This window comes from Panthera pardus, unplaced genomic scaffold (assembly GCF_024362965.1).
Source record: "Panthera pardus isolate Hobbes unplaced genomic scaffold, ASM2436296v1 HiC_scaffold_17, whole genome shotgun sequence".
Classification (NCBI taxonomy): Eukaryota; Metazoa; Chordata; class Mammalia; order Carnivora; family Felidae; genus Panthera; species Panthera pardus.
This window is the reverse complement of record NW_026526732.1, coordinates 49349616-49421704: the sequence shown is the minus strand read 5'-3', so window position 1 is coordinate 49421704 and position 72089 is coordinate 49349616. Positions and strand designations below refer to the sequence as shown.

Below are 72089 nucleotides of genomic sequence, written 5' to 3'. Positions count from 1 at the left end.
AAAAGAAGACTCTCAATCAAACGAGAGAATACAAGCCCAAGCTCCTCCCTCACGGTGTGAGTGCGCAGTGAGCATTTCTCTGAAGAAGGAGACTGCTGTTCTGGGCATCCAGAACCATAGATGTCTACCCCTACATTCAGTAACTTCCCACAAGGAATCTTGATGCATAGCAGTATCGGTGCTTTGGATCAGGCCCACTGCCTGCTCTGGTAAATAAAGTTTTATTGCATACAGCCAGGTGCATTCATTTACGCATGATCTATGGCTGTTTTTGCCCTGCAATGGCAGACTTAAATAGTTTGCTATAAAGATCGTGGTGTCGACAAAGCCTGGGTCTACTGGCTGACTCTTCCCAGAAAAAATGTGCTTACTCCTGCTCTAACTAATTCTCTCAGAGATTATCTCCACTTAAAATCTGGCTTGAGTAAATCCAAAATGGTTACAGGTTTGACAAACCTTTCCAGTCCCTAAATGTTTTCTTTGAAAGAAAATTGGTTGTGTGTGTATTTATTCCTGTACTTTCCCTGAGACATTTACTTGTTTATACCCCCTATTTTGAAAGGCTAAAACCATGAGGCTACATGTTTACATTTTTAAACTTGTTTTGTATTTGGTAGGTTTGATCATGTATGAACCCCAAATAAATAGGCTTCCCATCACCCTAAGTAGGTAAGAGTCATGTGTATTATTGTTAGAATTCCCCGCTTCAACTCTTTTTTTCCCTTTAAATAATCAACTAATCTCAAATGATAAACAGATTAAAAAAAGGTCCTTTCATACATTTAAATCTCTTGCAAAATCCATAAAGTCTGGACAAGATTTGACTGAAACAAATATTTTTATTCTTGCTGATTTAATTATTACTGATTAAAATAGATCTTATTTTTCCCTGGGACTTGTCTACAACTCAAGATTTCAAAAAGGACTGGTCCTAAAGATGCTGCAAGGGACTTCCTTTTAGTCTACGTTTTCTCTCTGTAATTGCTAAAATTGCTTGGCAATCAAACTGGACTATTAGTTCATGAGAATTCCTGTGGGTTTTGTAACGAGCTCGATAGTCCATGCCCCATTTCTTCTTACTTGTCCTCATATTCTATGACTTAACAAGAAAACAGAAGGAGGTAAAAAAAAATAATAATAATACAAAATAAAATAATAAATTAAATTATATAGGAAGAACATTCTATCCTTTTTTGCCTGTAAAAATTTTCTTGATGCTATAGTTTAGGTGATTAATGAGTTTTATACAATGGTAAAACTTAACTTGAAAAAGCTACTTCAAAAACAACCAAGTAACGAACAAACACATTTGTTGAGGGCCTGCTATATTCAAGCAAAGCACTGTTTGGGATAGTGGTGGTTATAAGAATGTCTAACACAACATCATCCCTCAACGAGCTCCCAATCTACAAGGAAGATAAACAGACAGATACACCCCAAATCACACTTTGATGGAGGAAAGGAAAAGTGCTATGGGAACGCAGTGACAAGAACAATTAATTCAAAGTAGGAAGGAGGAAGGTGCTTAGAAAATGTTCCCCGGGGAACACGCATTGGAATTCAATCTTACAACCTCTGATATGTGTGTGAAAGGGTGTGATGAGAGCTCTGGTTTACTGTACTTCGAGGAGAGATAATACCATGAACAAAGGCAGAGATGTGTGTTCCCCTTTTAATCACCTGCTGTATAGCATTGAAATTACTTGTTCATGGGTCTGCCTCTGCCACCAAATTTTCAGTCCCTAAGAAGGGGCCACATCTTCTCTATCACCTGTGAGGCTAGACCTTCCCATCTAGGTGCTCAGCAATCCTGAATCGACCCTGTGATTCAATCTGTTTCTTATTTGACTCATTTCAGTTGTAATTCACGTTTTCCAAAATTCAAACTTAAAAAAAACACTGTAAATTCTAATCCCTGCTTAAATCTCATCAGTTTACAGGGACCCTATATTTATCCTCTCGGTTCCTCAGTTTCCTAATCTACCAATTGGGAAGGGGGGCAGGGTACACTGCGGAGGAAGAGTAATAACACATTACAAAGATCACGATAAATGAGACAGTACCTATCATGATAACATACCTAACTCCATGTTAGACGCAGTAGCTAATTAATTTGCCTTCATTTCTTTTCTCTTAAAATGAAGGGCAGTAAATCGGTTTTCCACATGCTCAATAGTAACGTAGAATTTTCTAAAACTGTCCCAGGGACCTCTTTCCCCTGTGAGTCCTTTTAAAAGCATTCCATAGTTGAATGCATTTGGGGACGTTGGTACCATAGCCCCCTCCTGACCGGTTACAGGGCACATGAGCATATTAAAGTCTCAAGTAAATCCTACAGTAAACAAGTCTGTTTAGCTTTATTTATTCCAATGTCCTTCAAACTTATTTGATCACAGACTTCTTCCCCATGATACTTGATACATGACAGCATTCATCAAGACGTACTTTATGAACTCAGGTCTAAAGAGGACATTCTTGGCTCACCACCATCATTCTACCGCCCACGTCCCAAATATTCTTGCCCTTATTCACATGTTATTGCATAAGGAGACATCTCAGGAAGGTAATTTTTTTGATTGTTCGTTTGTTTTGTTTGTTTTTTGGCTCCAAATAGCTAGCTGTTTTCCTAAGTTATGTGTCCTGTTTTCTTAAGCATGACTTAAATAGTCCTCCTTCCACTAATATTGAGCTTTTTTTTAAACCAAAGCAAAGTAATTAAGGACCATGTAATTTTAAGGTTTGTAGTTTCTCTCTCTCTCTCTCTCTTAAATCTGCACTATTTGGGTTTATGTATTTATTTTTAATGCAAAGATTTAAAAAAGCTCCAGGAAAATCTCCTTAATGACCCACACCACCCATGGCTATCTGGGCTTCTCATTTCGACCCCCTGCCACTGTCACTGAAAGCGACCCAACACTGTTATCATTTGTCATTCAGCACTCGCTAATGTGTCTATGTGAGGTTCAGCCCTCTTTCACCAGTGTTTCCCTTTTTACTTATTTTACTTTCACTATTATCCACTAGTCCCAGCCTGAGGATATTTTCATCTTGCAAAAAAAAAAAAAAAATATATGCATAATAATGATGCTTCTCCTCTTGCATTGTGAAATCAGAAAATTAGAAATATCTCTTTCATAAGCTCAAAACTCTAGGTAAAAAAAAAAAAATGCCAGAAAGCTTTTATGAAAAGTAGCAAAAAAACAATAGTAAATTAGCCCAAAATGTACAAATGTATGTTTGAAAGTTTGGAAAATACTTTCGCCTTCTCGTTTCCCTGCTCATGTTCCACACAGGATTCTAAGTCCCCCAGCACTGAAGTAACATCCAACTTATCTTTTTACCCCCAGGACTTAGGGTAGTGTCTTGTGCACGGGGTATTTGTTCCCAAATATTATTTACTGAACTGAACTTAATTTTTTATTATTTTTCGTTAATGTTTATTTATTTTTGAAAGAGAGAGAGAGAGAGTAGGGGAGGGGAAGAGAGAGAGGGAGACACAGAATCTGAAGCAGGTTCCAGGCTCGGAACTGTCAGCACAGAACCCGACGCGAGGCCCGAACTCAGGGACCACGAGATCATGGCCTGAGCCGAAGTCGGATGCCCCAACCGACTGAGCCACCCAGGCACCCCTGAAGAGCAATGAATTCTAATTTTATATCAACTCTCTGAGTCTTTACATGAGCAGAATCTGAGTAAATCAGTAGAAAAAAAAAAAAAAAAAAAACAAAAAAAAAACCAAAGTGGCCCATATGCCCTGAAACTCAAATCATTTTTAATACTTAAACACCCAAAGAAAAAGAAAAAGAACGTTTACCTTTGTGTTAGAAATTCTCTCCGTTTGAAGAATAACATCTTGATTATCCAGAACTTACAACTGGGTGTTAGCTTGCTCTTCTCGGCTTCAGGACAAAAGGGTGGGAAAGCGAGAAAGAAAAGACAGGAGGAGAGAGGAAGATGGAGAGAGAGGGAAGAAGGGAGGGAAGTAGGGAGGGGGAATGAGGAAGCCAAGAACAAAGGAACGAAGGAAGGAAAGGAAGGGGCTGGGATCCAGGTTGCTTATTTACTTCAAACAACTTTGACAGTTTGTTCCCGAGCAAGTCTAAATTAGGTTGAACTCCCATCGGTCTTCCTCAAGCTTCAGTATTGCATAGTCACCTTCAAAAGGGAAAATTTTGATGATGAACTTACCTTTACCCTTAATCCATTATCAACAAAATTCAACAGGGAATGCCAAAATAAAATAAGTAGAGGAAATAATATCAATGAAGTTTTCAATCTTGCACTTACATTTGCTTCTGCATTTATTGCTACTGAACTTTTACAAGTTTCCTTGTCAAACACAAGCAAGAAAGATCCGCAGGGGACATTTCCTCACAGTCTGAACCTCATGAATACGGTGCTGCCTGCCTCTGCTGCTCTTTTCACTTGAACATCTGTCCTATTTGCCAAGGGAAGGCCTGAAACTCCCATTCCTTCCCTCTAATCAGTTATGGTAAAACCATCTTTTGCCTGGCATTCCATGATATCTTTTTGCCTCCACATAGCCAAAAGAGTTTATTTATGTAATAAGTCACCTCCTATTATTTTCTTCATTACTCTGTAACAATGAGTGCTCAATTTTACTTTTATGGTGTCCAATCAAAATCTCAATTTCTTGACTAATTTAAGAACATTTCTGTCATTATGGCAGGATGCCATAGCTGGCAAAAGAGGGATGCCTTGGGGCACCTGGGTGGCTCAGTCGGTTGAGTGTCAGACTTCAGCTTAGGTCACGATCTCACAGCTTGTGAGTTCGAGCCCCCCATCAGGCTCTGTGCTGACAGCTCGGAGCCTGGAGCTTCTTCAGATTCTGTGTCTCCCTCTCTCTCTGCCCCTCCCCCACTCGCATTCTGTCTCTGTCTCTCTCAAAAATAAATAAACATTTAAAAAAAATAATAATAATAAAGAGGGATGTCTTGGTGGGTCAGTCGGTTTAAGTACCCAACTCTTGCTTTTGGCTCAGGTCATGATCTCAGGGTTTGTGGGTTCGAGCCCCACGTCAGGCTCTGTGCTAACGATGCAGAGCCTGCTTGGGATTCTCTCTCTCTCCCTCTCTCTCTGCCCCTCCTCTGCTCATACTCTCTCTCTCTCTCTCTCTCTCTCTCTCTCAAAATAAATAAAAAATAATTTTAAAAGATTACTTAAAAAAACTAGCAAATGAAATTCATCTTAATGACTACTTTGACACAAATGCTGTTTGGACATTAGACTGGACAAAGAACATTAAGAATTAAATATTGGGGCACCTGGGTGGCTCAGTCGGTTGGGCATCCAACTTCAGCTCAGGTCATGATCTCACAGCTCGTGAGTTCAAGCCCCACATCAGGCTCTGTGCTGACAGCTCAGAGCCTGGAGCCTGCTTTGGATTCTGTGTCTCCCTCTCTCTCTCTACCCTCCTCCGCTCATGCTCTGTCTCTGTCTCAAAAATAAATAAACATTAACAAAAATTTTTTTAAAAAGAATTAAATATTAAGTCCTTAGATGATCCTTCAGCATTGATACTAGGAACCCAAATGGAGGCCCTGAAGCTATACAGCAGTGTTTAGGTTATCTGGCCCACAATACATGTACGTTGTTTAATTCAGTGAAGTGAAAATACAAAAAAAAAAAAAAAAAAAGTTCTCATAGAATTTGTACACACTGAATAAAACAGAATATTCCAATTTGGAAAAAAAATACTTTTATAGATCTACTGTCTTGAACATTAAATTTATCTTTAAAATAATGATCCTTATATTTTTGGACATTTCAGTTATCAGAGCAACTCTTGATTAAACTGGCTTTATTTTCCAAGATAGAGTTTGGGGGTAGGAGGTTGGTTGATTTTTAAGTTTTTATCAAATAATTTAATTAAAGATGTTTTCCCCCTTAAAATGTTGCTTAATTTTTTTTTGATTCTTTAAGTTTATTTATTTATTTTGAGAGAGAGAGAGAGAGCGGGAGGAGCAGAGAAAGGAAGAGAGAGAGAGTCCTAAGCAGACCCTGCAGTGTCAGTATAGATCCTGATGCAACGCTGGAACCATTGAACCATGAGATCATGACCTGAGCCAAAACCAAGAATTGGAGGCTTAACCCACTGAGCCACCCAGACTCTTCAAAATATTGTTTCATTTGAAATTTTAGTTTATCAACACTCTCCACTTGTCAAGAGTTTTGTTTTCTTTTTTCCCCTAGTGGTTTCCAGTTGCCAAGACTTGTAATTCAGTTTCTAAGTAGTAAAAGCATCCATCCAAGACCTGATAACAAGAGAGCTCATTGTAACATGTGTAACATTTTCTGTAATTATTTTGTTCTTCTTGTAATAGTTTTTTTTAATCAGTTTGTAACTAATAGAATTTCTTTCTCTCCCTCTTTTTTTTTTTTTTTTTTTTTTTTTTTTTTTTTTTTTGGTAACTAAAAATTTTCCTTTAAAAGTCATATTCCTTAAGGGTTTTATATTGCTGAACATTTCCTTTTTGTTTCCAACTTGGATGTTTCAGTTGGTGGTGTAATCATTCTTTAAGGAAACTATCACTTTATCTAAACATGTCATCATTCAAAATGTCCCTGTCGTTTCAATCCACAAAGGACTGAAAGTCGAACAAAATATCAATATGCAGTGAAAGAACTATGTGAGTATTTGGAATCTGGTTTTCCTTTGCAGAAAAAGCAAGTCTGCTATCCAGAACACCACCCAGATAGTATCAAATCACATTAACTAACCATGTGGACCCATTCCAAAAAACCAATTTCAGAGTTACTGGGTTTTCTGACTTTGAACAAGATAATGCCATTTCTATTGAAACGATTCACTGAAATTCAAATTTAATGCAGCCTGGACTATGGTCATTACCCATAGCTACCTAGAGTTATCTTGCCTTATGAGATCTAGCATAATTTCTGTTTTTCTCTGATATGACCAACTTTCCTTTCTGGGATGTTAATTTATAGGAAATGGTATATTTAGAAATAAATATGAAAGTATCCTTGAGGCATGAAAAACTTGCTCCTCTTGAGGGCTTTCTGGCTTGGTGGTACTGGGTTGGTTTGTTTTCTTCTTATTCCCAGAGTGAACACAAATCAGCAGTTTGTAACGCCCTAATTGCAACCAAGACCGAAAACTTAATGCCAATAATACCAATAAAGCAACTTGAAGAAAATCATTACATACTAGGCTAGCTATTAATGATGATGATAATCATAATAATGATATTTTATGTCTCTGTAGTGCCTTTACTCTGAGCATCTCGGAGGACTTTATGGATAAATGCTTTGATCTTACCCAAATAAATCTGATTTTTCATTTATATGCACTTCTGTAAAGTTGCTTCAAATCTCAACATTAATCAAAAACACGGAATCTCTCAATTTTAACATTTCAACACTTAGCTTATTTAAAGAATACCTGTGCACTTTTTTGATGTTCTAGAAACAGCTTGTTTCCTGGGAATTGATTATAGGTGTTATCGGAGTTGAACATCTATTATTGTAAGAGGTACCAGAATAAATATAGATATTTGCATCTCTTCTAGGTCATGAATAGAAATTCTAATGACTTAGAAAAGCAAATCTTGGAAAAATTTGTCTGATCTCAGTAAAATGTAGGCATTTCATTGTTGCTGTTTTTCCAACTTGAATATCTGAGTAGGAGAATTCTTTGTATTTTTAAAAAAATACACACACACACACACACACACACACACACACACACACAAACTCCTTGGGTTTAATGGTGGTCTGCCATATTGTAAGATACTCCAGAAATGAGAGTACTCTATGAATAATATTTCTTCCTTTGCTCTATGTGGATCTTTCCTGATAGAAAAGGGCAGCTTTGACCAAAGGGTACATTTTGCTCTGTGGTAAAAGCATCAAGTAGCTAATGGTCTCCTGATAGAATCTATACTCAACTTCCCCAGGTTCACTCATGAGCAATCCCAAACATTTGGCTTGGTCATTTAGCCAATGTTACATAAACAACAACAAACCCCAGTACCCAGTAGGATTACTGAAAGCACTAAAAGAATTAAAGACTGAGGAAGTTCCTAACATGATGCCAGGCATCTATGATGGCTTATGAAGCAGGGGCATGATCCCACTGAAAACTAAGTTAAAACAAAACAAAACAGAACAGAAAACAGGTTGAAATAATAACAGAAAATTCAATTGCTATCTTACGACCAGGTCTCTTAACCTGGGGTCCATGAATAGCCACCTCTCTAGACAGCTTATAAGCAAAATTGGAGAAAAATCTGTACATGGGAACTCTTCCAGAGTCTATCCCTCTCATCAGAGATTCCGAAGAGTCCCTGACCCAACAGAGTTCAGATACCACTGCCTTACAGTGATAATAGTGTTGTCAATAGCAGTGACAGCATGACAGGAAAACCTTCTCCCTCCTTCCCTACTCACCACACCCTCACACATTCACTACAGGGGAGAAAAAAAGTTTTATAAATTGGAATACTTGATAATTTCGTGACTGAGGCTGATACTTTCCTGGTGTTTTTATTTGTAAATGAAAGTGTGAAGTCCATGAACCCTGCACTACTGGTCTCCCATTATCTGGACACACTAGCTTGATTGATGTGTTCTCTTTCTCCTTTTCTTCCTCTTCTACTCTTCTTATCTGTATATCCCCTTCCACTAATTTCTGGATACACAGAAGTCAAAATGTTGACATACAGCTAGATGGGGATGCACAATGTTTGTGAATCCCAGTGCCTGGGGTTTGTGAAGTAGCTTTTAGTTTTAAAGCATTCACTGTGAGGTAGGGTATGATTCGTTTGCCTTTTGCAGATCAGAAAACGGAGCTCTGAGTGGCTAAATGAGTTGTCCAATTGTAGTCAGCTAGTACAAGACAGAGTCAGGGCCCAACCCTACGAAGTCCCAATTCAAAATCTTATTCCTCCAACTGAGACCACTTTTCCCAAAGGGACACAGCCTGGCTGCCTTCCCCCATAATACTCCATAAAAAAGCGTTTCAAAATCAAATGCATCCTAATTAACATGGCTCTGAATTGGAAGATATAGAAGGTCTGAAAGACAACAACAACAACAACAAAACAACCGTTCAACTTTCTTACCCCACACGTGACCGGAAGACCCCACGTAAAACAAGAGTACCAAATGATGCCGAACTACATCAGTCTGTGTCTTTGAAAGTAACCCCTCACAATGGAGAGTTGGGGCAGGCAATAACTTTTTACCCCATTTTCCCTAACCACCAACCCAAAACGTGTATTCTGAGTGAATTGGCCGCCACATGGAGGAGTTTTCTCTCATCTACCTGCTTTAGCTTATCAAAGTGTTTAGACCACATCACTCTGGACCTAAACCCCCTCCTTAGCATCAGTCCTCGCCTTGATGCTGATCTCCCCAAGGCTATTTTTCTACTACAGCCAAACCTACTATATTTTTTGCCAAATCCGTCTGTCTAAAATACAGGCCAGGTGACATTAGCCCCCTGCTCAAAAACGCTTTATTGATGGTGACCCTACTACAGAATACTATCGAGGGCTTCTATAATCTGGACTCAAGCCACCTTTTCAATTTTGTCTTTCTACCCTGCCACACTGAAGATGGCAATTCATCATCATGTACCCCCCCAGGCACATGTGTTCCTTCAATGACTAGTTGTTGAATACCTACCGTGTACATGGACTCTGTTAAGCTCCAGGAATATCACAGGCATGTGGTTCCTGACCTCATAGAGCTCATGGCTAAGTGGAGAAGACAGGCAATAAACAAGAAAATAACTGAACTGTGGGAAGGAGTTCTAAGGAAAAAACATCATTCCTGAATACAGAAATGGGGATGGGACTTGTGGAAGAGAGAAAAGGATCTAGTCAAATAAGATAGTTGGGGAATACAATAGCTGAAGGTACAACATTCATATAAGAGGAAGTCATCCCTGCAAATGAGCCTTCCAGATTGAGGGACCAGCATGTATGAAGAGCCTAAGATGGGAAAGAGCTTGCAGAATGGGCAAGAGGCCTGTCTGAATGGAGAGCAAGGGACCGGGACTATAGCCTCCAATGAGGCAAAGTCTACATCATGGAGGTCCTTAGACCCATGGAGAGAATTTGTTTTTTCACCCAGTGTAATAGTTTTAAGCAGAGAAGTGCCACAATCGGATTAAAATTTTTTAAAAATCAAAGAGACATTGATAACCAAGATAAGCCTCTGTCTTCAAAGGGAACTGAAAATAGAATAGTAATCATGCTGAAAAGCAGAAGTACTGAAGTATAGGGAAAAAAATGATACAGGCTGTTGTACGAGTATGTGTTTACTTCAGGTTTTCTGCTAACAAAACATGAGACTAGAAAATTTTCGAAGATCCATTTTAGGCTTGAAACAATCTAAAGCCTATCCAGCCTGGAAGTATGATCTTGCATATTCTGTATGGAGACAAGGTGAAAGTCAGAGCTTTTCGGCACAACTTCAACTCTTTGGGCCCAAATCTATTGTAGGGGTCTGGGGGTAGGGGCAGGAATAGATTGTAAATACATTATACAGAATACAGTACAAACTAAGCTCAGCCTGAATTTCAGAGCATGCAAACTCATGGTATTCCTAAGTAAATTCCATATATAAAGTTAGCTAACACCTAAGGACATCTACCATCTAAGAAAAGTCAGCAGAACCCCCTTAAATATCAAAAAGAGGAAGCCCACAGCATTCCCACCAATTTTGAGTAAAATCTGCCCGAGCTAGGATCAAATCCTTTATATGTTTACAGCCTGTCTCACATTAGAGATGCTTTTTTCTCTTTTTCAAGTCTGATGTAATCTTTCTTTCTTTCTTTCTTTCTTTCTTTCCTTTCTTTTTTTTTTTTTTTTTTTTTTGACAAAACTGTGGAGCAAACCCTAGGAAAACCGTGTGGAAATAGATTTTAAACAAATGTGTTATAGAAGCACGTTAACACCTAAGCAGGCGGTAGCATTGTCCCCTGAAGAATCTGGCCTTGTTTGCAGACCATTGAGGCCCTTTGAGGTTGCACATCGGCTTGCTCGCAGTTGGGCCTGAATTGTCACACCGCTGAAGACACAGCACGAGGTGTCTAACCCTTCTCTGGGACTGCTGTGGGGGCCGATGTCAACACCGCTGGCCTTGCTGCCTGGATTCTACATGATTTTCACTATTGACCCTCCCGTTCCTGTGGCTCTGAATCAATAACTTTTTGTTACTAAAGCTTCCCTTAAAAACACATGAGCAAGGTTAGAACGAGAGAGTGTGCTTTTTCTGTGTCTCAGAATGTCCTTGTTCCCCCGGTAGACCATGGATCCGGGACGTGGCTGTGAATGTTGGCGTGTGTGGAAACGGAAAAAGCAAACCTTTCCCACAACAGCTTAACGTGAATTACAAAATGCATGAATCCAGAGCCCCGGCTTATCATTTGTGGTCTCTCTCGTGGCCAGTTCCAAATCTGCCTGAGGGGGGGTCCCAGCAGCAGGCCCCCCAGCACCGTCCCCAAGGGAGTCACATGCGATATAGTGATTAAGCGGTGTTTCTGGAGCTTTCTTCATGATGCTGACAGAGGATGTGACCCCCACTTAACTTCCTAACCTTTTCTTTTGATCAGATTCCCAGGTAGCTATAGCAATTCTGAACGGCAGCCCGTTGAGTTTGAAGATATTACGAATAAGCCTCCGCAGCTGTGGCAGTATTGAAAGAAATTGTTTCTTACCAGGCACGATGGGCTGCTTGGAACAGCCTCATAAGGCTTGACTAACAGTCTGGAGGCTGTGTTGGTGCAATACAGCTCTCGGTATAAAATAACACCCACCCAACACAATTTGCTTAGAATCTTGCTCAATGACTACTTGAGGCAGAAGTCATTAAAGTGACTCTGAGGAAGGGGCGCCTGGGTGGCTCAGTCGATTCAGCGTCCAACCTCAGCTCAGGTCATGATCTCGCAGTCCGTGAGTTCGAGCCCCACGTCGGGCTCTGTGCTGACAGCTCAGAGCCTGGAGCCTGTTTCCGATTCTGTGTCTCCCTCTCTCTCTCTGATCCTCCCCCGTTCATGCTCTGTCTCTCTCTGTCTCAAAAGTGAATAAACGGTAAAAAAAAAAAATTAAAAAAGTGACTCTGAGGAAATCCATTTAAAAACTGATGCCACCTTTTTAGGACATGGTAAAGAATTTTCTCTAGCTTTGAAAGAGTTGGACTCCTTTCAGTGCTATCGTCTCTGCCTGATATACCAAGCGGCTCGCGGTGGGTCAGGGAGCTCGAGGCGGCACCTGCTATATGCTCTGCTTAGGAGCAATCCATCCGAGGAGACCATACTTCCCAGAGTAGTGATGTTGCTGCTCCTACGTATAAAAACCACAAAGCAACATCAGAGGCTTATCTTCCTTAGGAAACCACATAAAGATGGGCTGCACTGTTTTCTAAGTGGAAAAAACAAACAGAACCATGGAAACGCAACGTTATCGAGAGTTAATGGGATTAGGAAAACAGATACCTTAAGTAATCAAAATGAATTCATTAATTTCAAAAATGTCCTTTGTTGAACATTGGTGAGCCTGTGTTTTAAGAATGTAATACTTCGGTTCTTTCGTACGGATACTTGGCAGAATATAAGGCTTTATATTTCCAACATTCTTTCTCTGGAGCCTGGCTGCTTAGGCGGAATCCTGGCTCTGTCACTTTTTAGTTGTTAAATTTAAGTCCCAAAGTTCACTATATCTGAGTTTCTTCTATGAGCTTGGGGGCAATTTTAAGAATCTCATAGAACTGATGGGAAGGTTAAATAAGTTAATGTATATAGAAAACTAGAATGCTATGTGGCCCACCATAGGAAGAGCCGAATAATTTTAAAGTTCATTGCCATCATCATCATCTTCTTCTTCTGCTTCTTCTTTTTCTTCTTCTTCATCTTCATCATCATCATCATCATCATCATCATCATCTCTGTCTTCTTGGTGAATTCCCACAACAAAACAGTAAGGAGCTATGGGCAACGTGTTCTAATATAAAAATAAAAGAAACTAAGGCCCTTGAGGGAATGAATGAATAACTGTATGAATAAATATTTAAATATTTAATTTTTTTATTTTTAAAAAGTGCTTTTTTATTGATTTATTTTTTAAATATAATTTATTGTCAAGTTAGCTGGCATGCAGTGTATACAGTGTGCTCTTGGTTTCTGGAGTAGATTCGCAGGATTTGTCGCTTACATACAATATCCAGTGCTCATCCCAACAACTGCCCTCCTCCATGCCCGTCATCCATTTCCCTCTCTCCCCTGCCCCTCCCATCAACCCTCAGTTTGCTCTCTGTATTTAAGAGAGGTTTGCCTCCCTCTCTGTTTGAAACTACTTTTTCCCCTTCCCTTCCCACATGGTCTTCCGTTAAGTTTCTCAAATTCCACATGAGTGAAAACATATGATATCTGTCTTTCTCTGACTGACTTATTTCACTCAGCCTAATACCTTCCAGTTCCATCCATGTTGTTGCAAATGGCAAGATTTCATTCTTTTTCATTGCCAAGTAGTATTCCATTCTGTGTATAAACCACATCTTCTTTATCCATTCTTCAGTTGGTGGACATTCGGGCTCTTTCCAAAATCTGGCTATTGTTGAAACACTGGGGTACCTGTGCTCTATGAATCAGCACTCCTGTGTCCTTTGGATAAATTTCTAGTAGTGCTATTGCTGGGTCATAGGGTAGTTCTATTTTTAATTTTTTTTGAGGAACCTCCATACTGTTTTCCAGAGCAGCTACACTAGTTTGCATTCCTACCAACAGTGCAAGAGTGTTCCCATTTCTCCACATCCTCGCCAACATTGATTGCTTCCTGCGTTGTTACTTTTAGCCATTCTGACCAGTGTGAGGTGGTATCTCAATGAGGTTTTGATGATGATGCGATGTTGAGCATGTGTCTGTTAACCATCTGTATGTCTTCTTTGGAAAAGTGTCTGTTCATGTCTTCTGCTCATTTCTCCACTGGATTACTTGTTTTGGGGGTGTCGAGTTTGATTAAGTTCTTTATAGATTTTGTATATACTAATCCTTTATCTGATATGTCACTTACAAATATCTTCTCCCATTCCATCAGTTGCCTTTTAGTTTTGTTGATTGTTTCCTTTGCAGTGCAGAAGTTTTTTATCTTGATGGGGTCCCAATAGTTCATTTTTCCTTCTATTTCCCTTGCCTTCGGAGATGTGTCGAGTCAGAAGCTGCTGCGGCTGAGATCAAAGAGGTTGTTGCCTGTTTTCTCCTCTAGAGTTTTGATGGTTTCCTGTCTCACATTTAGACCTTTCATCCATTTTGAGTTTATGTTTGTGTATGGTGTAAGAAAGTGGTCCAGGTTCATTCTTCTGCATGTTGCTGTCCAGTTCTCCCAGCACTATTTGCTAAAGAGACTGTCTTTTTTTTCCATTGGATACTCTTTCCTGCTTTGTCAAAGATTAGTTGGCCATACATTTGTGGGTCTATTTCTGGGTTCTCTATTCTATTCCATTGGTCTGTGTGTCTTTTTGTGTCAATACCATACTGTCTTGATGATTACAGCTTTGTAGTAGAGGCTAAAGTCCGGGATCATGATGCCTCCTGCCTTGGTTTTCTTTTTCAACATTTCTTTGTCTATTTGGGGTCTTTTGTGGTTCCATACAAATTTTAGGATTGTTTGTTCTAGCTCTGAGAAGATAAATATTTTTTTTTTAAATAAGACTTTCCAGGGGTGCCTGGGTGGCTCAGTCGGTTGAGCATCCAACTTCGGCTCAGGTCATGATCTCGCGGTCCGTGAGTTCGAGCCCTGCGTTGGACTCCGTGCTGACAGCTCAGAGCCTGGAACCTGCTTCAGATTCTGTATCTCCCTCTCTCTCTGCCCCTCCCCCCACTCATGCTCTGTCTCTGTCTCTGTCTCTCTCTCTCTCAAAAATAAACATTAAAAAAAATCAGACTTTCCAGGGGTGCCTGAGTGGTTGAGTCGGTTAAGTGTCTGACTCTTGATTTTGGCTCAGGTCCTGATCTCATGGTTCATGAGTTGGAGCCCTGCATCGGGCTCCAAGCTGGCAGTGGGAGCCTGCTTGAGATTCACTCTCTCTTGCTCTCTGTCTCTGCCCCTCTGGTTCTCTCTCTCTCTCTCTCTTTCTCACTCTCTCAAAATAAATAAACTTTAAAAAGTAAAAAATAAAAATAAAAATAAAATAAAATAAAATTAAATTAAATTAAATACTTTCCAACTAATAACAGCAGAGCCATGACTAGAATTCTCAGCCCTTTCCAATGACAGCACCACTCAGAACCTGCTCCAGAAAGTGGACACCAACCACCTCAGTGTGCGTTTACTATAGCCCTATACCATTTTCTTGAATCATTGGTTGCAAATTCCACACCACCTGCAAGGTGTCTATTTTCTTCTCACCATCTCTTGAAGGCATTAGGTGTTGTAGGATAAAGTCACAGCCAGGAATTTCTCCCGATCCCTGAATATGTATCCCTAGGTCTTATACTCATATTCACCTCTTTTAAATTACAAAGCAGTTGATACACAAATTGCTTCCATTCCCTCTCTCAAAAAGTAAATTTCTTCCTATTCGCTGGGGATGACTCCTCTTCCTCTTCTTCTGTCTCTCTTCCTCCTTCCCTCCCTCCCTCTAAATTTCTATAGATTTCTGTTTCATCAGTTATTCTCCTTTTCTAAAGTATCCTCAGATTATTTTTGCTCCCTCCTCCATCTTTTTTTACTTTAAAGAAGAAAAGATCTTCCCTGTCATGTCAAATATTTACTTTCCATTGTGACTTTTCATTAAGGGTCCATAGTCTCTCTCTGCTCACTCCCATATCCTATAATCTAGCACATATGTTTGTCAAACTTATTGGGATTTCTTGCTCGAAAGTCACCGGGAAGCCACTTACTATTGTATCTAGCGACCTTTTCTCAGCCCTCACTCCCTTCCTCACTCAAGAAGTGACACCCAGGTAGGGTGGGGGTATCTCTCTCTGCACACTCTCCCTTGGAGCTCATTGCCTCAATGCCATTCTCATTGTCCTCACAACCTTCCCTCAGGCTTCTCTGTTGTCTTTGTTTTCTTACCTGACTTTTAATTTTTTTTCAGTTAAAAAATGTCTGTCTTCAAGCCCTACTCACCGTCCCTCCTTTATTTACTTACCTGTATTATGGATCTATTAAATTCCACCTTCTCACTAAAAGCTCTTCACCTTCTAATGATTTCCCTATTTCATGTACTGGTCATGGGTGACTCTCAAGGGATTGGAAGTAAAAATGGCCTGGGATTCAATCTGAGCTTTGCCATTTACTGTATCATTCGGGGAGAGGCTTCCTAACTTCTCGGAACTTCAGCACATCCTCCATAACGTGGGCTTGAGATGAGGAAATTATAAGTGCATACAGTGCCATCCTGTAAAGGGGATCATGGGAAGTTACCCCCTGCCCACCCCACCACACACATCCCTTCCCCACTTGAGGATTCCAGCACTGAAATCAGTACCAGACTTGAGTCCTTCCCAAGTCCCATCTCCCAGACCCAGTTTGTCAAGTCCACCTGCTTAACCCTCCTTCCTGTGGGTTTTCTTTCCACCTCCAGAACACAGCCTCATGGTTCACTGCTGGCTTGTCAACACAGTCTTCTCTCTAGTTCCACCACCTCCAGTTTCTCCCAACTTTCAATCCACCCTGGACAATGGCACCAGATTAATAAATATTCCAACACACTGCTCAAAACAATTACTTTCCTAGGGTGCCCGGGTGGCTCAGTCAGTTAAGCGACTGACTCTTGATTTTGGCTCAGGTCATGATCTCACGGTTTGTGAGTTTGAGCCCCACATCGGGCTCCACGCTGACAGCAAGGAGCCTGATTGGGAATCTCTCTCTCCCCCTCTCTCTGTGTTCCTCTGCTGCTTGTGCTCACTCTGTCTCTGTCTCTCTCTCAAAAACAAATAAATATTAAAAAAGTATTACTTTCCCAAGGCAACCCACCTCATGAGTAGGACACAGATTTGAGCCCAATCTACTCCTGAGTCTGTATTCAAAACCACAAGCCTGTGCTATCTCCGTATCAATGCTTGGACTTGAAATTCAAAATCCTTCATGATCTGACCCCCCTCTACCTATTCAAGCTTTTCTTCTGCCGGACCTATATATCAGTATTTGATTTACTTGCACTTCCTAACATAAGCTTTCTTTATCCTTCAGGATTCTTTCAGCTATGAGTAACAAAACACTAACTCAAGTGGCTTAAACAGTAAGGGGATTTATTATCTCATGTAACAAGCCCAGAGCTGGAATAGTTCCAGAAGCATTTAATATCACATTTGAACAAAAATCCTAAGACCCAGATTTCCTCCATCTTCCCTCCACTTTGGTCTATTCAACATGATCTCATGTGAACTCTCTCTGTGGTTCCAAGATGGTACCTTAGTTCTAGAAAACACGTACAGATACAACCATATCCAATAAAAGTAAAGACAGCAGCTATACGGTGCACCATGATTTGAGTGAAGAATCTTTTCCCATACCCCACACCTGTACCCCAGCCTTTCCCACCAGACTTCCCTTGACATTTCATTGGCCAGAGCTTTATCACCATCACCGAATAATTTGTAAACAAACCACCATGAAGCCAGATACATTTAGAGGCTTCCAACATTTGTGAGATATGTCCACAGTGAAAATTACATTGTACATCCCAACTCACTACATGCATAAACACATTTCATAATTCATATATAAAATGCAAACGAAAGTTTTACAAAATAAAATACATCCTTACTATATGATGCATTCAGATATTTTCTATTTTATTTTATTCTCTATACTACTCTACTCCTTTAATCAAAAACAAACAAACAAAAAACCCACTAAATTGGTTTTGCAGCTCCCTAGTAGACTGACTGTTACCTGCACTTCAAAAAACACTGGCTTCTACTAATGAGAATTTACTCAAGTATTGTCAGAGAGAGGTGAACTCAAGAATATCATTGAGTCAGTATGGTGAAAGGGGAAATGACTCTTTTAAAGACAGCCAATCCTTTCTCATGTTTGTGTGTCTTAGATTATATATTTATCATTTGCCCACACATACGACACCCCTCACTCAACATTCATTTGCTAACATTGGGATGTTTCAAACTTGGGCTGCTTCAACGCACTGCTGAAAAGGCTGGGGTTTTTATTTAGAATTTTGAAAAACTGACATCCCACGGTAGTTTGTAAGTCACAGAAAATAAATCAAGCATTTTTTTTTTAATTTCAAGATCTAGTTTCTTTTGATGATACAAGTAGGGTAAAAGGTCATGGGAGTTCAATTAATTTACTTTAAAATGCTCCTTTTAAATGATGTCCAAGGAATAAATCACCAAAGATTAATCTGGAAAAACCGAGTCTCTCCCTCTTGTTTGGGATGTCTTAAGATCTGAGAACAGCTGGCCCCATCTCTGTTCTCTCTTCTCCTGATTCATCTTGCCCGTGATCCCAGGGAGAGGTCACCCTGGGGCCCTAAATAATATGAGCCTGCACACAGAGACTGCCACTTTCTCCCTGCAACTACCTTACCCTTAAGAACCCTGCCAAGCTCAGCAAAGGCTTTAAAGGACCTGGGCTTTGTACCCAGATCTGCTTTTCACCCACTGTGCCTGGCTCTTCACACATCTATGATCATTTATATTTTTACAGTAACACCTTGGTGTGTCCAAGGTTCCTGAGCATCTGTTAGGTATAAAGCATGGTGCAAGGCTACAGGGAACCCCACATGGATAAGCCATGATGCCTATTCTTAAGTGACTTGGAATTGAACACAGGGCCTAATCCTGCAAACAGCTATCTAAACAGAAATTTAATAGTGGAGGTTTCCAAGAAGGGATATTCACTAACATTTGGGGAGTGCCAAGAGCCAGATACGGAGTTAGGCCATTTATTTAAACTTCCCTCATCAAAAAGCTATACCTCTTTTGCAGTATTATCATCTCTGTTTTGCAGATGAGGAAACTGAGGCTCAGAGAATCCTAGTAACTTTTCCAGTGGGACATGATTAGTAAACAGTGAAGCCCAAGGGCAGAGATCCTTTAGATTCCAACGTTTAGTGTTTTCTCTGGCATTTTCTCTGAGTCCACAGGCAAAAGAGAATTTTACCCAGAGGAAAGGAAGGCATATTTGAAATGTGCTTTGAAAAAGAAAGATGTGTTTCTCAGTATAGGGGGCAGTGCGGGGTGCTGGATACAGAAGGCAAGGCTTCAATGAGTTTTGCAGGCTGGCAAGGGCAGATTGGGTTCAGGGGATGCTAAACAGTGTAGATTGGTTGCTATGTGAGGTATGAGAGACCTCACAAAAGAAAGCAAATCTAGAAAAGTTGCTAAATTCAATTCCCCCAGTTTTTATAATCCAGTAGACATTTCCAAAGGAGGAAGGGCCTTCTGCAGCTTAACTATTTAGATTGTAAGTCAGGGGGCTGGGGGGCATACTGGAAGGGCCATACAGAACAGGAACCAGATGTTGTATTCCTTCACAATGCTCAGAACAAGAGCTCGGTGCTTTGCAGCTAGGAGGTAAACTGTACTTTACCTCAAATGAATGAATGACAGACAAACAAAGGAGGTTTTCCTGCTCTCTCTTGCCATGTTGCTTAAGAAGTGGGTCAGGGTGGGGTGCGTGGGTGGCCCAATCGGCTAAGCATTGGTCTTCAGCTCAGGTCATGATCTCATGGTTTGTGAGTTCGAGCCCCACGTTGGGCTCTGTGCTGACAGCTCAGAGCCTGGAGCCTGCCTCAGATTCTGTGTCTCCTTCTCTCTCTGCCCCTCCCCCGCTCACACTCTGTCTCTCAAAAATAAAGAAACATTAAAAAAAAAAAAGAGAGAAGAAATGGGTCAGGGTGTGCTGTTGGACAATGGGGACAGGGACAGGGACTGACAGAGAAGAACTCAGGGCAAGCTTGACTCGTCCCTCTATACCAGCCTCCACATGAGTGAGCTAAACAATATAGCCTTTCACTGCTTCTCTGGTTTGGCAGAAGTGATGTGCTGGAGGGCAGAAAGTATTCAAGAGAGAACAGACAGAAGGTGGAAGAGGCAAACGTCCTACAGGATTGGCAGTAGGATCTCCATAACCAATAACCCCCTGGCTCATGCTACCATACCTCCGAGCCACATTTTTTTACACAACAGCCTGGTATTTTCCTTTGGACGAAGGAAGAAAGAAACCTAAAATTCTGGCTGTGGGTTACTTACTGCCTTGTGGGTTAGGTGACAAGGAGGTGACACTGGTGTGGAAATTTAGCAGCATGGTGCACCACAGTCGGGATGCAGCTTTGTGCCAAAGTTCGGTTTCGAAGACTTCGCAAGTTGTTAATATATAAATTCCAAGCAGGAAGAGGCTCCAATGTGTGGCAGAACAGTTTTGCAAGTTTAGTTTGCTCGGCTTTACAGCCAGATAAAAATGGGCCCCCTTGAAGCCACAGTCACAACCTGAGCAAGTGAAGCCCAAACTGTGAGGACAGTGAGGCGAAAAGGGACAAAAAGGGGACACAAGAGATGGAGGGAACGTCAAACTTAGAGGTACACCTGCTTCTGATACGGTGAAGGCCCTGAATGCTTAATAAATGGTCATGATAATGGCAATAGCAGGAGTTACAGTCACATTAAACAGGAAGTTGCTGGTGCCAGTTTCTGTTAATAATGCTCAGTGACACCTTCCATTGGTCTTTATCTGCCAATCACGATGCAGGATGAAGGCATGCTGGCTACATTTAAGGTAGCAGAGGTTAGGGGGAAAATCTCTGAGATTTTCACACTAGTGTTACCCAATAATTAGAAACACAGATATCGGATGCCGTGGCCTTGGATGAGTGTCACAAGGTTTGTGACTATGATCTCATGAATAGGATGACTCCAGGTGCACCACAGTAAGTATTCTGGGTTTAATCTTGCAGCAATGTCCTTTTAAGAAGTATTACAATCTGGGGGCACCTGGGTGGCTCAGTCAGTTAAGCATCTGACTTCAGCCCAAGTCATGATCTTGCGGTTTGTGAGCTGGCGCCCTGCCTCAGGTGAACTGAGCCCAGCTTGGGGTGATCCCGGCTTCTCTTGCTCTCTCTCTCTCTCTCTCTCTCTGCCTCTTGCTCACTTGTGCCCTCTCTCTCTCTCAAAAAAGAAAAGGCACAGTAAATCTGGAAGAGCATGGTAATAGCCAGTATACAATCCTTGTGTTGAGTTACCATGTAGCCGAAACTGTCACATGCTCACCTGCAGAGGAGTAAAATGTCAATTTCAACCTGCAGTGAGGGAAAACGTTCAGTTCGTAAAAGTCGGATAGGGTCTTCCAAGGTTGTTAAGGTGAATGTATATTACTTTATTAAGATACAGTGTATTAATTGACACATTTGTTCATAAAGCAGGAGATATTTTCATTTACATCAAAACAATGAAACTAACATTAAAAACTGTTTTGAAATCAAAAGAATCCAGTGTCAGAGGCTAAGTGCACCAATGTGGTCCATAAACACTTATGCCCTTTCTATCTTCTCCTTTTCTCATGTCATCTTCAAGATGATGTTGATCTTTAAGCTGTAGACCTACACTAAACTCTGTGGAACACAGCACAACAGTCTCCCCCCTCCCCACCCTCCCCGCCCCCGCCCTTTGTCTGTCTCTTTCTCCCTCTACCTGACATCATAACTACACACACAAATGCATTCCTAGGCGTAGTCAAATTAAACATAACAAGAAAGCAGATTTCTCGAAAAGTCTAAATTCTAAGATGAAGAATTTGATACGCTTCCAACTTAGGTCCATAGGAAAAGGTTTGAGTTCTTTCAATTTTGTTTTGCTTCTGGACAGGGAAAGTTCAGGATATTTATTATACGTTGGATGAAACTCACTGTTATTCACTTGCAAATCTAGTAACGCTAGATTGAGGCATTTGCTGAAACTCTTTCTGCCATCAGTAACCTGCCACCAGTAACAAAATCTTCACCGGTCTGTCCTAGGCTATATTTAAGTGAAGAAATGTTACAGCTACAAAGGGATGATCTGGTGACTTCTGTAAAAATAAAATGAGGTGACAGACCCCTGGGTGGCTCAGTGGGTGAAGCATCCGACTCTTGACCTCGGCTCAGGTCGTGAACTTCCAGTTTGTGGGATTGAGCCCTGCCTCAGGCCCTGTGCTGACAGTGCGGAGCCTGCTTGGGATTCTCTCTCTCCCCCTCTCTCTGCCCCTCCCCTGCTCTCGCTCTCTCTCTCACATTAAACAAACATTTAAAAATAAATAAAAAAGTAAATAAAACGAGATGGAATTTTTCTCTCGTAGGCTGAGCTGATGCCAAGCTGCAATGCCTGGCCTCTGGACTGTGGTTTGTAGGACATGTTATCTTAACAGAAGGCCCGTAAATGTAGAAACAGAGGATGCTATATGAAGTCTTTGTAGTGTCTAAACTTTGAAAGGGATATTCTTCTGGATGAATTGGTTGATCTGCCTTACTTCACAGGTAAGGAAACTCCAGCCTCAAATACTTTTTTTTTTTTTTTTTTTTGAGACAGAGAGAAAGAGAGAGCATACACTCGAGTTGGGGAAAAGCAGAGGGAGAGAGAGAGAGAGAGAGAGAGAGAATCTTAAGCAGACTCCACACTCAGTCAGGAGCCTGATGTGGGGCTCGATTCCACAACCCTGGGAACATGACCTTATGTCACCATGATGCAGAAAAACAAAGTAAAATTTGTCATTGTGAAATAATGGAACTCTCATCTTAAAAAGGTAAAGACATTTGCAATAGAGCAGATACAATTTGCTGTGTTAGGCATCAGGCACCATGCTTGTGGGAGCTTCTCCGATTGTGTCAGAGTCCCTTCTGCACCCATTCCCACCTCTGACCTCAGGTGCTCCTCGTCCTCTCCTCTGCAGTGGCGTCTCCTAGTTCTTTATTTACTCATGCGTGGTTTCGTAGGCTATATTTGTAAGCTTATTTTCTCCACCACATGTTAAAGTCATCGAGAACATAATAGTTTAAAAAATAAATGTGTTAAATGAATAGTGAATAAAGAATATATATATATATATATATATATATATATATATATATATAAATTTATTTTTCTATGTCCAAACAACAAGGATAATAGTCCAGTCTAAATACTATGCTATAATATGTGTTAAATGCTTCATATAGGGCACTTAACCTTGTCAAGTTATATAGTAGTAGCTCAATGATATCTATTGAATGCCTACTCAGTCTTCTCCTGGAGCTGTCGAAAAGTGTTATCTTTCCACATGCTAATGATTTCACTTTTAGTATTCATTGATTAAGAAGACATAAATGGATGGACGGATTTTCAGATGCTGACCTTACAACTCCACAATCTCCCAAGGGTCCCTAGCCCATGGGTTGGAGATCTCATGAACTTTAGATTGTTCCAATATCTAGAATGAGACTTATGATCCGTCGTGAGAGTCACTACAATGGAGCAAAGCACTCGCAAACGTGAGCAAAGGCAAAGGTCTGAGAGCTAGAGAGAAAGAGACAGGAGAGGAACAAACAGCAGATCTCCATTGCTTCTTAAAAAAAAAAAAACAAAACCCTTTTTTGTCTTACTGAAAAGCTCAAGGGCAGAGTAGCTTCACGCAAGGCTGGATCCAGGAACTGGTTTCTCTGTCAACCAGGCTCTCTCCTCATGATGTAAAGAAAGTTAGCTGAAGCTCACTATAATAACTACTGCAGAAAGTGAGGGTCTTTTCCCCAGTGGTTCCCACAAAATCTCATAAGTGGCAGCAGGTGTGTATGTTCTAAATCTGATCCACTCACTGCGGCCAAGAGGGTAAAATGTGTGGATGGACAGGCATGGTTTACACGTGGGATGACGAGCCGTTTGGTTTTGCTTGAGATTGTGTTGGCTTTACAGTTGCAAGTCCTGTGTCCCAGAAAACCCTTGGGTAAATCAGGATGGTTGGTCACCCAGCTTTCATACAGGGGACTGAGGATGGGATTATTTCTGAATTACAGGGGTTGAGAACGTGCATAATGGCAGGGAAAACGTTGCCTACACCTACATGTGAACTCTAGCTCTGTGCTAAATACAGCCGTTACAAGTGCACATTGTTGACTTGAAATGCAGTAATCTACATCATAGTCAAAAGCAGGTCTGAAATGGGGCGCCTGGGGGGGCTCATTCGGTTAAGTGTCCGACTTCGGCTCAGGTCATGATCTCACTGCTTGCGGGTTCTACCCCTGTGTGAGGCTCTGTGCTGACAGCTCAGAGCCTGGAGCCTGGTTCAGATTCTGTGTCTCCCTCTTTCCCTGCCCCTCCCCAGCTTGTGCTCTGTCTTTCTCTCTCAAAAATAAATAAACATTAAAAAAAATTAAAAAAAAAAAGTAGGTCTGAACTGAGATGCCCATTAAGTTAAAATGCACACTGGATTTTAGAAACCTACTATGAAAAAAATAACGTAAGTTATCTCATTAGTAATTCTGTTAACGAATAATATTAATTGACTTGCTGAAATGGCAAGGCTTTACATATGTTGAGTTAAATGAACTATACTATTCTTTTTACTTTTTTAATGTGCCTATTAGAAAATTTAAAACTCACATTGTGTTTCTGCTGCACAGCACAGCTATAAGATTTTTAACAAGGTAATAATGTAATTATGTCATGTATAGGTGGGGACATATTTAAAAAGATGCCTTGAATGTATGGGCATCTTAAATAGCAAATGATAAATTAGAGAACATCAGGCCCACAAGCAATGGGAGATAAAAATATCAAATTCAAGACCAAATTTATTCACTCACCTCTTCCTGTCCTCATCTGTGCCAGGATCAGCCTTAAGTCCTGGGACTTCAGGCCCAAATGTCCTTCAGGAGCGCAGAGACCAGAAGGGAAAAGACTGGCAAAAAAAAAAATTGTAATGCAAATAATGTTGTCAGTAATATGATAAACTCTCATGCCCCTGGTCTGTATTGATTTAATTAATTCTATCATCCAAGTAAGTTTTGTTTATTCAATCCATACTGAGCCTTTCCTCTTTTTATTTCATGCCAAGTTCCTTGAGACTAGGAATCGTGTACTACTAAGCTGCATTGCTTACTAACCAATTGCTGTGGTTTCAGAGCTCCCTTTTTACATCATGATCAAATGTTTCTTCATCCGTTAGTCACTCTGACCAGAAGCAGGTGAGCCCCAGGAAAGCTGATGGGCTTAGGTTCTAAATATCACCAATGTTCCTCACCAGCTCCCTTACCTAAGGAAAGTGGTTAACCACTCTGTGCCTCATTTTCCACCAACAGCACTGAGAAACAAGATCCTAAGTGACTCTTCCAACACACACACACACACACGCACACACACACACACACACACGTCTTTGCTCGCAATTTAGCTTATTATTGTCAATCATCTGAAAATACCAAATGCTTACAAACACTCCAACTTACTGTCATTGGATTCCTTCGATATAACTATTTTCAGTCACGGGGAGGGTTCTGCATACTAGCGACTGGGTTCCCTCTAAACATCCTTGAGAATGTTTATTTGAAAAGATTACCTTGTTTTCCTTCAGGATTAAGTCATGGTCACTGCAGAGAGAGATGATTTGGAAAAATGACAAACAGTTTTTGATCGTTCCTCAAAGGCTGCCCTTGTTAAATGAATATGCCCACAGAAAAACAAAATGTATTCTAGCCCACACACGTTAGAGGCATTTTTCAAACACCTAGATTAGAGAAGATAGGTATTACAAATAACATATTTGTTGCATAGAGTGAAGAAATCACAAACTTGCTTGGATAAACACTATTAAATGCATACTTACCCAGTGGATTGCGACAGTTCCCCTCTGGCCCTCACTGACGAGCTTGACTCCAGCTGTAAATTTGCTTGCAAAACTTCCTTGTCAGAGAACTCGCCCTGTTAGGAGGACTCAACCCTGGCTTCGAATCTGCAAGGACAGAAAAATCGATGTGACAGAAAAGCGGTTGCTTGTGTCAGGCCTAAGGAGAGAAAAGGCTTTAAATTAATCATGATTTAGGGATGCTCGTGAGGCGGTACAGAGGCACATTCCTCTGGAGTCTCTGAGAAAAGGGGGGGAAAAAAGAGCCTGGAGCGCTCTGGTTATGCTACCCGCGGATCCTGCCCTTCTGTTATAAACAGAATTCAGTGTTTATGGTGGGAGTTGATCTTGTGTAAGCAGATAAAAATGCATCAAAATCTACCAGCTGTTGGTTTAAGCGGTTATGCACAGTATCTCTCCACGTATAGGGTAAAGGTAAATGAAAGTTTCATCTTCTTTCCTAGAACCTGTGAACTGAGTTCCATAAGCTGGGAGGCTTTTAGATTATATATTAAATTTTGATTCCCCACAAAAGCAAAAGCTGATTTGAGCTTCTTATCTGGAGAGAGGTTGAGAATCACCCTCTGGATGTGCCTTTGTTCATTCCTCACCTACCTTGTACAGAGCATCTAAATATGAAAAAGAGGGGCACCTGGGTGGCTCAGTAGGTTACGCGTCCTGCTTCGGCTCAGGTCACGATCTCACAGTTTGTGGGTAGGAGCAGCACGTTGGGCTCTGTGCTGACAGCTCAGAGCCTGGAGCCTGATTTGGATTCTGTGTCTCCCTGTCTCTCTGCTCCTCCCCCGCTCATGCTCTGTCTCTGTCTCTCTCTCTCGCTCTCTGAAAAATGAAGATTAAAAAATGTTTAAATAAAAAAGTAATTTGTGCGTGGCTTATAGTCAGTGTCTTACAAAGCTGTCACGAAAGACCTACTAAGGTTCTGCTCAACTGCCACCATCAGATGGCACCTGTGAGGCAGCAAACCTTCTAATGCCACCTCGGCTGTCAATCTCTGTTGGCTAAACAAGGCCGCTTCAATTAAGAGATGTCTGCCTCCATTACCAGTTTGGGTAGTTGAGTCTGCATCGGAGAGAAAGACATCCTGGTCAACTGACTTCAGACTGACTTTGTTCCTGCACCAGGCATCACACCCGGTTAGCCCAACAAGCATCAGCCATTCCAGGCTAAATTAGGAAAAATGCACCCCCCCTCTAATGAGCTGCTAACCACGGGGGTGGGCGAACATGAGATTCAGTGATGGAGAAGGACAACGTCCAGGGTTGAGACATGTTCAGAGATAGAAGGGAACTTGGTCTTTCATCCTTAGGCTAAACCTTCATCTGGCATCAGAGGCCAGGTCAGTGAACCAGATTCATTTGTTTCCACGGCCATCTCCAACAGGATCAGGATTTTCCAGGCCTTTAGAAAATCACTGGCCTATGCCATTTGGCCACAGTTGCTTGTCATGATGATACAGCGCTTCTTCCTCAGTTCTTTACTCTGTAAATAGAGAGACACCCCCTAAAGACCCAACAGCATAAGACCCTATTTAAAAAAAAAATAGTCCTTTGAGGGGTGTCTGGGTGGCTCAGTCAGTTAAGCGTCTGACTCCATCATGGTTCATGGGATCGAGCCCTGTGTCGTGCACTGCACAGACAACGTGGAGCCTGCTTGGAATTCTACCTTCCTCTCTCTCTGCCCCTACCCCACTCATTCTCATTCTCTCTCTCTCTCTCTCTCTCTCAAAATAAATAAGCTAAAAAAAATTTTAATGTTCTTTGAAAATAAATAAATAAATAAATAGATATTAAAATAAAAGTAAACAATGTTCCTTTAGCTTCGTTTTATAGTGTCATCTCTGTCATCATAAAACAGCCCTGGGGCACAAGAAGTTCCACCCAACACTATACAAGAGAAAGGTGTAGAAGCTGTTCCCGCCCCACCAAGGGCTCACGGTAGAAACCACAGAGCACTTCATCTATGCAGATGTAACCAGTACCTATAAATAACAGAATACAAATGCCGAATCCACGAAGTGAAAAATAGAAAATGCAAGAGTCTACAGAAAACAGAGTTGTAGGGATGAATAATGTAAGTAAATAGATTTATTATACGTTTTCTTTTTCATTCGTGACATTTTGAAGTGTAATCCAGGGTAAGGAAAAGAATATCTCTGTACAACTCTGCTGCCTCTTACCTTCAGGGGTCCTGAAACCGAAACGGAGACACGGCCAGGTAACTAACACGTGGCCACTTTCACAACAGACTCTTTTGAGCGGCACTGTGTATTAAGCCGTTCTCAAAAACAAAACCGTTCTATTTCTTTCCACAGAGGAGACTTACAGACATCAGTGCAGTCTTCTTTGAAAATCAAGAACAGTCTTCATCTGCACCAAGGGACCTTACTAGGAAAGGTTGTGGGCACTCCCTCGCTAGAGATCTTTACAGACAGGATAACCTTTCACCTGTTTTGTGTGACTTTCCCTGAACGCAGATAATAGGCAAAGAAATCCCTTCAAGACCCTCTTTAGTTCTCTCATTCAGGGGTTATTTTCCAGTCATTCCATCCATTTGCCTTTTCTGTATCTTGCAGTCAACTCTTGAGAAAAGATGATCAGAGAAGATGAAGCCAATAGGGTCGGAGTGCCTGATAGGATAGTGACATTCGAACAGTTAATAAATATTCAACCCTTTCTGTATTCTAAGAGCTACTTAGTACTCTACTTGAGTTAGTCGAAAGGAGGCAAAAAATGTTGCAATCTTCCTGTCTAGACCAAATCAGTAGCCAACTTTATAAAGAACCTTCCATGAGCCAAGTCCTATCCTGAGCATTTTACATGAATGATCATAATCTAACAGCAACTCTGTGAAATAGATATTTTATTATTCCCTTTTTACAGAGGACACAACAGAGTCTTGGAAAGATGGTCTTGCACAAACTAACAAGACAAGGAGATGGATTGGTACACAAATTGATTCTTTTATAGTTCTGGAGGTCAGAAATGTGAAATCAGTCTCAGTGAGCTAAAATCAAAGGGTCATCTGGGCTGGCTCCTTCTGGAGGCTCCAGGGGAGAATCTGTTTCTTTGTCTTTTCCAGGAAGGATGTTGTCCTCATTCCTTGGCTCATGGCCCTGCATCACATAATCTTTTCTCTTCTTATCCTGCATTACATTGCCTTCTCCTTTTCTTTATCAAATTGCTCTCTGCTTCCCACCTAAGAGGACAGTTGTGATTACATTTAGATTCTATTCTACCCAGAAAATCCAGGATAATCTCCCCATCTCAAGATCCTCAACTTAATTACATCTGAAAAATCACTTTTACCATATAAGGTGGCATGTGTAGATTCCAGGAATTAGGACCTGGATATCTCTGGGGGCCGTTATCTAGCCTGCCACGAATCAAACTATCTTCCACTTCCTTAAACACTTTGGTCCCTTCTTCCCAGATGAGTAATTCTTAACAAGCTGAGTGACTGATGTTCAGCAAGTGAATGGGTAGCTCCTAAAAACTAAAAAGGTTAAATTAAGTCATTTTTTTGGACGGTAGCACAATATAGTGGCAAAGACCTGGGCTTGCAATCAGGAAATGGAGTTCTTCTCATTAATTACACACGCAAACTTGGACCAAGCCAAGCTCCGCATCTCTTAGAATCAGGGATCGTAAAGGGGTCTCAACATGTGCCAGCTCTGATCAAATCTCTTCAGGCTTCATGGGAAAGGGTGAGCCCAGCTATCAGTGTCTGCCTTGCTTAATCACTGGAGTCCCTTTTAACTCTGACTTTACATGATCAGTGATGTATGAATTATCAATTGCTGCCTAAAGAATCATCTTAAACTTCAGTGGCTTACAACCACAAACGCTTATTATCTAAAACTTTTTACGGGTCTGGTATTTGGGAGCGGCTTAGCTAGTGGCTCTGACTCAGAAGTCCCTCGGGATTCCTGCTTGGGGCTGCAGCCGTCAGAAGGCTTGACAGAAGCTGAAGAGTCTGCCTCCAAGACGGCTCACTCACATGGCAGTCACCAGGAGGCCTCAGTTCCTTCCCACACGGGGCAATCCACAGGCTCCTGGAATGTCCTTATGACATAGTGACTGGCTTTCCCCAGAGCACATAAATGAAGAGAGAACGAAACAGGCGATGCCCCAGTGTATGTTAGGACCTAGCCTTAGAAGTGGCAAACCCTCCTTTCCTCTGTGTTCTGTTTGATACATAGACCTGCACTAACTCAGTGTTAGTGAGGATTATACCAGGGCACGGATACCAGGAAGTAGGGCTAAGGCCACGAAGGTTCAGTGACTTATGTGGACTAGTGCTTCCACAATTAGACTTTCGTGTGCATGTCTATCTAGAGGCCTCATCAGCCTGTGGAAACCCATATTACATAATTCTTCGTGATGGATGACTGGCTTTGTGGCTTTGAGAAGGGTATTAACATCACAAAACATATTTTTAAAAAGATAGCCCTGAAGGCACAGCGGGTGAACTAACGTGTGCCCCTACTGCCCACCGGATGCCCCAGACGGTCATCCAGTTGGCTAGCCTGGCCTTGTAAATTTCACATGTCCTCGGTCTCTTCTGTCCTCGTGTTTTCTCTCTAGCCACTGTGACATTCCCATTGTATCCTGAACCGGCCTGTCACTCCAGACCATGCCCTAAGTAACCTTCCCAGCTCCAATGTCAGACGCTCCACGAAGCTTTCCCCTAATCCTGAGACAGCACAAGTATCTCTTTCTAGCATTTTCATAGCACTTTATTCACCTCTCTGTTACAGTATTTATCCTACTTTCCTTTCAATAATTCGATTTTGTTTCTTTCCCTAAATATCGTGTGTATCCCTTGAAGGCAGGGACCAACACCTCACACTATGGTTAGGATCCCAGAGCGATCAACAAATGTTTTTTGTTTTTTTTTAATTTAATGAATAGACTTATTTCAATAAATCATATTTCTAATACACTTAGTGAACACTAACCAAGGGAGAGGCCTTGTGCTAGGTCCCAAGTCATATAATAATTACCAGTACGGGCAGGGCCCTACCCTCAGGATACAGAGAGAAGACCCACAGACGTTGGTCTTGACAATGATTATGTCCTTGTTCTCTCTTTTCCCCACTGCATTTTCAATTTTCCTACCTCCTTCCCACCTTTTCCAATTATCCTTTCTCTTCCGACTCTTTCCTAAACACAGCACTGCATACATAGGCATTGCCTGGTCTCTCTGACAGATATCATGGCCAAATAGTTGGCCATTCCAGGGCCAGGGGCAGGGCCAGGGCCAGGTTATGATGTTTATGTTGCTGGCAAACCCCTGTGTATATGAAAATCCATTCATTTCTCAACTCCCACTTAGAAAAGAAAAATAAGGGATGAAACAAGCATTCTCATGTCTGTATGACTCAAATTTTTTATCATTTTCTGTCTTTACTATCTCAAGTGAATTGAAAGCTCAGTTTTTCTCTCTTAACATGTTGGTTAGAGTAGCATCCATTGTTTTAGTGGAAATGGCATGACCACCTAGATCATAAACTCCATGACTGCAAAAAAAAATGTTGTTTCCTCTTTTCCTTTTAAATTCATAGCTTCTAGAATATTGTCTGACACATAGTGTGTGTTCACTGAACATTTATTAAGTGCATTCCTCGAAGCCATGATTTCTTATCATGCTAAGTTTATAAATGACCTGTTCTCTTTTCCATTACAAATGGCTAGATGGCCTCAGTCAAGGCACTTACTCTGAGTTTTCTTTCCTATAAAACAGGGACATCAACAGTTACCTCTCTTACACGAGGGTGTTGTCAGTATTAGAGAAAACTCTTGTAAAGCAGATAGTTCTTTATAGAATAAAACTGAACAAATGGTTTGATGCTGAATCCAGAATCCTTCTGATAATCTTATTTCTCTGAACATGTAGGTTTGTTGAATGCTTACAATCTACTGAATAGACTTGCTTTCCTAAAAGTCAGGCTCTTCATGACTTTTTGAAACACAGCATATATTCAGTTGATATTTATTAAGTACTTATAATAAAACTGCAGTTATGCTAGGCACTAGAAATACAAAGAAAAACTAACCCGTTACCTAAAAACTAGCCCTTTATCTAAACAACTTTATTCTTGGATAAGGAAGACAATATAACAAAAATTACAGAATACTGTGAGATATGCTAAGACTGAAATAGGTGAGGGGTGCCTGAGTGGCTCAGTCGGTTAAGCGGCCGACTTCGGCTCAGGTCATGATCTCGCGGTCCGTGAGTTCAAGCCCCGCGTCGGGCTCTGTGCTGACAGCTCAGACCCTGGAGCCTGTTTCAGATTCTGTGTCTCCCTCTCTCTGACCCTCCCCCATTCATGCTCTGTCTCTCTCTGTCTCAAAAATAAATAAACGTTAAAAAAAAAAAAAAAAAGAAATAGGTGAAGACTGAGATAGACATTTAGGAAGAGCACCCAACCCAGCCTGGGAGGGAGGAATAGCAGAGGTTTTCCAGAGTATCTTAGTTATAAAAGAGTTAGAAAGAGAAGAATTTAGCCAGAGAGGGAAAGGGATGTGCGACGTTGGTCCGAGTAGAAAGACGAACCAGAGCAAAAGCATAGGGAGCAGAAATGACATGGGCAATTAAGAGGGTGCAGGAGATAACATTTCTGATTAAAACATGGAATGAGAGACAAAATCCGGTCAAGGGCTAAAGTCGTGCAGTGATGCATGGAAGTCAGATCTGACTTTGTATGTCTTTCTGCGATTTTGTATGTGGTGCTATGGATTCTTGACTATGCCCTTGTGGTTTATGGAGAGTCCATGAATAATTTTAAGCTGCTAACCTGGTAAATTGGACTCCGTTAAAATTTAGAATATTTTTACCTCATCAAAGTTAAAAACATTTGCACCTCATTTTTTTAAATAAAAAGGCAAGTCACAGACCAGAAGAAAATATTTGCAAATCATGTGTTTGATAAAGGACTTGTACCCAAATACGTAACACACACTTATGACTCAGTGATAAGACAAACAACCCAATTTTAAAAAGGGGCAAAATGGGGCACCTGGGTGGCTCAGTCAGTTAAGTGTCCAATTTCCACTCAGGTTATGATCTCACAGTTCATTGGTTCAAGCCCCGCATCGGGCTCTGTGCTGACAGCTCAGAGCCTGCAGCCTGTTTCAGATTCTGTGTCTCCCTCTCTCGGCCCCTCCCCTGCTCATGCTCTGTCTCTCTCTGTCTCTCAACAAAAAAATAAATGTAAAAAAAAAAATGGGCAAAATATTTTTAGTCATGTCACCAAAGAAGATATGCACATACTTGATTAAGCACATGAGAAGATGCTAAACATCATTTGTCATTAGGAAAATGCACATTGAAACCATAATGATATGCCACTTTAATCTACTAATATCACTATAATCAAAAAGACAGACAATGCAATACCAAGTATTGATGATGGTGTGGAGGAATGGGAACTCTCATATATTGTTGGTGGAAATGTAAAATGGCATGGATGCTTTGGAAAACATTTCACACTGTCTTAAAAATTTAAACAGAGACTTCCTATATAATAAAGCAATTCAATTCTCAGGAATCTATGTAAGACAAATGAAAGCATATGTCCACACAAAGACACGTCAATGCATCTTCGTAGCAGCATTAGACATAATGGCCCCAAACTGGAAACAATTTAAATGTCCATCAACTGGTAAATGGATCTTTTTTTAAATGTGACATATCCATAAAACGGAATATTATTCAGCAATCAAAGGAGGTACAACCGATGCATGCTGCAACCTAGACCGATCCCCAAAACAAAGTAAGACACAAGAGGCATAATTACCATTTAATTCACTTCTATGAAATGTCCGGAAAAAAAAAAAAATTTGTAGAGAGATAATGCAAATCGATGGTTGCTGGGAGCTGGAAGTAGAAGCAGGGAGGCTTATATAAAGTGCACAACAGAAATTTCAGGGGTGATGGAAATGTTCTAAAACTGAAATACAGTAAAGGTTACATTGCTATATACATTCACAAAAATCTTTGAATTATCTACTTACAATGCGTGAATGCTATGGTACATAAATTATACTCCCATAAAGCTGTGTTTTTAAATAATTACACTACATCAGAAGGTATATGGTCATAAACTACTTAGTAAGCAAGAGGTCTGCTTATTATAAAGATATCCTCAGGATTTAAAACCTCTGACCTATTTTCGAATTACTTTTCATCTGGACCCAATCAAAGTAATAGAAAGTTGATTTAGTTAGATTCCCCTAAACATGAACACATCTTAAGTGTGCAGGCAAAAAAAAAAAAAAAAACAAAAACAAGTCAGCTCTCACATGACCCAAATTTGTTGGCCCATCTCTAAAAATGAGTCATAAAGGCAGTTTCTTCCTTGCTTATGAAAATGTTTGAGGAAAAACTATGTGCTTGCTGTAGCATAATTGACCACAGTAATTATAGTTCATGCAAATTTACGTTGTATTTATAAGACTGCTGGATTTGGTAGTGGGAGATTAGGGTGGGGGGGGGCAGTCACTGCTTGAAATCTAAGTCTTTAATCCACAAAAAGCCATACTTTTTTTTTTTTTTGGTCCAAACTGGCAATTATGGGTTGTAGAAGTATTTGTGCTTGTTCAGATGTTCCGTAGCCAAGAATTTGAAGATGTCCATTTTCTAAGTAAATCCAGTACTGAAGAAAAGTATTAAATTGTCAGAGCTGAGAGCTGTATCTATTTTTATGATTCACCACTTCACTGGTAAGGAGGTAAAGTCAAGCTCATCTTTTAAGAGAAACCAATTGTGCCCGGCAGTTATTTAGGAAAAACCGTATGATTCCGATTCTTGGAGAAAAGAAGACATTGATTCCACTTATAATTTGGACTCCATCATTTAATTATTAATGATGGTTTCAGAGCTGCTGTTGGCTTACTTAGGGTCACCAATTTGATTTCAAACCAATAATAATAGCACAAAGATCCCTTGGGTTTCTCCAGAGCAACAGAGTGATCACATCTCTTAGGCAATTGCTACTTCAACTATCAATTGTGCCATTTGTTCAAAATCAACATGTCACCGGGGCACTTGCGTGGCTCAGTTGGGTGAGCGACCGACTCCAGCTCAGGTCATGATCTCATGGTTTGTGGGTTCGAGACCCACGTCGGGCTTGTTGTTGTCAGTGCAGAGCCCATTTTGCTTCGTATCTTCTCTCCTCCCCTCTCTCTCGGCCCCTTCTCTTGTGTGCTCTCTCTCAAAAATAAAGAAATCTTAAAAAATCAATCAATCAATCAATACATCACCAAAGCCATTATTTCAACCCAGATTGGGATCACAAGGTCATAAAGGCATTTACTCCTCTGGGCCTCATCTATACATTACAATATCAAAGTTCTAAAGACCAGCTTTCAAGTTTGATATCCTACAACCATTCTGAGACAAGATCATTTCAACTAAGCTCATTTGGTAGACTATGACAGTGAAAGCAGATTGCCCTTACATACGATAACTTCCTATATGCCAAACATTTAATTTTGTTTCTGTTTCTCTAAGTAGGCAAAGAAAACAAAGAAAAGAAGGGTGTTGGGGCAACTGGGTGGCTCAGTCAGTTAAGTGTCCTACTTCAGGATCAGGTCATGATCTCATGGTTCATGTGTTCAAGCCTGCAGCAGGCTCTATGCTGACAGCTCGGAGCCTGGAGCCTGCTTTGGATTCTGTGTCTCCCTCTCTCTCTGCCCCTCCCCTGCTCATGCTCTGTCTCTCACAAAAATAAATAAACATTGAAAAAAACTTAAAAAGAAATGGGGGGGGTGTTTAACTGTACATCTATATCATTTAGTAGCTTATGCCTAGTAATGTTGGAAAAGGAGAGTTTTGCTTTCTTTTTTTAAATGTTTATTTATTTTTGAGAGAGAGAGAGTGTGTGTGCAAGAGGGGGAGGGACAAAGAGAAAGGAAGACACAGAATCCGAAGCAGGCTCCAGGCTCTGAGCTATCAGCAAAGAGCCCAACGTGGGGCTCGAACTCACAAGCCATGAGATCATGACCTGAGCCGAAGTCAAATGCTTAACTGACTCAGCCACCCAGGCACCCGAGTTTTTCTTTCTTAATCAGTGGTGAAAAGAGCCAGGAGAGTATCAAAGCCCCTCATTTCTGGACCTTTTCCTCCCATCAGAGCAACTAAAGGAGCTTGGCTCACATTTTAAAGGGCAAAATTCCAAACCCTTAAAAAGTTTCCCGGAGCCTACATTCAGCTACTCAATCATCCCATCTGCAATCAGGTGACATTAGCCCTGATTGGCACTGAAACATTCGGACCTACATATGACCTGGAACCAGTCACTGCTCAGGCAGGAAGTAGATCAGAGGCACTTGGCTGAACCAAGTTTTTCTTTGCAGGGCTTAACCCATAGCTCCATTACCCACTCTTCTGTCAAGTTCAATATTGTATCTACGCTGACCTCTGGGTGCAATTCTCTCACTAATCTGAAGCTCATCTGCTGGAAACACTTTGAATTCTTGTCACAACATGCATTTTTAATGTTTTCCTGATGTATGGCGACCTCTGACCCCTCACCCTTTCTAGCCTCTCAGAACTTTACGTCTCTGTACTGTTTTCAGACTCCGCACGCCTGCCGTTCGCCCAGGGACCCCATACTCTGTGCTGGCACTAGACCCAGCCTCACCATGCCACAGAGGGACAGGAATGACTGGCCTTGCAACAAGGTGTTGAGCTGCCATGTCACACCACGGCGTTCCAGCCAGCCAGTTGCAATTTGGCAACATGAGGCTTTTAATCCAAATTCATGAGTCCCCTGTTGTCAACATAACAAACGCTTCTTAAAAACCTACTCTCTGCCAGGTATTCCTGTGAAAATTACTACCTACACGTCACTGCCCAAATCCACACCACTCCCCACTCCCACCCCAAGATTTTTCTGGTTTCAGCTGGACCTGAGAAAGAGTTAGGAGTGAGGGAAACAGCTGACCCCGAATGCTTTATTCTCTGAAGCATGAACTCAAAGTTTTTGCTTACTTATGAATCATAGTCATGATGACAATATCCTTTGAAGTTATTTTCCTTGAAATGCTGGTAAGAGGCATTTTTCCATCCATCTCACAGGGGTTTTGTGTAAATGAATGCTGTTTCTGAGTACTTCAAAGGAAGAATAAATGCACAAAGTATTCCTGAGTCTCCTTCCATGATGTTTGCTTCCAAGGCATCGAGATAAGCACCGTCTAATAGAAATGGAATGTGAGCTCCATATGTAATTTTTAATTTTCTAGTGGCACCATTTAAGAAAGTAATAAGAAACAGGGGAAGTAAATGTTGATAAGATATATTTATCTAGTCCTTTGTATTCAAAATAGTATCATTTCTCCTGTCTTTAAAATCTCATGTGTATTTTAGACTTGCAGTACATCTCAGTTCAGAGGAATAGTCATTGAAAGTGCTCAGTAGTCACCTGTGGCTAATGGCTACCACGTTAAAGAGCACAGGTCTAGATGCTCAGTTAGTGAAGCCATCCAGAACAAAGCTAGAGACTTAGGAAAATTCTTTTAAACTGTTAAGTTTTTGTAATTGACTGAAATGTGCCCAACGGCCGTAACAGTAGATCTTCCTTAAAGGTAAGCTATAAATCAGAAGTGATGTTTTCGATTTGTCAAAGCTTACAAAATTACGAAATTGATGAACTTGGTCCAAGGACTTGCTTACCTCTTGTGTAAATGTAAAAGGCTTTCTCTTACAGGTCTGGCTGGGAGAATTTAAGATGTCATAGTTAATTGGGTAAGGATTTTGATGCTAGACTATTCCACCTTTTGAACTGAGCTCTCTCAAAGGCACCCAAATGCGTTCTGATGAGAATCTCTGTATCAGCATCAGAAGACAAGTTAACAAGGCTATTCAAGTTAGACTCCATCCTTTGCCTATCTAGTGGTATGCCTAGAGGCACTGTGCCCTTGGAAAGGTCGGAGACACAGACATGTAGCCTGGAGGACTGGTCTACAATCTCCCGATAATTAAATTTGAAGACATAAAGTTCCTGACCCTGAAAAGAGAAGCCTTCTTCCAGTGAGAAAGAGTTATCTAGTCTCTTCCTGTGTGAGAATGTTTTGCCTCAATGTAAACAAACTAAAGAGTTGAAAAATGAGGTGCAAAAATGCCCTCTTCAGGGTAAACAACAAACCGGTTAGGATATGATTTTCTTGGAATGTGTTGCGAATTCCAGAGGCAGGCTCACACTTGTCAAAGAACAGGCAATCCTTCTGATGGACATAATAACCTCAAGACTTAGTTGGATACATTCATGCATTAAGCTTCGCAAATCCAAATCTGTGCTTACATTTTTCATATTTCTTACGTAACCAGATATTTTCTGCATCTTAATGAAAGAAAAAACAAGGCACAGCAAGTATTTGCTTCGAGAACAACTTGGTTCTGAAGACCATGAGAACCAACCTTATTTCATTGCTTCACTGAATATTACAATCACTTTCTAGCACCTCTGATGCTAGTTTTGTTTTTCCTTTTATGATAACAGAAATCCAACATACTGACTAAAGAAATAAAAATTTCTGAGACTATTTGAGCAACTTCGCACAATCACTGTAGGGTATGGCTGATTCAGCTACTAAATATCCAGTCACAAAGAAATGTATCCCGTGTTCCTTATATTTCTATCTGGAAAGGACTTTGTTAATGTTATCCTGCAAGCTTCTTGCAGGGCTGGGACTAGGGTGATGCTAGTGACTCACTCACCTCAGGTACAAAATCTAGGAAGGTGCCAAAAACACTCAATTAAAAAAAAAAGTTTTAATGTGACATTTAAAAAAAAAAATTGAAATGAATGTAAAAAAAATAACCCTATAATGAACAAAATATCAAAATCTTACTTACATCAAGACAGACTCTGACCCTGCGCTGGCTTCCCCCCAATTCTGGCCCTGTTCAGGCCCCTGCTTGGGAGGAAGAGGGAGTGTTCTGTCGGTGAGCTTAAGAGAAAAAACAGAGCATGCCCTTGCTTCAAAATCTGCCAGCCTGCCCTGCTTGTCTGTGAGGTCGGTGTGAACCAGGTGGGCCCCCATGAACGAGGGCCTGCAGTTGGCCAGAGTGGCCAGGAACACCAAAGTACTGGCAGGATTCATGTTCTTGCTGCTTTATCACTGAGGCCTCAGATCCTTTAAGCTGCCCACTGTGCCAAACCACGCGGTCGTCTCTCAACTGTTCACGTGGTAGCAGCTTACTCCTTCAAGGTCAGTGGAAGAGTCTCTCTCCAGGCTGCGAAGACAAAGAATGTGTCTGCACATGAGGGAACAGAATCAGGAGAGCAACAACCCATCACCTTTGCCATTTTCTATTGGTTAGACGCCGGTCACATTCAAGAGGAGGAGATCATACGAGGGCGTAGATCACCAAGGGTCACCCTAAGGCATCTCTGTATAGTAACCAACCATGTTACAGAGAAATCAAAAAGAGCTTCAGTGAAGCTTGAAAGCACCCTCAGGTCATATGACAAGTAAGGAGGCAGTTCTAGGATGAAGCTCAGTTCTGTCTGAGGACTCCACAGATATCCCACTAGGCCAGCGTTTTCTAAAATGTCTTCTGTAGAACTCCACTTCTGCAAGATGACATCTGAGGTACTTGCAGAGGGGAACTTTGGTATTTATTTATTTATTTTTTAAATTTATTTATTTATTTTTTTTTATAAGGGACTTTGGTATTTAAATAGATTTAGAGAACACTGGGATAACTGAAGTTAAGCAGGGTTTTTATCATTTTTTTTTAATTTTTATTTAAAAAAATTTTTTTTAATGTTTATTTATTTCTGAGACAGAGAGAGACAGAGCATGAGTGGGAGAGGGGCAGAGGGAGAGGGAGACACAGAATCTGAAGCAGGCTCCAGGCTCTGAGATGTCAGCACAGAGCCCGACGCGGGGCTCCGAACTCACGGACCGCGAGATCGCGACCTGAGCCGAAGCTGGATGCTCAACCAACTGAGCCACCCAGGCGCCCCAAAAAGCAGGGTTTCGTCTAGCACTTTCATTGTAAATCCCCCACTTCCAAACCTCTGATTTCCCATCAATGTCTGAAGAGGATAAAGAAGGGTGAGCTTAACCTTGAAAGAGAACAGACTATCCCACACATCTTCAGGCAGAGGTACTATTATTGAAACAACTACTAAACGGTTCAGATCCAAATCTCTTGATTCCAGATCCAAATCTCTTGATTCCACACGCTAGACATCACGTAGCATCGAGTGTTAAAGAAAAGGAGTGGCTGATTTGCTAATCAGTCATTCTCTAGAATATTCGTATCTGAAAATGTATCTGGTAATAAATGGGAGAGATCAGAACCTGCAGCTTTGATGGTATTCTTCCTGAAGTTACCAAAATCGCTTTATTTTATTTATTTTATTTATTTATTTTTTCATTTTGCTACAGTCTCTTCCTTTCTTCCTGACTTCCTTCGCCTGGCTATCCATTCCCTGAGATTTGCTTTCTTGAAGGGACGAGGATGTTGCTAGCTGACAGCCAGGAAGTAGATGTCACCCTCCATCGAAGGTCAGCATGGAACTATAGCCAGCACCACGGGAAGGGGCCCTTTAGCAAGGAAACGAGACCGTGCATTTCTCCAAGGCCATGGGACAACCAAAAATCTTTCAAAGCTGAACAAGAGGAAATATTCCAGGAATGGCTTTGTGGTTGATTGTACCATTCCCACAAAGTCTGAAGGGAATTTCAAGGAACATGCCCAAATTCTGTCTGTCCATGTAAAAACTGTTAATCTAATCCTTTGTTTCTTCATTTCTGCATTAAGACCAGTGTCAAAAGGAGAACATAATTGGGCAGTGAGAACTGCAAAAGGAATGAACTGAGTTTTAACCAATAACTGAATAAAACTTAATAGTACACATGCATAAAATGATTTTTAGGTTTTTTTTTTTTTAAACAAATGAGGAAATTTTCGGAAAACTTCCAGAAATAATCTTTCGCAGAAGTGATGGGGGTCGATAACAGTTTACAATATTAATCTGACCCTTTTATTATTATTATTATTATTATTTGTGTCAAAATCTCCTTGTTCTAGATCGTACTCTCTTTAGTTACTGCTTTTGATCTGCACTGGATTGTTTGCCTTTTTTTCAGTTAATGGAAGGAATTCTATGCATGAAATGGTACAAACTAAGGTCAGATATCTGGGGCCAGAATGTCAGCAGGAACCCATGTACTGGACTGTGAGGGGTAAATCACCATTGGTCACAAAAAAGAGAGAGAGAGAGCGCGTAATTGAGAATTGGTTTTCTGTTTTCCTGAAGGAAGAGAATGGTGTTTTTCACATGTATATTTCCACTTAAGAAAAAAGCAATACAAATGGCAGTTTACAACTTCCCCAAACGTTGGATTGTCTTTCTTTACCTCCATTTTAAAAGCAAAAACACTTTTTCTTTACCTGGTTAACCCCTGAGTTTCTGTCTTCCTTCTCACTAAAAAGAGGATTTTTTTTTACAACCTGTGTTTATATAATTTGAAGACTAGTTAGTATTCCGAACTTCAGTCTTGTGGCTGTCCTTTACCACCTACTAATGAGAATTATTCTTGAATAATTGCAGCCAGAAAACAAGATTCTACTTAAGACCAGGGAAGGTTAATTCCAGTTAGCGTAAAGGTCAGGAATTGAATTTATGGTGTTACTGTATTCAGCTACGAAATAATCAGGAAAAGCCACAGCTTTTTCTATGGGAACTCAGATCCATGTGTGTTAACTCTAGCCATACTCCTTGAAGAGGCTGGACAATCAAACAACAGTGAGTCCTGGAAAGGACTAGGACAGCATTAATAGGAGTTAGAAACAATATATCATGTACTCCTTTAGACTGGGGGTCAGCAAACTTTTGTAAAAAGCCAGATAATAAATATTCTGGGCTTTGTAGACCACATCCAGTGTCTGTAGCATATTGTCCTTTGTTTTTCTTACAACACTTTAAAATTTAAAAGCCATTTTTAACTCTTATACTATACTCAAACAAGCCACATTTGGCCTAAAGGCTATAGTTTGCTAATTCCTGCTTTAGTCCATTTATATTCATTAAAATAAATTCTTTTTTTTATATAGATTTAAAACTCAAGGCTCCTAGTTGTTTAAAAATAGCTCAATAAAGTAATGGGTCAAATGTGATAAAAATTTCACGTTGTACAAATATCATCCAAGGTGTCAAGTCAAAGGGTTTGACTTACTTGCCAGTTTTTATTTTCTTTTTCTACCTCAAAAAAAAAAAAATTAAACTTAAGAAAACTATTGTGGAGTCTAATTAAAATTGTGTAGCTTTTCAAATAGGAAATTTTCTTCTTTAATATATCTGTCTAAAATTCATGAATTGTATGTTCAAAGGCAAAAGCTGCCTAATATAGCCTTAGCTGGCAAATTATGTTTCCCATAAATACCAAGATAATGTTAATTCTTGGGTTAGTTATGAAAAAGGAGGAGGAGGAGGGGGAAGAGAATGAGAAAACTATATATGTAATGTTATAACCACTAAGTTAGAAACATAACACCAGTAATTAATAACAATTCAGTTGACCAGGTTAGCTTTAAAAACACAATTGATAAAAAGCAAAAACTTACTTTTCCTATGGAAAAGTAGCCAAAGACTAGTTACTTAAGGTGACTCTCCCAAGAGGCTGATCAAGCTAAGATTAGTCTTATATTGTGGAGTGGGGGTGCAGCTGATCTTGGGAATACAGAGCCAACTGTCTTTCTCTGTAATTTCTTTGCAGTACCTTAACGTCAGGGAGGAATACTTCTACATTTTACATTTTATATTATGCCCACCTCAAACACCTGATTAAAGTCTTTAGGTGAATTTTGAATTCTACCATATAATATAGCCACATCATTTTTATATCAGAGAATAGGAGATTGGTTAAATTTCTCCAGGCGCTACTCAAGTTCCCAAATGCCTACCCACGTCTACCTTAGAGGTTCATCTGCACCTTCTGTGCAGCACCCACACCTGTGGAGTAACTCTGTTCCCATGTGGGCTTCCCAGGAGCCAACAGAAAGGAACTGAAGAACTGCCTTTTCCAAAGCCCACCTTTCTGCCGCAGTGACTGGGTCTCCTGTTAGGGACTCCCAGCTCTGAGCTAAGGCTTTTGGATAGGACATGAGAGAGGACAAAAGGCAGACACCAGGCTTTCTGGAATGTGCCTAAGTTAAGATTTGCATATATCAGAGAATATTTTAAATGTGCCAGAAAACTGCTACTTAAAAGACAGAAACTAGAAGTCTCTTGGTAAAAATTACTTTTTAAAAAATGTTTATGTATTTGACTTGTTGATTTTATGGATTTTGAGAAAGAGAGACGGGGGAAGGGCAGAGAGAGGGAAAGAGAGAATCCCAAGTAGGCTCCACACGGTCAGCACAGAGCCCGACCTGGGGCTCGAACTCACAAACCATGAGATCGTGAACCGAGCCCAGATCAAGAGCCCAAGGCTTAACCGACTGAGCCAACCAGGCGCCCTGCCAAAAGTTCATTTTTTTAACACAGATTTTTATATTGCTTACAGTACAAAATTACTTACTTAAGATTATACTATAACAATGACAGGAATACTGTATTACCCCCCACTTTACAGAAAACGGAGCTGCAGAGAGGGCAAGTGAGTAACTTCCGGGTAGTCCCGGGGCCGGGATGTAGTAGAGACCGACTTGAACCCAGGCTGTTTGACTCCACAGCCTGTTTTAACTCTGTGCTCTTTGTGACGCTATTCTGACACAGAACGACATTAAAAGCAAAACAGTTCTTAGCATTTTAGCAACTTCTTACTGTTCTGCTTTATGCTGAAATTAGCCCTACTTCTATTTAATAACCCCATCACTGATTACTATCGTAATGCCAGCTGAAATATTATACTATAAAGAGGAAAGAAAATGAGTACTCCTAGCTCTTCGCTTCCTATGGATCATTTATGCTGGTAGAATCTAAAGCATCACTCCATTAGCTTGTACTTAATAGCAAATCGTTTGGGGCCTGCACAGCCCCTAGCGATTTCACCAGCCACCCTCTGTGCTTCCATTTGTTAATGTTCACCTGCTCCCTCTCATTAATATGCAAACATGCAGTGACTTCAGCTTATTCCCAAAGCCTTGTCTTGACATGAAGTCATCTTTTCTCTCCGTGTGCTTCTTGGAGAGGCCATTATCTGAACTCAGAAATGTCCTGTAGCAAAATAGCTTTTTCTGAGGAATAGAAACATCTCATAACCCTGACAACAGAAACAAAAGGCATCATTGCCTGATAAAATGGCAGTCTAACCATGAATCCCCATAATCAGCTATTTAAATCCCCATCTCACCGTGAGGTTTTGCTCTAGCATAAGCTATCATGCCCACAAATACTGACGAGCACATGATCGTCATGGACTCTGGCTACAGAAAATGTCTGGCTGATGTGTTTCATGCTACTCTAATTGTGTTCCTTATATTTAACTCGGGTCACCTTTGTTAGAGGTGCCCCCAATCAGACCAGCAGTCATTTTTTTCTTGCTGCATAAGCATGACAAAGTTCAAGTGCTGCCCCATTGTGACCTTACAGCTCTCCTAACAAAAACTTCTCTCTGCAACTACCGGGATGTGGCAAAAAGGCAATCTGAGCTTCCTGCTTCTGCGTGCTTTGGATACGTGACCTTTCCTGTCCAAAGTTCAGGGGGGGTCGAGGATAAAGTTCTGATTCCGGTATGCATCATTTCTGGTGTGTAGATACGAGGCACGTAAGCAAGCTTTAAACAAGAGGGTGTGTGATTTTTAAACTTGGCTGAAAATATTTTCATTGACCTTTTTCAGGAGTGTGAAAAACTTTCTGCCCTCGAGTGAACTCTGTCAATCTTTGATTGCACTTCTGGTCTCCTCGGTATGGTTATAAGAAACAATATTGAAGTGTCTAATTCTTCTGTTTGCAAGCATCATGCACACAAGTGTATAATAGTTTACCATTTGTTCTAGCACAGAATTAGGACCGTATAGTCCTAATTGTCCATATAGTTGAAACAGAAGCCCTTTAATGACAATTTTCCACATTTATCGAAAGGTAATGTTGTGGTGTTGGCCTGATATATGGGTGCGTTGCCTCCAATTCTTTGTTTCCTTTTGTATCAGACTAGAAGGAATTTCTATCCCAAACCTATAAGTACCACCCGAACACCATCCTTTTAACACATCCTTTTAACTCCATCCCTTTAACATCATTTACCTTGGGTTTTACGAAGTGTTCCCCTAAAGTCTTACTTGTGAATGTCACTCTAAATAAACCACACTGTAGTTAATATGGAGAGGCAGCCCAGACATGTGTATAACAATCAAGAGATCCAAAAAGAAGAGTTTTTAAAATCAAGATTTGAGTCAAGTTAATTACTTCCTACTGGTAAATTGCACCCATTATAAAACAAAAACATTAAGATCGTGTTGTGAGGATTAATGAGATCACGTTGGTTAAGCGCTTTAAGCCCTTTGGAGATAGATTCCATCATTTTGCCACCTGGGTGCATGATAAAAAAGAAAATATCCCAGTGTTCTTTGAGGCACAATGTATAGAGTTAGCAACAGCCAGCAGGCTTTATCAATCTTTTTTTCTTTTATCTTTTTAATAACTAATATTGTTGGAGGAGGGAATGTTGCAAACCAAGGCTAAAAGTGAGATAAAGGCAGATAGCTGATTCCTGTAACTTCTACCCAATACATTAGACTTATAGCCAAATTCTACCAAATTCACTTGTCAGCCTACATGACAGAGCAAAATGAGCAAGAGTTTTAAGATGAGAACAAACTGGATTGAAATTCTGGTTCTACTGGATGGGTTACTCTCTTTAAACGTCAATTTCTGCAACTATAAAATGCAATGACAAGCTTCCTTCTAATAATTACAATTGAAATAATTCAGACCTACACTTTTATGGAGAACAAATGAAACTTGCTGAACAAAATATTTATGATAATAATAAAAACAATAATTGCTTCTTAAAAACATCAAAGAGATAATAAGATGCTGAGGAATTACTGGACCAAAATCTAAAAGACAAGATCCCTGAGAAGGAAAGCCAAGATGCAAAGCCACTTTTGTGCCAAAGTTATCTGCCGATCTAGAAAAAAATAAAACAGTAGCAAAACGAGCTGAGCTTTTGGTAGCCTTAGAGACTGAGAGGGAGGAGGCAAAGCCCAGAGTCTACCAAAGCTGGGGACTCTGATAAACTGATGCCAGTCTAACCTGGAGCCCTAGGATGAGGGGGCTCAAAAGTCATCCAGCCCTCACAGACCTGCAGGGCTCTGGGTATCCTAGAGAACCTCAGCTCTGGACTGGGATCAGGAGATTTTCTAAGACTCCCGGGAGCATGATGTATCTGGGACAATGGTGGCCAATAAACTTTCATTCATAATGCAAGCTTTTAGATTTAACATAGATTTTTGTAAGTGCCTTAGATTTTACTTATACAAGGCTTGTTAATGTCTATTTTTCAAGTTTATGATTGGAGTCTGATGATACCACTGATATCAATGGTTAGGCGTAATGGTGAATTAGTCTCCTATGTTATTCTTACTTATGTTACCTTCATTTCTTTCTCTCAATTTAGTATCTTTTCCTTTGCCCTTTGCCCCCTTCTCCCTTCAACCCCCAGGTTCAACATCCTCTCTCAGTCACCTTCACCTAATAGCCTTCCCATAGCTTCTTCACCATATTATGAATTATTCTCAAGTTCAGTCATGTCACACGGGAAATAGTATAAAGAAAGGGCAAAGTGGGATCACAACATCAAGGCGACTTTAGGACACGTGTTCCCTCCACAATTTTTCCTAGTAATTTTGAAGAGTTTGTTGTATTACGATATTTGTGAATTCATCTATCTCAATACCTTCGTTACTAGATGTTGAACAGATGATATGTGACCAACAATAGCCAGATGCTGAAGAGAGTAGGAAAAAAAGCCCATTAATGATTCCTGTCCCTCAAGATGCACTTTGTCTGCAGCTGAAGAAAATAAATGAAAACACATTGGGCAATGAGAGAAACAACGGGAATTCAGAGAAGACTGTATGAGGAGACACTGTATGACTTCCACTGGGAGTATAAGGGGAGGCACTGAAGTGCCAAGGAAGTAAGAGAGCAGATGCTGGGCTCCCTGGGTGGCTCAGTCAGTTAAGTGTCCGGCTTCGGCTCAGGTCATGATCTCACTGTCCATGGGTTCGAGCCCTGTATCAAGATCTGTGCTGACAGCTCAGAGCCTGGAGCCTGCTTTGGGTTCTGTGTCTCCCTCTCTCTCTGCCGTTCCCCGGATCACTCTCTGTCTCTCAAAAATAAATAAAGCATTTAAAAAAATAGAAAATAATGAAAAATAAAAAGAGAGAGCAGATACTATGCGTGGAAGCAAGGACTATAACACAGAGGACAGGGGCAGAGGGAGCATGACCAGACAATAAAAATGAATAAATGAATCAAAAGCCCACTGTGTGTTGTATGCTATTCCACACGTCTTACGGCTATCTTAGACACCTCAAAAAGCCTTACCAGGAGGTATTACCATCAGTTACAGATAGTCAATTGAGGCTTAATCCATTGAGGCCATACCACAGAGTCTATAAGTAGTGAAGCTAGAATTTGAAGCCGGTTCACAAGGACACTGAAACCTGTGCTCTTAGCTACTACCCCAGAATGATTTTACCAGGGTCATTTTATGGAAGGCCTAGCAAGAAGGTAAACAGGGGTTATTGGCAATAGGCAAATGCAGTCAACCCTTCTGGGTTCTTGAGGAAGGAAGTGAAATGTTAAAAGCACCTTTTAGAGCAATTCCTCGGATCTTGACACGGAAGAATCAACAGAAATTAGTTATGACTAAATCAATTAGACCCAGTAGAAGATTGTGGGCTATATCCAAGGTTTGACGTGTTCTGGTCTGAAACCCAGTGGTGGGTGTGAGAACAGAGAGCAATTGATGAGTCTAAAAACTAGTCTAAAGGAAGAAAAGAAAGACATGTTGACATTGGCTAAACAAATGAAGAAGGAAGAAAAGCCAAAGAAAATCTTAGAGAGAAATGGCAAAAAAAAAAAAAAAAAAAAAAAAAAAAATTGACAAGCTAACAGTAGAAAGGGAAGCAATCTCTATGAGAAGAAAGGGAGTTCAAGTTCCAATGTGTTCAGCTTGGGGCAATGGCAGGACGTAGGAGGAATGGTGTATCATGAGCATTGAGAAACCCTTGGATAAGAGATCATAGTAAGATGCCTGTGAAGGAACAGGAAATGTAAAACACCAGAGTGTCAGTAACATAACTTATTTTGTTAAGTCTCAGAAGCTTCTTACAGGGAAAAATACAACAGAAGTACTTAATAAATAATGAGAACACTTCCCCTAGCTGCCACTTTGCCTGAATTTCTCTGCACTTCATGCTTTCGTCTTAGTAGGCACTAACTGCCAGCCATTCGTGTCGCAATATTACCTCCCACTTCTTAATTTCTGCCCCTGTTTGTTTGTTTAGATGTGCCTATGCCTTTAATCCTGCTTTTCTTTTGTGCTGTCTCAAATAATGACAACAATGACTGGAATCTACCTCTTTCGGCCTATCCAGCAGTGATTGGAGTGATATCCTTCTATACCATGTTATTTCATAGTAAACATGACATTAAACTCAATTACATCGAAGATTAAGTTCTTGAAAGTCAGCCTTTCTAATGAGACTGACCTCACAACTCTTTGCATGACCTTTGTTGAATCACTTTGGGTCAAGGCTGAGCTACTATTAAAACAAACAAACAAACAAACAAACAAACACAAACTCAAAATATAGGGGCTCAACTACATGGAATTTTTTTTTTCACCCATGTCATAGCTCAATAGCAGTTAAGGTCTGGTGGGATCGGTCTGATATCGTCACTGCATAGCTTCTATGTTAGAGATTAAGGAGGCTGTTCCAGTCACTGGAAAGGGGGCAAAAGAAAGTAGAGGGCAATAAGCTTCTTTTTTCCAAAGAATTGACACAAAATGTACATACATCACTTCTGCTCATACTTTATTGCTCTGGACTTAGTTATGTGACTCAGGGCTAGCTCAAATAAAGCTGGGAAATACAGCTTCTAGCTGGGTGGTCTTGTACCAGCTACATGATTGTAGAGGAGAGCAGGCAGTTCAGGGCTTTCTTATTAAAAAGAAAAAAGGGAGGATGAATTTGAGGGAACAATTAGCAGGCCCTACTACATCTGGGTTTAGAGCCCCACCCCTCATTATGCTGTTCTCTTCATTTAACAAGACCTCCCTCTCCAGGTGTCCAAATAATTTTTAAAACAGCTAATCTATTCCGTAGTACTGTTTTCAAATGGAACATATTACTATTTAGAAGAGCTGAGGGGAGTGGCTCAGTCGGTAGAGCGTCCGACTTCGGCTCAGGTCATGATCTCACAGCTCCTGAGTTCCAGCCCCACGTCGGGCTCTGTGCTGACAGCTCGGAGCCTGGAGCCTGCTTCAGATTCTGTGTCTCCCTCTCTCTCTGCCCCACCCCTGATCACATTCTGTCTCTCTCTCTCTCAAAAATAAACATTAAAAAAAAAAAAAAGTGAAGGGAGAACTGCTTCAATTAGCAGTTGGAAGTGAGGGGCCAGAATTGGCATCCGAGTCTCCTCTTTTCCCTCCACATCTCACTACACAGGAGACCCTTGATTCTGAGAAATAAAATTTGGAAACTGCTCTCACAGAGTTTTTTTTTTATCAAAAAGGAATGTGTTATGCTTCCTAAGCAGTCAGACCCAACCAGTGAAAATTACTCTCTCCCATTTAAATAATGGAAAGTCCTCTTCAAGTCCTGATTTACATCCATCTTGTCAGCTAAGTGAACAAGCGAGCTCAGAGCCATTTTCCCAGTCTGCTCGGCTAAGCTTCTGACCTTGCAGAACACCCTGCCAAGTGTGAATTAATAATCACTTTGATGCAAAGGGTAAAAGGGGAGGATATTTCTGTGATTCTTCCCCACAAATCTAATCTTGACAAATGGAATCGCATTATGTCTCATTAGCTAATAAACTATCTAGATTGAAATTGCATGTAGGGCGAGAAATGAACTCAAATTATGCCTAACACTCCTGGAAACAACTTTTCATCTTCATTTCAAGAATAGAGGAGATAAAAAAAAAAAATCCCTGAGGAAAAGTCAACAGAACTGAAAACAAAACACGAAGAAGTTTTCATTTTAGCCACTAATTCCATAGCCTTCCATTACTGAAATCTAAGAAAACATGGCAAACACCTTGACTGTGGGGGGGCCATGGCTGATTATTTCAAGTCCTCTGAGCCAAAACCAGGCCATGAAGATCATCAGGGCTTTCTGTCAAAATCAGAATATTTAACAGCTTTCTTTCTTCCTTTCTTTCTTTCTTGTTTTTGTTAGCATTGTACTATAGTTTCTCGTTTATTCACCCATTTTCTGATGAAAGTTCCCAGTGAGAGAATCTCTTTCTTGAAATGCCCATGTTTGGGGTGCAAATCATTTACATTTCAAATTTCTGAATGTGGGGGTAAGTTATATCCAGCTACTTATTAATAATATTCCTAGGATTAGTTCAAAACGGGTCATATCAATACTTGTGAAAGGAAATTCTTTGCAGGACAATCTCATGGTCTGAATTAACAAAATGCACATGCCTTATCACAGAGTGACTTTGTCATGGCCTAAAAGCACTCGTATTTAGGTTATTAATACTATATAGAATTCAAACAGAAAATTCAAAATACTGATGCACTTTATATTTGGAAGAGTAAAGCTTCTCTGTAAAACAAGAGGTCTCTTGTTTTATAAAGAAATAACTTCCAAGATATACTGACATTTTTATTGTCTTACTAGTGATTACTTTGCTCAAAAGAATTACAGAAGAATAATATTTAGGATTCATAATGAAACACACATTAGAGCATCTATAATTTAAGTTTTGTTTCAGTTTCAATTCTTTTCATTTGCACAGGACCTGATGGCAAACTTATTCTAGAAAATTTTAGGGTTTCAGAGATTGCTTTACCTGTTCTATCAGATGATATTTAGATGATCAAAATACTGTTTTGCAAATCCTAGTCCTTGAAGAGTTATGAATAACCACTTGTATTCAGGAGAGAGAATCCGTGAAAACAAACCTGACGATAGGAATGCAACGTGTTATTTTTCCAGCAATTCATATTCTAGGTGCCGGATCAAACCAGTAATTAAACTATCTGAGTCTTACAGAGACAAAATCAGATTAAAATCAAATTATGGCACCTGGTCAAATACTTTCCCAAATAAAAACAAAAAGAGAGTCGATAATCCCTTTTTAAAGAGGCCAGATGCTTCAACTCACAAGATAAACAGCATTTAGCAAGTCCCAGCTCAGAGACCTGTTCCAGCGGTGCGATGGCTCTCACAGTAAACTTCCCTTAGCCTGTATCTTTCTTGTTGTCTTTAGTCTTTTAAGTGTGTGTATGTATATGCGCACACACACGTATAATAAGAGTCTGTTTCAAAGTTGATCTCTGCATGAAATTATAGCTTGTCATTACAGTAGAATACTCTAAACTTCTACAGGATAAGGGCAATGTCTTCCTTATTGACCTCAAATCCCCAGTGATTGGCACAAAGCAGGTGCTCAACGGGTATTTTAAAATGAATAAGTGAATGAATAAACTAGTGCCAGGATTTTCACTCCCACACCCTATAAAAACTACTTTTGTCAGGGTCACCAATTACCTTTATGTTGCTGAAGTCAGCCGTCCATTCAGCGTCCATGCGGTTTTGACACAGCAGCCCATCTGACAAAGTTGGTCCCTGTCTCTTCTCTGAGATCTTCCTCCTACAACACTGATCCCTCTTTTTCAATCTGTTTTTGTCAGTTTCTCTTCTCCTCCCTGAGTTTTCATGTCAGACAGCCTGGATTCGGGGGTGGTCCTCTTTTTCTCTATTCCTCAGTGAGCTCACCTAATCTCATGGCTTTCAAACGACATCACTAACTTTCAGATTTATATCTACAGCCAGCTCCAAACTATCTAGTCGCTTATTGATCTCCCCATCTGGATAGCTACCAGGCATCTCAAACTTCCTATATCCAAAATTGAACTCCTCCTCTCTTCCCTATTCATCCACTTACTTCTGCCCCAAACATGTCCCATTTGCACCCATCTTCCCATCGGTTCATGGCTTTTCTGTTCTCCAGGTGCTCAGTCACCCACTGCCCCTACCACCATGCGACTAGAAGTGCCATCAGAAGCAGAAAAACTGGCTTGTCTCTTCCTCCTACACTCCTCCTCCCACCATGCTTTCCATTGGCAGATTTTACGTGAAAGCCAGCTGGCAAGAGAGCCTAGGAATAATGGTCTGCAAGCTTCCAGACTCATGGTACACAGAGGAGAGTTTAGAAGCCTGAGAGTGGAGCTGAGCATCTGTGGACGTTATCTGCCACAGCCTACTAACTCATCTCCCTGCTTCCCCCCTTATCCCCTTGATTATTCTCACCGTTGCACCCAGAGGCACTTTTTAAAAATGAAAATTAGATGTCACTCCTCTGCTAGAATAGAGAAAAATAAAACAAACCCTATTTGCTCTCTATTCCACTGAATAAAAGCCAAAATGCTCACAGATGGCTACAAATAGAATGTGATCTAACCTCTGTGGTCTTCCTGACTTAGCTCTGTAGCAGCTAACCTGGCCTCCTGCTCCTGGGACACTTGTCCGCTCCCTTTTGCCCTTGGCACTGGTTGTTCTAAAACCTAAAACACTCTTTCCCCAGGTGGTCACCCTCACCACTGTCTTTTCTTAGTTATTACTTTTCTAATGAAATTTTATTTTAAATTTAAATTTTAATTTTAAATCCCATCCCCAGCATTTCTAGTACCCATGCAATATTGTGATTCAGAAGAAATACATATTTTGGTCACTCAGTTGACTAGATGTGTTTGGTCTTCGTCCATAGTTCTTCACTCACTTCTCCTAAAACTCTTGGAATTTCCTGTGATGACCGCAAATAAGGTGTCCTTTATTATGTTAATGGGGTGACTTTTAGACCCCACCTAAGGGTAGGGGCTGGCTGCCAGAAGAACCAGCTGTGTGATTTAAAGGTTTGGAACTTTCAGTTCCACTAACCTCACCCCCAATCTAGAACCGGAGAGGGGCTACAGGATGAATTAGCCAATAGTTGATGAGTTAATCAATTGTGCCGATATAGCAAAGCTTCCATAAAAGCCCAAAAGGACAGAGTTTGGAGAGCTTCCAGGTTGGTGAACACTTGCAGATCCAGGGAGAGTGGTGTGCCTGGAGAGGTCAGGAAAGTTCTGTGCCCTTTCCACATCCCTCACCCTCTACATCTCTTCATCTGGTTGTTGATTCATATCCTTTATCATATCCTTTAAAGAACTGGTAAACAGAGGTGTTTCCCTGAGTCCAGCGAGTTGTTTTAGCAACTTAAAGGAACCTAAGGAGGAGATCATTGGAACCTCCAATCTATAGCTGGTTTCCTAGACTCGCAGGTAACAGCCTGAGGCTTGTGCCTGGTCTCTGAAGTGGGGAGGTGGGATTGGGGAATGAGGCATTCCTACAATACTGAACCCTTAACCTGTGGAATCTGATGCTATCTCCTAGTAAATAGTATCAGAATTGAGTTGACACCAGCGGGGTGTCCAAGAATTGCTTAGTGTTTTGTTGGGGGGTATCTCCCCCTACACTGGAAGGAAGTCCTAAAACCCTAAAAGAACCCCCTTCTCTGATTTCTTTGCTGTTGTTTGTGTTTTTAACACAACACTTATCACTTACTAGCCACAGACTAATTTACATGTTTAGTTTTTCATGTTTTTTTTTTTAAATTATCTTTCCCTGCATAAAAAGATAAACCCCACAAAAGCATGAATCTTTGTCCAATGACATTTCATAGGCCTAGGCCAGTGTTCTAAAAGTGATGAAATCAGTTTCCCACATGCTTGCCCCAACGGTCATCAAGTCAAGGCTATTAACCAGGAAGTTGGTTTGTGCCGAGAACAGAACACCTGCAGGACACTCTTTCGTGCCTTTTCTTGTTTATTTTTAACAGTTAAACTTGACTTTCAAGCCTTCTCGAATAAATAGCTTTGTAGGAGGAAAAATAGAAAATGGATATTACAAGGAAATGGCAGGATAGCTGCACAGTAACAAAAACCCAGTCAAACCGGCCGAAGCCGAAAGGTGATTTATTGGCTGCATAAGTGGAAAATCCAGGAACCGACATGGAAATGGCATGACTGGATCCATAACTCTAGGTGGAACACCAAGAATCAGTCTCTCTTTTTCCACATGACTTTTGTGTTGACCTTGTTCTCAGGCAGGGACTCCCTAACTGCTGTCAAACCAGGCCATCAGCTGCAATAGTTTCCTTCCTGCTCATGAGGACCACAGTGGAGAAAGCAGCTCTTTCCTAATGCTTCCAAAAAATTTATCTGACTGACTCTCGTTGGCCTGGATGAATCCCTGTCCTTCTTGAACCAATCGCTCGGCCTGCAGTTGCCCTGGTTTAAGTCATATCCTGTTCCCCAAGCCAGGGGCTGGGGTGAACCCACTCAAATCAGATGAGAATGATGGATAAGTGGTTTCACAATGACAAGTCAAGAACTTTTACCAAAATAAGGAAGAAGGGACACTGAGCTGGCATTACAACTGATGTCTACTGTATTATGAAATACCCAGAGTTCTGAGAAAAAGTCAACAGAGTGCTGAGAGTGAAGTGATAGGAAATGAGGATGAGAAATTAGATTGAAGTCTGATTGTAAATAGCTTTTTCCCCCCTCCTTTTTTTAAAATTAGAAAAGCATGTGGTCTCAGAAGATCTGAGTTCTCATCTCAAATCTTTCTGGAACTATCTATGTGATCTTCCAAGTAACTTAATATCTATATAAACGCGTCCTCAACTACAAAATGTAATTCCTCTAAAGTAATCTCTGCGTTTCCCACCAGCTCTGTCAACTGATGATTCCAGCGGGGCAAGGGAGGTGTTGCGGCCAGCTAGTGTACCTACCACAGACGTACTTGCTATCACAGAAGGGAAAGAAGAGGGAAGCACCTGTTCCCTTTCCCTTGCCACCAGCTAGAGACACTGTTTCATACCCACATCTAGTTCAGGAGAGCATTCTGACAGATGTGAAAATTAATCCAGGTGGAGAGAACTGGGTTCTTGCTAGTGCTTCCCAAACCTGGCCATGCTTCAGCACTACCTAGAGAACTCAAAAAACAATATAGACCCAGGTCCATGCCTATGGTACTGACTAAGGCTCATGAATTTGTATTTTTAGAATTCCCCTTGTTTTTGCTTCCTCCTACTCTTCAGTCTTGGATATGGCAGTTTTCTTTTGGTCAAGATTACCAAATACTAATCAAAAATCTTATATATCTACATGCTAAGAGAGATCTTGATTTGGAATATGTATCCGCAAAACATCGTCAGTTTTGCTTGACAGTAAAATATGGGAGGAAAAAGGAAACACCGCATTCACTAACACACTTGAGTGTTTTATGCAGAAGAGATGCATTTCATTTGACAAGAATTATGGTTTTCATAATATATACAAGATGCATTCTCTTTATTCTGCCAGTTTCAGAGAACTAGTCATAACTTTTCAATTTTCACGTAACATCCAAGTCATAATAAGAATGAAGGCATCCTTCACAAAGCTTCAGTCATTGATTGTTTTCAATAAATCTCCAGAAGTGATGGCAATATCAATTATATCCAGCACATCTCCCAGTTTTTGTGATGAATTTTTGAAAACATCATTACACTACATTTCATCAAATTCTTAAGTTTATGAATCAATAAGCTGATTTTGCCCTAATTTTTCTCAGAGCACTTTTCTTAGATTAGTTTAGCCAATATTTGAATGTTTTCAAGTCCATCATTGAGATGTGACAAAATTAGCCACAAAAGACGCCCGAATTCTGAGGACATAATAGCTCAGTGCAGACGTGTTTACCTTCAATAGTGTTGTCATTCTGACTTCCTTGTCTGTGCGAACATATGCTCTGGGTTTGTCAAGAAATAGTTAAGTTCGGCGTGATGCATGTTCCTGGGACTAAAGGAAGGGAGTGCTGAGAAAGCCGAAGCACGATGTAAATACAGTATTTCCTTTCCACAAACCTAAGAAAACAAACAAGCAGCAGACGTGCATGGGCGCGCAGGCGCACACACCCGCACCTCCCCCATCCCCCACCCCCCATCCCCCACCCCACCCCTCATCCCCCACACCCCACATTTAGGATCTGTATGTAAAGTGTCCTGAGAAAAGTTTAAACAAACAGTTGTTTCAGGTTCAATGGGAATAATCTCCAAACATCAAATAAATTCTGACTTTGCTCTAAGAACTTGAAAACAATCAACTCCGCCTTTACCCTAGACAATAAAGGTGACATTTCATTCTTTAATAAGGTAATCTCCTTGCCAGGGCTGTTTTGGAACAGAAAGAATTAATATTTGAGTCACCAATTTGTTCAATCATTAATGTATCAAATATTTACTTAACCTCTTCTATGTCTAGAGGAAGCACTTGGTACCAGGGAGATTTTTCGTATCTTCTCATGTAAACCGTGACTGATAACTACAATAGTTGTTTGAGTACATTTCCTGAGACCACGGAGTTGTCACAGCCCTCCAAATCAGAGGAGGGCTCAGAAGCACTCAGGGCCCCTCCAGCTCAGATGAATCACCTATCAGGACCCACGATAGAGATGCACCTCTTTCCCGTGTTCATAGAGCACATGCCCAGCGCTGCCCTCATCCTAATTCTGAGAAGAGAGAGGCAAGTCAGACTCAGACCCTACCTGCTGGAGCTCCCATACCAATGAGGGAACTGAACGTGTAAGATATACTATGCGTGACAGAAGCTCTGATCCTTGCAGGTGCAGAGGGCTAGAGCACAGGGCGGGCAGCCAGCTCCATCTCTCATGACAGGAGAGGCGTTGACAGAGATGTAAAAGAGCAGGCAAGAAAGACCAGGTGTACGTGGCAGAGAGAAACATGGGTGCAAATGCGAAAACAAGCATGGCAAGTTCGGTGCGGGGCGGGTATCTCTGAATGGTTTGAGAGAAAGCAAATAGGAGGGATTACAGAGAGAGGAAATGTGAAGAGAGGAGAAACGGGTGGTAAGAAACAAGGCTGGGCCAGATAAGGAGGGCGTTACTTGCTTTGCAAAGACTTTTCCGCATGTTACTTGAAAGCTAGAGTGGCACAGGCAGACCATGGCAGAGCCATCCCTCCAGTGTTACTGTGGGAATGAATGCAGGTGAGGAAATCTGAAGTCAAGGAAAAGGTTAGAAGACTATCTGTATCATATAGACAGCCCTGATAAGGCTCCACAAAGGGTGGGGTGGGGGGGGCTGCCAGGAGGAAAAAAGGAGGGGTGGAGGATGCAAGGGAGGAATCAGGGATGACTGGCAATTTTCCAGTTGGAGAAACAACATGAATGATGGCGCCTTTGCTAAATGTAACAGGAAGACGTAAAGACGTGGGGAAGGTAGGGAGAAGGGTTAGATGCTGAGTTCATTTTTTTTTCATCTTAAGTTGGAGGTGCTTGTGGATCCTCCAACAGAGGTTTCCCCTGGGTGAGGGGATGTGAGTCTGGACTGGAAAGACAGCTGAGGGCTGGAGATGTAGATTCGGGAAACCTCCGCGTACAGGTGACAGGTGAAGATGTGAGGGAGAAAGAGATCAATCTGGAAAGTTGCCCAGTGAGGGCAGAGGTAGCCTGAGAACAGAACTCTGAGGAAGGCCAACATTCAGGGGAAGAGTAGAGGAAATCCACCTACAGAGGAGAATAAATTGGGTTAGTCTTGGGGAGAAGCAAGGACTGAACACTGATCCTTTAAAATAGCAACAAGGAGTTCATTAGTGACTTCAGAAGAGAATTTCAGTGCTGCATACGGACTGCAGCTAGATTAAGAGTCTAGGGGTGCCCGGGTGGCTCAATCAGTTAAGCGTCCAGCTTCGGCTCAGGTCATGATCTTGGGTTCGAGCCCTGTGTCAGGCTCTGTGCTGACAGCTCAGAGCCTGGAGCCTGCTTCATATTCTGTGTTTTCCCCTCTCTCTGTACCCCTCCCCCACTCACATGTGCTCTCTCTCTCTCTTGCTTTCTCTCTCTCTCAAAAATAAATAAACATTAAACAAATAAATAAATAAGATTAGAGTCTAGAACAGTGAATCAAAGGCAGAGGCAGAGAATGTGGACAATGAGGCTAGACCAAGAGGGAAAGGAGAATGAATGAATGCCACCGGAAGAAAAATGAGGCTATGCCATAGTGATTTTATTGTACTGTTTTATGATAGAAGATGTTTATCTTCCAAGAGGAAAGAGGCACTAAAATAACGACTGGACAGTATACGTTAGAGGAAATCATAAATGGGTGAGGTCTCTGAGGAAACTGTATAGAATGGGTGAAGAGGGTGTAGGGAACAGATTTGGAGTTAAATAGAGAGAAGGCCACCACTTGTCCTGAGAGGGGAGGGGGAAGCACTGAGTGGCTGCAAAGGTAAATGTAATTGGGGTGAGGGACCAGAAGTCGAGGGCCTTCATCCTGCATCACCATTTTCCTCTGTCTACGGTCTGACTCATCTTAGGAGGGGGAGCATCTTGAAGGCTCCGCTGTTGCAATCTCTTCCTTGGGTGACACGAGGAATGTGACCGTCTTGTCACCAGAGGCTGACAGTTAAAATGCACAACCTCGCAGGGCCAGAGCGGCGAAAGGATCCCTCCTGTTAACTTCCGGGGGTGAGCTTCACTGGGTGGGGATGAGATTCCACTGGGAAATATCAGATGATTTGGCTGGAAGGAGGCAAATCTGGCAGCCAGAGGGCAGGGTGGAGGAGACAAAAGAAGGCCATGTCCCAGAAACACTGGGCCCTGAAGAATGTCGGGGTTCCAAGCAATCTCCAGAAAAGATGGATCCTGATTTCACGAATCAGGTGAAGAAGAAGGCTGCTGAAAAGCTAACCTTTAGGTATGATTTTCTGCTTTCATTTTGGCAGAAATTCTATTTACCTGAGATATTGTTAAGGAATGCTATCACATTATCAAAACTCGTTAGCCGTACATCGAAGGCCATCCTAAGCCCTCCAGTGTTACTTCCCTTTTATGCAACCTTCTCTCCACAAGTCCTTGTCTAGTCAAACTGCTGTATTCAAATATAATTTTATTTCCTTCTACATTCAAGGCTACCCTACTGTTTGCCTAAAATCCCTTCCCGGCTCCTATTTTTCTGGATTGTGTTCACCCTCAAGATACAGGTGGCATTTCTTCTTCTCCACCGTGAAGTCCATTGGTAGTTCTTCCTTACGATGATGTCGTATTTGAACCTCCAGAGCAGGCATTGCGCATATCACTCTTTCGGTGCTGGCAAACGTCACCTTTATTCTATTTCTTATTTGTCTTTGTATTTAGCCTCCAATTCGAATTGTGAACTCAATGTAGCTAAAATCCTTTCCTCCGCTTTTGTGTACCTCCTCCCTCTCCATCACTACTCTGTAACATGATCTCCAAAACCTTCCTCTCTGACAACAATCCTCTCTATGCCCCTCGTTTCTCTTCCCCTTCTTCCCACCATAAATGTTCTCCTGCTTCACCTTTGTGGCCTCATCCTTCCCTCCATTTTCTCTCAATTTATCAGTCACTTCTTTTTGTTTCCTTTTCTAGCCAGTCTGGATCTTTTGGAGGTTCACCTCTTAGACCCTAATGCTGTTAACACCATCAGCTTCTTTCTAGTTCAAAATGACCACCCAGTAAAACGTCCAGCCTCAATTCAGCCAACCATCCAACCCCGACTACTATGTCCAGATTGCTGACGTCCCTTGAACACCAGCACCACAGTCTCCTGTCACAACAATGCTCTCCCATCTTTCCATTTAACCCCAGTCACCTGCTTCTCCCACTTTGCCCTGCAATCTTTCCAAAATGTTTCCACTCTCTTCTAGGAACTAACTCCACCAATATTCCTCTCACTCACAACGGAGATTTACCTTCTAATTCACAGAGAAAATAGAAGCTATTTTGCCTCATCTCTCATAACATCAGGGCTCCCTTCTCCCAATACATTTATTCATTCCTATATTACTGCTTTTCTTCAATCCCAATGAATGAATTCCTTTTTCTGATGAAATCTAATCATGTTATATACATCATATTATATATTACCCTCCTCTGATTCCTCAAAAACCTTGTTCTTTTTCCCTTTCCTTCCTACACTTTCAGTTTCTCACTCTCTACCACTCTTTTCTCTAAGCTTATGAACATGCTGTAAGACACCCATATTTTTTTGATGAAGCTCTCCCTGATTCTATGTCTCATTCATCTATGGCCACATATTTGTATCCACTTACAGCCATGCTAAGAAAGAGTGGTCTATACATACTCTGTTCAATTTCTTTATTCCCATACTTACTGTCTCTCACTGCAAACCTACTTCAGAACCCTTGGCTTCATTGGAGTGGCTCATGCAAAAGACACAAATGGCATCCAGAAGAATATTTAGTCCTTGTCTTTGCTGATTTCAGTACCTAACACTGTTGGCTATTTTCTGTATCTCTCCCAGTTTCTGAAAACCCACCCCTTCTGGTTTTTTGTCTGTCTCTCCAGCCATCCTGTTTTTTGGCCCTGTCTTGTTCCCTCTTCTTAGGTATTTCCCAGGACCATGTCCTCAATTCTCTTCCTTTTATATTGTATGGTTTCCAACCTTAATTGCACATTGGAATTACCTCCGAGACTTACTTGTAATTATTGATGCCTGGTTCCCATTCCCAAAGATTTTGATTTATTTGATCTGGGGTAAGTTTGTACATCAATATTAAAATAAGATAAAGTAAAATAAAATAAAATAAATCTCACTGGTGATTCTGGTGCACAACTAGGTCTAAGAACCACTGCTCTATAGAGTTGCCTTGTGTAATTCTATCCATTACCATAACTGCTTACTATCCATTATCAACTTTAGGTTAGCCAGCACAACAGGAGAAGAGAACCTTGGACAATCATGTCATGGAGAGAATATAAATAGATGAAATATACTGCAAAATACTTTGAAAGCCAACTTATTTATAAAGACTTATTTTACATATTCAGGGACATATTACCATTCTAGAGACATCATTCAAAAGTCCAGTGGTTTAAAATTACATTATTTAAAGAAAATTGGTCAAAGCCATCTTTCTCATATTGCTGTCTGTCAGAGCTCAGCTCTTCCTTTGTTCAGATATGAAAACAAAGACTACACACCATCCGTCTCACTCTGAGAAACTTCTCCTCTTCACCTTTTAAATGGTCCAGCTGAATGCTGGCCTTGCAAAGCCCACCTCCACGGGTAAACTCATTTTTGCTGGTTGACCCCTACCCTTCACTGTCACTGCCATTTTCCTTCTCTCCAAATCATGTTTTCTTCTTTCAGAGCCCCATACCCGAGTTCACATATAGTATAGTCAAAATACTCATCAAAAACAAAAACAAAAACAGGGTGTCTGGGTGGCTCAGTCAGTTAAGAGTCAGACTGTTGGTTTAGGCTCAGGTCACGATCTCGAGGTTCATGGGATGGAGCCCTGCATCAAGCTCTGCATTGACAGCACAGAGCCTGCCTGGGATTCTCTCTCCCCCTCTCTCTCTGCCCCTCCCCCATTCTCTTTCTCTCTCGATGAATAAATAAACTTAAAAAAATTAATTTTAAAAAAACACAACTTTCTGGCCTCAAAAAAACATGATTTGCAATTTGTGTTCACACCCACAGAATGACAGTTCTCCCAGGCCAGCCCCATAGCCTCACGTCTGTTTGGTAAGAAAGCGGGGTTCCCAAACTGTTGTAACCACTATGTAAGCTATTGTAGCATCCAGATGATAAATATCTTCCAAATGCTGCGTCATGGACATTTTTTTTTCAGTTAATAAATTGTTTAATATTTTTTAAACCACATGTAATCCACAACCTGCAAAAAGTATATGCCGATCACTACGTATGGTTGGGGCTCCCACATCTACAGCTCAAATTCTCCATAATAGTTTCAGACTGTCTTGCCAGAGGTCTGCTGAAGAATCCGCCTGGGTATTTACTCCACAGACATCTCACGCCTAAAATGTCCAAAATGAATCTGTCATCTCCATCACCCTTTCTCAGGAGCCTGTTCCTTCTCCAGACTGCCTCTTTTGGTGATTGGCACAACTAACCCCTTGTTAGCCACCTGGCCAAACCCGGCTGGTGCTCGGGGCCCTACACCAGTCTCTGCCTCTTTGCTGTTATCTTCCGTCCCTGGCACTCTAATCTCTTTATCTCATATGAAAGAGGGTGAGGGATGTGGAGAAAAGATAGAAATCATTTTTCATAATTTTTTCACGTCTGCTGTTGTCGCCAATTATTATTAGTTTTAGACAGACACATTCATTGTGGTCTCGTTAGCATTCTAATATCTCCCTACTAAAACTGATACAAAATCGAAACGTACCATAGCCTACCTGACCCCCAGGAGCTAATCCTTTTCTGTTTTTAAGATCCTCTTTTCCCTTTCTCTCTCACACTCACAGCTACACAGGCTTCTTACCATTTCTTGAACATGGCACGCTTGTTCCTGATTTGGAGCCTTTGCCACTGATATTCCTTCTGTACAGAATACTCTACCCCAGTCTTCATAAGGCTGGTGCCTTCTTGCCCTTCTGGTCTTAACTCAAAGACCTTGCCTTAATGAGTATCTCCCTGTCATTACCCTAAGTAAAGCCAAGGCCCCATAACTATCAAAACATCACATCTTACTTTCTTTATAACATATATTACCCTCTGAAATTACTGTGCCAGTTAACTTTTTTAGTGTTGTCTGTCTCTCCTCATTAAAATGTAAATACCCTCTGAAGAGCCATATCTTTATTGTTCACATCTTTACCTCCAGGAGCTAGAACAATACGAGTGCAGAGTAATGCTCAATCATTTTTAAACTAATAATAATAAATACTAAGCTGTCCACTACACAGGGTATATCCAAAACATTTGTCAGAGGTCAAGGGACAGGGAACATCGAGAGAAATACTGATTTGGAACATACAACAGTCTCTTAAAATCCCCACATGGACGATTTGGACCAGAATTAAAATTAACAGAAATAAAAACAACAACAACAATTTGTAGGAAGTCATGGAAACTAAGACAGAACACATTTTCAGCAATTGTTTTGAAATCCACCTGACCCAACCCTGAGTCCCTGGATAGAGAACGACTGCCTCAGGAAGCACGTGTTTATGGTGTCCATTTTGTCATTTAATTGCACCATACCCGGTGTAGTAATTTGACTCTTTAACGTATGCCTTTTCTTGAGAGGCAGGGTGGTGCATTGCAAAATGTACTCACCGTGAGATCAAAGACCCATATCCTACGTCATTAACTAGCTCTGTGACCTTGGGGAAGAGCTAAACCTGTCTAACTCTGCTGACTAGTCTGTCTCCTGCCCTCCAAACCATCTAGGACACAAAACCCTTCTTTTGGGGTAGGATTTTCAAATGCTACTGCTTTTCCCACTTAGTACTTTCACCTGGCTGCTCTTAGATTTAGCCCACACTCAATTAATTTTTTGCACATTCCAAATACATATATATATATACATACACATACATATATATATGTGTATGTATATATATATATAAATATGGTCTTATTCAGGTTCACATCCCATCTTCCAACCCAACTCCTTATCCCCACCTATTCCCAATCCCACCCCTCCACAATTATGCATGCAATTAAAAAATAAAAAAGGTTTAGGGCGTCTGGTTGGCTCAGTCGGTTAAACATCCGACTCTGGATTTTGGCTCAGGTCGTGATCTCATGGTTTGTGAGTTTGAGCTCATGGCTCATGAGTTCAAGCCCTGCGTGGGGCTTTGTGCTAAGGGTGCAGGACCCACTCGGGATCCTCTTTCCCTCTGTCACTGCTCCCCCACCCCGCTCACTCGCTCGCACACTCTCTCTGTCTCCGAAAATAAGTAAATAAACTTAAAAATAAAATAAAGAATGTTTGTTAAAACATTCACCAAAAATTTCTGGAAAACAAAGTAACAATACGTATCAAGTGCTTTAAAAAGAAAATATTCTTTGACAGAATTATTCTTTTAGAACCCTAATCTTAATAAATAATTTCAAATGCACACAAGAATATATGTGCAAAGATGTTTAATCCAGAGTTTTCTTAATTGCAAAACAAAACAAACAAAACAAAACAAAAAAAGACACAATCCAAATATTCATCAAGAGCAGAGGGCTGAGTAATTCATGAAGTATCCAATGATAGAAGCTTTATGTATATGAATATATCATATGATATATGATAGACGGACATTAAGCATTCTTGCAAAATGGTGTTTTTGTGGACAGGAAAGTAAAACATACTATTAAGTGAAGAAATCAAGTTTTAAAAAGCTCTATGCATTATCATTCCAGTTGTACAATATTATAAACACACACACAAAAAGACTGAAAATATAATAAAATGTTAACCATGAATATTCTTGGAGTGAGATTATGCATGATTATTTTTCTTGCAAGTCCTTTTCTGTATTTTAAGTTTCTATAGCGTACATTCATTTCTGCTTAATAGCCAGAAGAAAAAAAGTCTCAAATCTTTGCTAATTAGTGAACTGATGAATTTTTAAAAAATTGTTATTGAACTCGTTTAACTATAAAATGCCACTAACAATACTATTTCCCCTCTCAGATCCTCATGTGTGAAGCTTAATGAAAACACTCTTCTACTTTGCACTCCGATTGTTAGTATTAGTTTCCTTCCGTAGGCTAGTGAAATTTTAAAGAAAAAATGATGATGTCTTCTATTTCTTCCCATTTAGTGAATTCCAGTGCACACAGTGAAACATGGCCAACACATAGTTGTTAAGAAATTATGATTTAGAAGCATTGATTAATTTTTGAACTCTGAAATTCACAGTAATGCAAATCAGTGCTCATTCATAGACATTAGAAAAGAAGAAAGAAAAGAGCTGTTCGTTCAGACCATACTGCATGTCAGATAATTCACATTTGTTTACTAGGAACTATTGTATAAGACAGGGATTGTTAACCTTGCTTTCCAGTTTGAGGGGGTTGAGATTTGGAGAAGTAACTTCACTAAAATCACTGAAGTAAATTATATTCCAAGTACTCTCCAAATGTTTTACTTCCAGTGGGCCCTTCCCTACACAGAGTTCTACAATCCAGCTTGGCCTTGGGCCTTGTTTAGGTCAATGAGCAGAAATATCACATTGTTCACCATGAGCCTTCTCTTCTCCCTCTCCCATGAGGCCAACGAGGTCCTCAATAACAAGATACAGGCTGTGTCTTTATTTTAGTTTCTGGAATAAAGACACCAGGGAGCAAAAACACAGCCAACCCAATAAAACATGTAATGCGAGTGAACAATAAATCTTTATTGTAAACTACCGAGAACTGGCAGCTGTATATCCTAACCTAACCTCTGCTAAGACTCTCTAGCAACTGCTGAGGACAAAATTCAAACCCAAGTTTGTCTGGCTCCAGTGTCCATGTTCTTTCCACTACGTCACTCTATGTTTTCAGTTTTTGGATGAAATTTATTTGTATGCTGAGAAAGAATGCATAATAAAACAATAGCTTCTGTGGACCAAGGATGTTTTGTAAATGTAAAACTGAAATAAATAGTGTTTTGTTTCCCCGTGATGTCTGTATCTTCTATTATTCCACAAGTAATTTTGAAGATCCAATCTAATACCCTGGAAATTGTCACTCATGCCTCCTGACTGACGTCTCGCTAAGATTTCACGTGTTGGGTTCACTTTATCACCAAGTGGATCCCTTGCCTTTTTGCTTTGGGAAGATTAATGGAGTTCACGGGTGTGTGTTACCTCTTACTTGTGAACCATTTCTGTGGGTGAGGAGAAAGGCTCTTTTAAAGTTTCTGTATTTGTCTTGGCAAGGTATTATTAAGCCACTCCATGGGTGGGGACCTCTCAGTCCTAGCATTGAGATGGCTCAGACCTATCAGGAAGCCTTTCCTAAAGAAATGGGGATCCTCTCCTACTGGGCGTAGCTATTTGCTGCCATGGAGACTCAAACTCTTGGCAGCTGCTACTGGACTTTCTATAGGATCATAGAAAATTCCTGGCAAGCTCACCTGTACTATTTTGAAAGTCTGGAAACTGAAAGTTAGTTCCTAATGGCTCGCGGTTATAGCAGTAAGATTGATGATCAAACCTAGTCAAACTCATTAAGTTTTGACCTTGGAGCCCTAGAGCACACACATGAATATAACATATACTATCTCCTTTTTAAGGCAGCATAGAGCCCCTGAATTAGCCCTTGGCTGCTCACCGGTCCCGAGTATACCTGAAGTCGCAGTAATTTTTACACCCAGTGTCTCTGGCTCATCTCTCACTTCTTCCTGTAAAATTTCAGCCTTCTTTAACCTGACATCTCTTCTCCCAAGATGTATTTGGGAAGTATCTCCAGCAAGGACCTCCTGTGCATTCTGGAACAGGTCTAATCCACTGGACATAGTATAACTTTTCCCAGGTTCTCTGATGGAAAACCAGCATGATCGGGAGCATCCGTCTCTACCATCTATTTCCACTCTTTCTAGATGACCCAGTCTTGCTAAAGGTGCTGTCTCCTGATACATTGACGTTACATGGCCCTCAACACACTGAAATACAGCTGTGTTCACACCCTCTGTAAGCTAGAGATCTGAATCACTGTGCCACCATCGCTTGTCTTTATTTCTATCCTCCATCCCCTCCTAGGAACGATGAACAAGCTGTCTCCCCACAAAAACCATAAAGTAGGTTAAACTGATATCTCAACACCGCCCAAACCACGTCTTCAGGTTGTCCTCACTGAGGACCAACACGAATTTACCTTACAACTTTATATATGTCTCTACCGCATCTTATGACCTTTCTTTAATTTATGCTCATGGTGTTCTCCTGAAGTGTATTTTCCTTGCAGTCTAATCAAAACCTAAGGTGCACAGCTTGATGAAATTTTGTATACTTCAGGGTGGCCTATTCAAAATAGAAAATATTTCCACAACTCCAGAAAGTTTCTTCAGTCTTTTCACAGTCAACAACCCTCACATTCCTCCTACCTCTACAGGTAACCACTATTCCAAATTCTATAACCGTAGATGACTTTGACCTCTTCTTGAATTTCATGTAGCTAGAATCATACGTTTACTTTTTGTGTCAGGATTCCTTTGCTCAAAAAATTTTTGAATGCTTTAGTAGTTTATTCCTTTTTATTGCTGAGTAATAATTAAATATATGTGTGCCACAGTTGGTTTTTCCATTCTTCTTCGGTCAATGGATTTTCGGGTTGTTTTCATTCGAGGCCTATTATGAACAATGCCACCATGAATATTCTTGTCTTTTTTGGATGTATGCCTAAAAATGAAATGGGTTGGCTGTACGGTAAATGTCTTCTTATTAGAACCTTCCAAACAGTTCTACAAAGTAAAATGCCATTTTATATTCTCACCAACAAAAAACAAGAGTTCCGGGGCACCTGGGTGGCTCAGTCGGTTGAGCATCCGACTCTGGCTCAGGTCATGATCTCACAGCTTGTGGGTTCGAGCCCTGCATAAGGCTCTGTGCTGACAGCTCAGAGCCTGCAGACTGCTTCGGATTCCGTGTCTCCCTCTCTCTCTGTCCCTCCCCCGCTCATGCTCTGTGTCTCTCTGTCAAAAATAAATAAACATTAAAAAAAAATTAAAAAAAAAAAAAGACAAGAGTTCCAGTTGTTCCACATACAGAAAGGTATGTGGTGGTATTTCCTTGTCTTTCTGAGTTCCTGAAAATCCGTGAGCCAATGAATCCAGTCATATGGCAATCATAACATAATTTCTGTGTTTAGGTTAAACAATACTTTTTTTAATTGAGACATAACTGACATAACATTATGTCAGTACAACTATGATTCTTACAGGCTTATAGGCTTCTAAACACTAGAAGCTCAACATAGGTTTTCCTTTTCAAATATCAGAAAAAGAAAGTACAATAAAAGCCTGGAACTTTCATCCTAATAGCATTTCTCTACGTGGGCTGTTACCGCTGTGCACGCCTGAAGGGCAAGTTTTTCCTTTTGTCTTGACGTTTTTATTGCTTGATTGCTCATTTTCAGAATCCCTCACTTTGAAGGATAGTTTGTGATTTCACACATTCACTGACTCTCTCATTGCAGCCTTTGAAAGTTAGGGAGATAAAAGTGTTATCACCCTGCCTGGAACTTCATGGTCGGCGACGGGGGCCGGGCGGAGCCAAACCAGTTGCCGAGATACCGAGGCTTCCCAGAGGCGGAGCCTGCGCGGAGCAGCTCCCTGCTGGCCCGGAGCTGAAATAGGTTCCGGAGCAGCCCCAGAGCTAGAGCCAGAGAAATGCCACACCAGGAGATCGAGTCACTTGAGCCCCCTCTGCCCCTCAACATACCTTAAACAGGCAACAGTGCGGATGACACAACCACGATGCTCTTTACCTCAACTGAATATTTCATAACCAGCTCGACCCCGGTCCGAATCACCAGTTGGAAGGTGGTGAGATTCAAGGAAATCATTATTTCTTGAGAATTTGTTTCCTCATTGATTAAACAGACACCACCCCTTCATTGGAATCTTCCCATACCAACAAAATACATCTTAGGTTTCCCTTTACTCTGCCATATGTATGTATGTATATGTATATATGTATGCGTATATATGTATATGTATATATGTATATGTACACTCTGCCGTATGTATGTATGTGTATATATGTATGCGTATATATGTATATGTATATATGTATATGTACACTCTGCCATATGTATGTATGTATATGTATATATGTATATGTATACTCTGCCATATGTATGTATGTCATGTGTATATATGTATGCATATATATATGTATGTGTACATATGTATATATGTATGCATATATATTTATATATAAATTTATTTATATATACACATATTTATATATATGTGTGTGTATGTGTGTATATATATGTATGCGTATATATGTATATGTATACTCTGCCATATGTATGTATGTATATGTATATATGTATGCGTATATATGTATATGTATACTCTGCCATATGTATCTATGCCATATGTATATATGTATGCATATATATATGTATGTGTACATATGTATATATGTATGCATATATATTTATATATAAATTTATTTATATATACACATATTTATATATGTGTGTGTATGTGTGTGTGTATATATATGTATGTGTACATATATATGTATGTATATATGTATGCATATGTATTTATATATGTGTGTATGTGTGTGTATATATACATATATATATATATATGTATATATATGTCGCATTCAAAGCTAATAAATGCATTATTTGACCATCATATTCCCTGGATTAGTCTTCTATTTTCTCTGGGTTCTATACCTTGCAGTCAACAAGCATCTGCCTTGGGAGCTTGTTGGCGGCCCAAGATGCAGCTGTGACTAGTGCTGCTGCTGCTTTTTATTCTTCCTGAAGTCACTTGCTTTCCAGTTATCTCAAACTAATTATGGGAATTTCTTAAAGCCACTTGAGGGAATGGCCTAAGTGATTCCCTAAGAGAATATCCAAGGCACATATGGTTCTTGGTCCACCCACTCTAAGTGGCTTGACCTTTCAAAGCATCAGTTTTCTCCTCTGAAAAACAAAATTCATAATATTTCCTCGTGGGATAGTTGTGAAAGGTAAATAGACTAGTGAATGTGAAAGTCCTTTATTAATTTTAAGCATGGCAAAATATTTTTTGTTATTCTTAAAAACAGAAAAATCAAAATGAGTGCATAGAACAGGGTATCACCAAATGTCTGCATCTGAATGTATGAATAAGATGTGTAGTATTTCTCTCAAAGCGCTCTATATCTCATGTCGAGGGGGAAGAATAAGAAAAACCTTGTCCAAAAGAGAGTGAGTTGACAAAACATATGTCAAGCTGATATCTGACAGAAGATGTTATTAAAGCCAAGGATAAAAGAAAGGGAGACTAGAAAACCTGAGAAAACAAAGGAATTGGCACAGAGATGATAATGAATGAAATATAACTGTGCTCATAAAATCTAGCAATAAAGCTGTTACAGTATATGATATCTGACTTCTCCAAGATACATAGTAAGAGTGACATTCAGGAGTTGTATAAATCAAAGAACTGTGTCAATTCTCTTTTCAGCTCTACCTGATGTTTGCAGAACCTGTCCCTACTTACTACACATGCCTTGGGGTTGTGGGATCACTTTGAACCTTTGGCCCAAGATCCATTCTAGTGATTATATTTTAAATGCTCTGTATGCTAGTTTATTGTCTACATCCAGGAGAGGCTCTTCTGTGCTCTGGACTGTATTTGCCCTAGTTCAGTTCACCTTACTAACATTCCACAGGCATCTTGCTTTCTATATCTTCTAATAGCTCAGTAGAATTACACTTGGATAGAAAAGACCTGAGTCCTGACTTTCAGGATCTATTACTGCTGATCAGGGCTTCATTTGCTGAAGTGAATTTGGAGGTGACTCTGATTAAAGTTCTCTGGCTTTGTCTCTGGTAGGATTTCGTCTCCTGTAGACACTGTTGCACTCCCACCTGACAAAGCCTGATTCACACACATACCAACCTTTTAAATGGATCCATTTAAAAATGCTCTTTGGATATATGAAAATATTTGCTATAGGATTTCTTTAAATAGCTCTTTTACCGCATTTGAATAAGATTTTATTTACCAATTTTCAGGAACACATCTATCACCGGTAAAATATGGTATCTCTGCAGAAGAATAGCACAGGAAGAATATCCTTAAAAGTCTAAAGGCCTCTTGGAAAGCATAAGAAAAAATGCCAAATATTAATCTTGCTCATAAAGAAGAAAAGGGCCTCATTTTTTCCCAAGTTTTGTTAAAGTTCTATCCAAACATGTGACCCCCAATATCCAGTGTCTTTTGCATTCTAGTTGCTGGAACTTGACAACTAGATGTATACAGAATCATTTTTTGTTTGTTTGTTTTTGTTTTTAAGATAAACTCTTTCTTTTTTTTTTATTTTTTATTTGTTTATTTTTTTAACGTTTATTTATTTTTGAGACAGAGAGAGAGCGTGAACAGGGGAGGGGCAGAGAGAGAGGGAGACACAGAATCTGAAACAGGCTCCAGGCTCTGAGCTGTCAGCTGAGCCCGACGCGGGGCTCAAACTCACTGACCGCGAGATCATGACCTGAGCTGAAGTCGGACGCTTAACCGACTGAGCCACCCAGGCGCCCCTAAACTCTCTTTCTTACATGTAAAAGAAAGAAAGCAGTGCCGAGAGGGAGTCGTGAGGTCAAATATTTATTTGGAAGATAGGGTGAAAGTAGAGTAGAAGCGGCCCTCAGTAATCCATGTTAATAAGGGGCAAGATTAGTTTACTTAATCCAGACACTTTTATTTTAGATACCACATTCTACTTTTTAATTCATTTGTTCATGGTAAATATCGGTTTGCATTCCTTGTTAATAACTTCACCAATTCTTCTTCCTAAATTTTCATCCAATGTTTGTTTTCTAAGACCTCCGTGGTATTCTGCAGGCATGAAGGAGTTAGATCACACCTCTTAAACTAATCCATCGAATTACCCAACCAACCCCCCCCCCCCCCCCCCACCAAGCAATGTGCTTACCAGAAAGACAACCTATTTCAGTAGTGAGTAACTGCAGTTTGCAGAACTGGATCAACCAGACTCTGCTCTGCCAACGTCCAGGTTTCTGAATTTCTGTCCTCAGCGAAGCTCTGTAGGTTAGGGAAATATATGGGAGACACTGGAAGCTTGGGTTCAATTCTGGCTTCTTCTGCTGTCCCTGCTCTCTTCCAATAGTCTTCAAACATGTACAAGACTCTCCCATAATCATTAAAAACAAAACAATACAAAAAAAAACCTTCTTCTTTGATCCCATTCTATCTCTTGGACTACCATTTAAATTTTTTTATTCCCTTCTTCAAATTCATCGGAAGTGCAACCTACATTCCCATTTGCTTGAGAAACAAGTGAAATCTGGCATCTGCTTCAGTACTTGATTGAAATTGCTCTTTTTGTTCCTTCTAAAGTCACAAGAACTCCTAAGTTACCACATCCAAAGGATATTTTTCAGTCTTTACCTGGGGAAGTCAGCTTGGTTTTAATACTCTTGATTACCTCCTGCTCCTTAAAGCTCCACTCCCTTGGCCTCCACGCTACCAGGGTTTTCCTTATATTTACGTAAGTCTTCCTTTTGCCTGTTTTCTCTGCACAGCCAGTCAATATTGCCCAG

General features: G+C 40.7%; 1 long non-coding RNA gene across 3 annotated transcripts; it reads right to left on the bottom strand.

Annotated features, from left to right (window-relative positions):
* Positions 1–22240: 22240 nt before the first annotated feature.
* LOC109263567 (uncharacterized) lies at positions 22241–56770 on the bottom strand. Of its 3 annotated transcripts, XR_008422916.1 has the most exons (7): positions 56607–56770; positions 55763–55926; positions 38679–39059; positions 25782–25907; positions 25515–25682; positions 24746–24857; positions 22241–22934 (listed from the first exon to the last, which is right to left on the bottom strand). It is a non-coding gene; the product is annotated as an uncharacterized LOC109263567 (long non-coding RNA). The 3 variants fall into 3 exon arrangements; XR_008422915.1 differs by lacking the exons at positions 55763–55926; positions 56607–56770 and adding an exon at positions 51525–52025; XR_002078284.2 differs by lacking the exons at positions 38679–39059; positions 55763–55926; positions 56607–56770 and adding an exon at positions 51525–52025.
* Between the last annotated feature and the right edge of the window lie 15319 nt (positions 56771–72089).